Consider the following 72,089-nt stretch of genomic DNA (forward strand, 5'->3'; position numbering starts at 1 on the left):
ATTCTTTGGTCATACAAATATTCATTGATTTGTTTAAGGTTTAAAAAGGAAATCACATGTTATCATTGAAATCTTATATACTTCCTTAAACTTTGAGCACAATGGTCAAACCGTCCTATTTTGTTTGAGAGTAAAACTAGTGCAGAAAATAACATGAGCATTGTGCTGGGAAAACTGGACTTATCGCATAAGCGTAAAATGTTGTCGCATATAAGCCTGTGTAGTCTGCAACGTCTTATCTGGGACGACACATTCATCATACGCAGCATTGTCATTTAGAAGAGACTTTATTAAACAGAACGAGGCAAAATTGATGGGACTACTACACAAAAAATGGCATAATTTACGCTTTTATACCTTAAGGGTATTTATACCAAACAGACTCGCAGCCTTCAAGTTTTCGCTAATGTCATCCAGGAAGACGCACTGTTGTCCTGGCAACCCTAGCTCCTTGAGAACGGTCTTGTAGATTTCAGGATATGGTTTCCTGTACCCAACCTTGCATGACTCCACAACCTGGGAAAGTTACAGCGCCACATTCAAAAGTATCTGACACACATTGTTAACACTTAACCGCCTTGCAAACGGACAGGGGCCACATTCAGAAAGTATCTTACACCATTTTTAAACACTTCACCACCGGTAAAAGGACAGGGACCACATTCCAAAAGTTTCTTGCAGAGTATTAAAAAACTGCAATGGCTACAGTAAGAATGTTTATAACAGTGATTTAAACAAAGCGCCACTTGGGAACGGACAAAGAGACACATCAAGAAAGAATCGTACTTTGATTGTTAACTATCCACAACCTCTAAAAGGGACAAGGGTCACGTTTAGAAAGTATCTTACATAATCTTTTAACACTTCACCAAATTGGAAAGAGGCCACAGCACCACCTGCGAAAGGGCTATGGGACACATCAAAACAGTATCTTAGTGTGATTGTTACCTCTCCAAAAACTGAAAAAAGGTCCGAGACCACATTAAGAAAAATATCTCAAAATGATTTTAAATACTGCACCACCTTTCAAATAATAAAGTGGACAGGAACCACATTCAGAAAGTTTCTCACCCCATTTTTTACATTTCACTGTCTAAACTCACACAAAGTACTGTTTTTAGGCAGATACAAACTAAACAAAATATGCCCGTACGGGTAGATTCTTACCACATCAAACAAAGTCCAATCCATTGGTATAAAGCTCTCGAAAAAATTTATTTGAGACCAGTTATTAGGCAGAAGCGCCGTCTTGAGTCCCTCAGCCCTGAGGCACTCAATTGCATCGATCATTTGTGGGTACGGGTGCACAAACGTACTGTTGAACATGGGCAAAAGACCTGACATGTCCACTTCCTTTCCAAATTTGAAATAGAGACCGAGTAATTAAAATGTTTGGATACAAACATGCAGAAGTTTATTAAAAGCGTATATGTATAATCACTTATATAACTTACAGATTAATACGGATAATTCAAACGTATTACTCAATAATCAGAAATATTCTCTTTGTAGAGCCCAGAATGTTTTCGTTTCTTAGTATACTTAAATATCCACCATTTGAACTGATTATTTTGCAACCACTTCTATGAACACATTTCCAATAAGAATGAAACTATAAAAGTAATTAAGATGAAAAAAATGGAATGGCTCATTTTATGCAAATGTAAAATTTAAGTATTCTTAAATTATTATGAAAATGTTGTCATTCGCTTCTTAACTTTGACTACACACACAGACCAAAAGCTACACATTGATTCATTTTTATCATTTAATCATTATCGCCTTAAATCAAGGGCATATTACTGTGCAACAAATAGTGCGATATACATATAATAATGTAATGCAATTAGACACTGTATAAAAAACACTCATTTAAAGTTTTGTATTGATATATTTAAAGTTGAGAAACAAAATCCCGCAAAATGTACACATTTAAGCATCTAAATCCCAAATGTGCCTAAGCTCAACGGCACTTAACTCTGAAAGAGAATACTATGACACACAAAACAATCATGTCTTGCACATCTATATAATATAAACAAAAAAAAAAATTTTATTTCCTGTAAACACAGACTTTAATACGCAAAGAAGTCTTTTAAATGGTGTACTGAAAGTATCCAAAATTTGCCTAAGTTCAAGTGCAACTTACTTTGCAAAGGATATCGCAAAATACACCAAAACAAAATCTTACAAATCTACATAGTATAAAAACATACCCAAAAAGTTTCATGTCGACAAGCATAAAACTGAAAGTTCATGACACAAAGTACACATGTACAATGATGGGAGTATCCAAAATTCAAGGGCAAATAACTCCGAAAACAATATTGCGACATGCACGAAATTTACATTTTTTACTTCTATATAGTATCAACAACTTTTAAAACAATATAAAGTTGAAATGCAGAAAACTAGTTGGTGACACAAAGCACACACGTGCAGACTTACAGACCAACTTACCGACCAGACGTCTGACAGGGCGATTCCAGAAAACCCATACAAACTTTGTTTACAGTGGTATAATTAACATAATAGAAAGAACGAAGCAATTAAAATAAATCATATTAAGTTTATAATGATATAAATGATATTTATTACATAAGTCTCATAATCAGAGCAATACAAACCAGTGTTGAGAATTCCTTCCCGAACTCTTTGGCAAATTTCTCCATGCCCTCTTCCAGACGAGTCCAAGCTGCAGAGTTCTTGTTATAAATGAGCCCCTCATGGAGTCCGGCCATGAACTCAAACTATTTCAAGCAAAAGATTAATTAAATGAGTTTGTGCAAATAACAGTCTAACAAAATAAATGGCAAACCTGAAATATGTTAAGATACTGAGAACAAGTTAAACAAGAATATTACAATAGTGTGCTGAATTTCCATTAATCGGGTAGTTTAGCTCAAGCAATTTGATCTTTGATTAGTAAGATTTGTATAGCAACAGCAACATTTCATAGTCGATCCATCCTGAGGGTGGAATCTTAAGATCTCTAAAAAAGTACTGGTTTAACCAGGACACAGATTTAAAAGCCTCTAGATAAGCTATTGACTTTTGATGAAATCAAGCTAAAATAAATAGGTCTAAACTAATTTGGGTAACTTTTGCCAGTCTAGATAGTCAATAACGCGGGAGTACTAAAACAAACGCATCACATCTTGCAAACTCGGACAAGAAGGACTTAATAAACTTATAAACGCAATACACACAGCGCTCAAATGTACATACCTTTGAAAATAATCTCTGGGGATGGCAGGACGACCCCCCACATATCAAATATCACAGCCCTTGTCTTGTGTCTTTCCGTTTCTAATGTGCTCATGAACCTTGGTTGCACAGTCGACGTCCAGTGTATGTGTTGTCATAAAAGCATCTTTTGTATGCATCTAGTTCTGTACATGCTGAAAATACAAAAATAAAATACATATAGTACTTAATACGCTGGCATTTGTCCTTTTAAAATATATTATTTTCAATAAAAGGTGTAATGTCATTTTGAGTCTCTGTACTTATAAAATATGCTGCATCAATCTATAAGTGAAAAAATCCTTAGTGTATGCTAATGATATAAACAAGTATCTTAAATCTTGAGAGGCTAGGCCACGAAGCTTTCCCAACAAAAGCAACTAAAAGTCCCAATAGGTGTCTCAAACACAGCCCCAACGGCTTCTACGTCAGTTTCATCGACAGGTCGTGTATCTGCATGATCCAATACTGATTTTATATTCAATATGATGATTTGTTATTCAAATGCTTAAAAAATCGGTGCTCAATTTCGAAATTATTTCATTTATTCGGCGCAAAATTCCGCATACCAATAGTTTAGAGTATATCACTTTTATTTGATCTAAGACGATGCTCTTGTGAGCTATACTTCATCTCACTATGTTCAACCATTTGCTCAGTTAATGTCTGTCTGTCTGTCTGTCTGTCTGTCTGTCTGTCTGTCTGTCTGTCTGTCTGTCTGTCTGTCTGTCTGTCTGTCTTTCTGTCTGTCTGTCTGTCTGCCTGTCTGCTGTCTGTCTGTCTGTCTGTCTGTCTGTCTGTCTGTCTGTCTGTCTGTCTGTCTGTCTGTCTGTCTCACACACTATATCTCTGTCACTAAAATTCAGATCTAAAAGGCTTAACAGTTAGTATTTTTTTCTAAATCAAAGATGTTTACTTAAAAATTCAGTCTGACATAAAACAAGGGTAACTCTTCGAAATTATTAAAATAAAAGATTCGATATTTCATCATTTTCCGAGCTTATCAAATTGGCGTTATTTGGAGGGATCATAGGGTAAAAAAGCTGTCTAGTTATGTGTTATCTGTTAGCTCTATATTTTCTCCACCAGTATAGGTGAACCGTAAACTCATGACGTCGAATGTAGCTTTTCCAACACCGGATGTTAAAAAGCAATAGTTTACACGTTTACACATATATTCTTAACATTTTTTTTCACACACTTATTTTGTTATTGGATGCAGTTTTTAGTTGTGAGCGTAGGCTCACAACTAATTTAGAGAGGCAGTTTTGCAGGTCAGTCTGCTTTAGCTACGCTAAGAACGATAACTGCAAGTCAGTCTGCTGTAAGCTACACTAGGAACGATAACCACTGCCTATCTTCACTGCCTGCAGTAAAATTATGCAGACGACGAATGCTAGGAGCGTCTGCTCTACTACTGCAGTGTCTGTATTTAATCAATAGTGTTTAACAGCTTGTAAGACGACATTGGCCAGTCTAGTGTTTATCATTGAAATCTGTACATATTGGCTGCTTTCAGGGGAAACGGGGCTTAATACATGTCAAATAAGATTAGCCTGTGCGCACATGATTTTATGGTATTTTTCGTTTCAAGACAGTCTCTGGTACTGGGATGACAATTAATGCATATGTATTGAGCCCTGTTTTCCAAAAATGAAGCTTAAATTATCTGTTTTATTAATTCTTTTAAAAAAACGTATCTAAACCTGTGCTTTAAGACACACTCTTTATAAATTTGAATGGGGTGTGTTCATTTCGTTCAACTTGCGATATAAAAAGCTATAGCATAATTTTTAAAAACTGAGTTGCGTCTAAGATTATACAACAGCGAACAACTTCAGTGCCTTCAGCGCTTTGATGTTAATATGAAAAGATTGTTTTAGGTTTTTTTTATCAGATAGCTTTAAATGTTAATAGAGTTCGTTATGTAGTGAGAATATGAGTCTTTAACATTGAAACTAGACACCTTCTATCCTTTCTGCCTGCATTCGATCACTAATCATAATGTAAAGCGATGTACAATCGATGAGTATATTAACCTGTTCTTCTAAGGAGTGTCCATCCCAACGTTGTGTAGCTTTACGTGATAAGAGGTAAACGTCATTTTTAATGTCACTCAGAATTGGTCTACACACAATGGCAGTGCACTCTAGCAGCAAGTGTGACATCGTCTCCTCTACATAGTTGCATATACGACAAGTTGGATCAACTTCACTTTTGTTGAAACGTGCTCTAGTACTCTGAAGAATCTATGTTTCTGTCATCAATTTTACCTTTTCCAGGGCTCTGTTGGCGTCCCAAGATGATCTTGCAGGTATCTGTAGCAAAGGGTGAGGTCTTCCTATGGCTATGTGTTGTAAATTTGAATGTCGTAATGTACCCTCGTTTAATTCTTTTGTAAGTATCAAGTCTTGCCAGTGACTATAGATGGCAGATTTAACTCTTTTTTCCCCTGTTTTTTTTTTATTCTGCTGGGTCCCCCAGGTCATATTATTTAAACTTTTTTAGTCTTTACACTAACTTGGCGTAGGGCTAGACGCCTTTCGACCGCATAGTCTTTCTGTAGACACACGGAGTTGAATGTAACAATGGCACGTTTATGGATCATAGCTTCATTTTGAAGAAATCAACTCAACAAAAAGATCGCTGCATCGTAGGTATTTATGTGTTAAATTAAACGTTTTTTCGCCATCTCCAACTTGCCAATGAGACTATGACATGACAGCACACCTGTCAGCCCGTACAGCAAGATGGGACTGACAAACATTTTAAGGGCGTGTAGAGCTGATCGTGCATCTAGTCCTTCTACAGCATGGAGTCCACTTGACACAAAGCTGTACACAGATCTTCTTGCCTTTTGAATGTTGTTATTGACATTCTGTTCAGCAGTTCCATTCAGTGCAGTTGCAGTCCAAGATGTGTGCTACAGAAAGACTTTATTGATTTTATTGTCATAAATTAAGAACTCATTATCTTTATGATTTTTTTCAAGATGGGAGTACCATGAGTTTCAGTTTTCTTTGGCTGTAGTACATATCTTTCGCAGCTTGAAAAATCCTCAGCCGTGCTTATATGAATTTCGGCATCTGCAGGGATATTTGCATAAATAGTAATGTCATCTACACTTGCACTTGCATTGCACTTAATAGTTCCTATCGAGCACCCGAGATCTGCGGATTCCAGACGGTGTAAAATTGGGTCTCTTTTGACTTTATATACCGGTTGTTTTGTACTGAGCACCCCTCCCTGTCGCACTCCTTGATTTATGTGGAAAGGATCTAACAACTCACCATCCCATTTTACTACAATCCTTGCATCTGTATTGATACTCTGAATGATTGCTCAGTGCCTGTCTGTTATTCCAGCATGGCATACACTTCGAAGTAGGTGGCTAGGATTAACGACGTCGAAGGCCGCTTTTGCATCAGGGAATATCAGGTATAAAGGCTCACCGCTGTCTTTGCCTTCTCTTGTTACCTCCTCCACACTCAGAGCAGCTTGAAACGGTGAGGTGTTCGGTGTGAATCCTTGCTGGTATGGGCTCTGCTTTTTTGCTGAGGGAACGTGTGATTCGGTTTCTGATCACTTATTCTAGTATCTTTTCTTTAACTGGTAGAACTGTAATTCCCCAGAAATTACACACGTCGAACCCAGCTCCCTTGTTTTTGAAAACAGGTGTTAATAATTGAATCTTAAGTCAAGTTGGGATTGTCCTGAGTTTAATAATATAGTTCAGTTATGTTAACAGTGCTTTGTGTAATTTCTCCCCCTGCTTGATACTTTCGATTATCGGCAGATTTACGCTTACTAATGTTTTTCATGTTTTTTTTCAATTTCGTCTACAGTTTTTATACTAACGTCTCGATCCTTTACTAAGTCATTGATAGTTCATTATGAACAGTTTCATGATATATGCTGTGAAACTGTGTTTTGTCCGTGTTTGTTGCTAGAGATAAAGAGTGTTCACAAATCCTTGCAGGATTTCATTTATACCAGTATGCTGCATTCCATCAACATTTAGATTATCGATATGACATGATTGATTTACGTTGTCTAGCCTATAGAATAGTTTTTGTCGCCGCTCTGTGCATTCATAATATTCTCTCAATTTGGTGTGAGTGTTCGCTCATGCTCACGCCTGACTGAGCTGCGAAAATGTCTTTAACATTTCTACATTTCTTCAAATAGATTATTTTAAAGGTCCCTTGGTTTTCATGCTTCTGTCCATAACTTGAATGCGGAAAGTAATTCTTTTAAGGCACAACTATTTCAAAGTCCAGATTTTTAATTTTGGATTTGATTTTTGCACTTTTACCATACTGGAAAAGGATTTAACAGTGTCTTCGACAATTTTCATGACTTAAGGAATATGCTTCAATGTCTTCATTGTTTGTTAGTTTAAGAAGATTCAATTCAGACAATATTTTATCCATTTTATTTTCATACACAGCACTATCAATTTTGTCCCATTTAATCTTTTAAAATTTGAGTTGAACTTTTTCCTCCCGATTTATACTGCTAAAGTTCACAGGAATTATAGTTTGATTGGGTAATGGTCTTATGTGTTTGACTCCAAGTTCCCGAGGATCTCTTTTTAACGGGTGCTGTTTGATCTTGATGACTTGGATGCTTTACGAAGAAATAGTCAATTTCTTAGCATTCACGGCCTTTAGGGTCGACATAGGTTTTCCCAGAAACGTTAAACTTCAAATTAAGGTCTGTTATTAATTCAATAAGATATATTAAATTCTGGGCAGTATAGGTCTAAGAAGAGAAAAATCTGTATTCATGTCCCCTCCAATCACTGTGCTATGAGAGTTTTGGTATTTTATCATAATTTCCCGCAACTGATCGGTACACTCTTGGAAATCTGATTCAGCATTCTTTGCTTTTATTTTTATTTGTATTGTCTCTACAAAGCATGTACGCTTAGATGATGAGCACTTTTGGTTCACTATTGACCTCGACACACTGTATTATCTCATTTTTGTCGCTACTGGAGTATTAAGGTGGTCTTTGCTTTTCTTCCATAACATCGCTACACCTCCATGTCCTCTTGGGAGTTGAATTGGAAACATTGGGTTATCCTGGTCGGTAGCTTTTCCAGCATTGCAGATCCGTTTGCCAATATCTCCTAGTAAAGACAATTTTCACAGAAATAACCAAGTTTCCCGCAATAGTACAAATTCTACATTTTTCATTAATTTGTTCATTAAGTGTTCACTTGTAACTATATTTGTGCAAGTGAAGAAATTATACCGGGTCCGGGGGTTGGGTGCGCTCGACAAAAAAGACTTGATGTGTTTTTCCTGGTGAACCATTTCTGTCTTGCTTTCTATTGGATTCACACTAGTGTGGATTTTGTGCGTTTTATTTTCTGTGGTATAGATAGGCGACTGAGTTATCTCGTTTCTTACTGGCTGTTTGTAAACAACAATAGGGAAGTACATTGGTACCGTTGGAACCATTCATGTACTGCTTTCGATTGGATTCACACTAATGTGGATTTTGTGCTTGTCTCTTTCTTATACGGTATGACTTGACCAGTGAGTGCTGTTTGTAAGTGTCCAGTAAGCACTACCAGATAGCCCTGGGGAATTGATATCGATTGACTACCTTTTGTGTTATCGAGTTTCAAACATTGGATCTTTCATTTTCACAATTATTCGTAGAATTATATTGACTGTTTGGAATTGTTCCATTATTTCTAATGTTCTGGTTCACTATGTTTTTGTTCAGACTAGTATTCCCCTGTGATTCATCTCTAATAAATGTCGGGATCTGTGATTCTTCTGTTGATGGTACTTCCTTGTTTACTTTTATAACTGTCGGGACACTTGTGAATGTATTCAAGTTGGTACCTGAATTTTCTAGTTGTTTGTTCATCTGCTTCAGAATAAAGTTAGTTACTTTGGAACGTATGGCGAGCATAATATTTTCATTCTCCCTGGATAGTGTTTGACCGTTTATACTTTGACAACCAGTGTCCTTATGTGAGATCATTTCCAGATATAAGATTATAAAGTTCAGTGTTTTAACGGTATATTAATACTCCTGGTATCTTGCTTAAATTTGTTTTACGTACATGGCTTGCTTTATCAATGGTTTTGTTGGCCTCTATTATCTCCTTATCTTTAGTTGTTAATTCTGATTCTAAGTTCTTGATTTTCAATTATTTTAGTTTCACATCATCTACACTTATCTTATTTTCTGTAATTGCTTGCAATCTACTATCCGAAGTAGGATGTATCATCTGCGTTTCAAGTAAGGTTGGTTGAGGCGCTACAGCAGTGATATTATCCAGATGGTTCTGCCACGCTTCCCTGTCGTCTTCATCCTGGGTGGTCATCACATTATGATTGGGTCTTGTCATCTGTGCTGTCAGACTAGCACATGTAACACAGTTAGAAGTGATTTGGTCCTCACTAATTAAAACACAGTGTTCATCACACAGAGCAGTGTAAGTTGTTTGAACATAATGAGTAAGATCTTTATCACAGACAGAACAGCAAGACGTTTTAAAATCATTTTCTTCATTTAATATGGACTGAGCCCCATTTACTTTTGATGTGCCAAATGAGGATATAACCAGCTGTATCTTTTTATCGCACTTTTTGTTGATTTTGTTACATTGAATACACGTGCCATTGTCTTTTCTTTTCTGGTCCACAACCATTTCGATATCGCTCTCGGACAGCCCCGAGCTGTAGTATTGCACCCAGTGAAAGCTAGAGTCAAAATAGTCACCTAGATTTGCATGGTATTGAGCATTTAATACAAGTTACATCTTTTACTTCATTGTTTTTAATTTGAACTGTTTGCTTGTTTGTTATACCGCTCTGCTTCTTACCTATTACTGCAGCATTCGTTTCCTCGTTCATGATGTTTTCAATCCCTTCTGCCAGGAGTCTGTTTTTACCCGCTACATCCACTGGTTTTAAATCTAGTCGAGCACTCAACACAATGTCCTGTATCTCACAAATATCATTATCTGAAAACAAGACTGGTGTTTTTCCGTTTTAATTTGCAAAGAGTCACGTAGATATTCATGGTGTGTTGCATACTTGTTTTGATAATGATTTAAACTAAATTCAAGTTTGATTTGTCTTTCACGTATGTCATATTGACCGTTCCTTTGTCACAGGGACAGTTATAGTAGTAAACTAATAATCCGCCGCCAGTGAGTTCAAATATAAGACTGTCCACTTTTTAGCAGCTTCTAGTTTTTGTTTGCCATGTCTTTATTCACAAAAAATGTGTATCAAGTGACCTTAGCTTTGTCCCTAACTGGAGTAATCCTGGGCTGCTCTGTAGAACGGCTCGTCTTGTTGTTCTTGGCCTTGACCAGAGCACCAGGAACATGGCCCCCGATCTCAGCCAAAGTCAGGATAATAGTGTTGTTGTCCATCACGATTTCTGATCGTCTTTATACATTATAAAGCTATGCTAGGCAGATAAGTTTAGAACGGTCTCGTTTTACTTAAGAATGAAAATACAGCATACATATGTGACTTTAACAGATACGTTATGAATATCATGACAGGCCTTTAAAATTTTAAGGTAAACATTACTAGCACTAGGATTTGTTGCATCAATCAAGACAACAAAAAACTGTACCAAAACTTGGATACTTGCATAAGATTCATAAGAAGTACATGTGGTCTCATTTTGGCAACCTCGTGCTTTGTTTTGATAACAAAAAGATAAACAGCAGACACAATCAGACATGTTTTTTTTAATTTTGCTATCTATCACAAAGTCACAGAGAAATACTCTAGATATCATGTGATGCAAAACAATTTAGAGTTCATTTTTCAGAAATAAAAATGACATCCTTTCTTCCAGCCCGACAGTGTCCTCATGATAATCAATTTACTTCTAATTCCGTTAAAAATAGTCTTAAACCACTAAAACACTGATAAAACACGTATGTATTACTCCTATTAAAACACTTAAATAATCTTAAAACACTAAATAACACATTTAATCCTTAAATATTAATGAAATGTATTCTCTTGTTATTTTCTGCCACCCTGCCGCCACCGTCTACCAATAATCAATCTTTTTTTATTTGTTTGTAGCCTGCGATACTCGTTCAACCGGTTGAGTTCCGTTAAAATAGTATTCGAATTTATATTTTAATGATGTAAAAGCCCACACCGAAGTGTGTATATTAACAAAAAATCAACAACATAACAGTTGCGCATTATGTTATATTCCGAGTGTATGTCTGTCACTCGAATAATTCCAAAAGCGCATGCTAAATAATCTTTATGTGAATTAAATATCGGGTAAGTGTTGCTTAATATTCATTTGCATTTCAGATATTTTCAAAAGTATTTTGAGACCACAGGACATTGTGGTCTCAAAATACTTTTGGGAAGCAAAGATACTGATCAGGGCTTATTTCCTTCTTTGGGCTTTGGCAGGGTCCTTATATAGGCACCTTTATTCCCCGAAGAGAATGGCCCCTTTCCCCAACATAATTTATTTAAAATCATGCACATCCCAAAAATTTTAAGTAAACCAGAGCTCCAGATAAGGGCCGTACAGCTGTAAATACACCTTTCTCATGAAGGTTTATGCATTTAATTTTATAAACTGGACGTACAATTACGACTTTAATATCCATTTTATGCATTAACAAAAAAACATCTGGCCATACCAATACGTCAGCGCGGCGTGATTTGTTGGTCTAAATCCTAACAGCGCTTTTTGGTAATTTAAATTACCGAAAAGTTGTAGACTGGATTCCGGTAGTATTGTCTATTCTGTCGCGTGATTTCCTGTAACTTGTAAACCCGTCAAAAACAATGTCTGCGCGCAACGAAAGGTCGGCTTAACCGGAAGCGGTTCAAGACAACACTTTGTTGTCATTTAAGCAGTGCCTTCCCCAGGAATTTGTTCAGGCGCCCCGGGGTGGGTTCGGGAGGGGTGTCCCCTCCCGACGTTGATTTTTTTTTTAATTTAACGTGTCAATTCACATTCTGTGGTGCGTTATAACTCAAAGAAAAACAGCGTCAAAAGACGTCATTTGGTGCGCTATGACTCTTCAAAAAAATCCCCCAGTCATTTAAAAATATATTTTTTATATTGTTTAATTGTTTTAAAACTTTTCCGCACAGATAGTAAAATCCCGAATCGAACGATTCCCCAATACATCCGTTTCAAACCGACTCTATTACTGTATACTTATTATTTTTCAAGTTTCTATTTATTACCCGAGAATCCCGTTTATTCCGTTTTTATCAATCTCTTTCTGGTAAATATTTACGATTAAAGCTTTCAGTTATTTATTTAACACAAACCTTGCCATTTTTTAAGTGACTAGTTATAGATTTGATGAAATATTGCCTCTGAATATGCGTCAATCTCCTGACCTGTTGTGTGCTTGTTAAAACGCTCAATACACGCCATTTGTATGCAATAGACGCGACGTTGTACATGCTGCATAATTTTCGCGCTCTTTTTAATTGAGAAAAAGATTCGACACAAAATAAATTTGCACTGCTAATTTGAAGCAAAAATATTTAACGTTGCGGTAACATTTACATTCGGAAGTGTGTTTCGGATTAAAAACGCGTTAACATCGACTTACGGTAATGGGTTTCGGATTACAAATTTAATTATTCCCATTTGAGATTTCAACAAATATTAACCGTTGCGTTATAAATTCAACGATAATTTTTTTACACACTTTACGAGTCAAATAAATGTTTTGACGGAATTATGCATGAAATTCACGTTGTCCACGAGGATCACGGCCATCAGTCTTCTCAACTATCGATTATCGGACGAAACATTTTCAAGTGTGCGTAATTAATTCAACGAAAATTTGTTAAAGCGCATTACGTGTCGAATAAATGTCAGAAAAACGAGGTGAATCAGTTCTATAAATGGACATGTTGAAATATACATGTACTGGAATTAAATAAATTGTTATCACATAATTGTAACCGCATAATAATTAATTGTTTACCACTTGCAATTAATTTCTCGTATTAATTATGAGTCACAGGTAACACTTGTTTACAGTAAAAAGGTGTGATGATGATGCCCGAAACCGTCTTTAATGTTCTGTACTGTACTAATTACCGGTTTTATATTACTCAAATGGTACAACTACTTGCTAATCAAGCTGGGATAAACTCTTACTTCATGACCGACGTCAATCAAAAATAATGGTCGATAGTTAACCCCGCTCTCATAAGCATTCGCGTAACCGATCGGACGATGAACTTCACAGTTTGACGACTGGAAAGTTACCAGATACATCCTTGTCAGCATTTAAATGACCGTGTAATGTGGCTAGAATAATCGATACGCGCGTCATGCTATTTTCTTATCAGTGGATTATCCATTACCCCATGTGGTGTTTATGGCGATTACTTGTGAAAGTAGGTACCGAGTGCTCTTTTAAAACAGGGAATATTGATACACTGATAGGGAAACCTTGATTTTTTTTGGACAATCTCCACTTTCTTTTACTGAAGAATACACTGATCGGAAAATTTCAAGCGCCCCGGGTACTCTGATTTCGAAATTCAAGCGCCCCGGCAAGGGGCGCTTAAATGGCCTGGGGAAGACCCTGATTTAAGGACTACATACGGTGTCGTCTAACCATCCTGACATTCAATCTGTAAACCCAGAAAAAGAAATTGTCGCCCCGATATTAAACAATTTGATTGCATCTGTGGCTTAAAACGTTAGAAAACACGATGGGAAACGGATGAGACAGCAACATAAGTGTTCATTTACTTAGCTTACTAGCTGGCTTGTGTTTTCTTGTCAAGATTTGAAAAATGAAAAAATAGGGTTAGTCATGAGTTTTAATGTGTAGTTGTATTTGCATCATAATTCAGAATGGAAAACCTAATCAAGTAACTTTAAGAAGCTAAATATATTTATTTGAATTGCTGCAAATGTTTCTGTTAAATCAGATATACACCCTTCAATATCCAAGAACACGGGTAGACTACAGTACTACCTGTATTTTTGGATATGGTAGTACAGGTACTAATTGATTTCCAGCGTCACTCCTTTTCTTTCTGTCAGTGGCAGTACCGTTACTAATTTCACAAATCCTTATCTGGAACTTTGGTAAACCTTGGAAATAGTTAACGCCTTCCTTAGCTAAAGAAACTTCAGCGTACAGTTTATATAGTATTGACATACCTGTACGCTGAAGCCAACCCCGTATCGAAAGTCAACCAGTCATAAAATATTTATGTCACGCTATAAATCAAAGAAAGCTCATTTTCTTGAATACATTTCTATATATATTGGTGAATGAAAATAAATTACTGCATCGGGGAATATTTTAAGGTTCAAATGTTTCAAATGCATAGAGATCTTACAATAGATGAAAATAACTCTCATAAGTCTGAAATTCACAATTTTGACGCCATTGTCGCTTTGTCATGTGACGAGTTTTCATTTGGATACTTTCGGATCGACCTTGACATTTTTTGCTGAAATTGTAAACATTACTTTCGTTTTCTGAAATCTATTATTTGTGATTAACAACTGGTGGATTATAAGACTGATTTCAGTGTGAATCAGGTAGTTTAAAATAATACATGTATTTACCTTGAGTTTGTATTTACACTACAATTTGTTTACAAAACATGCCAGAATAATCTAAAATACCGGGAAATGTCATTCTGAATTTGAAAACACTTGTGCACATGGTATGTTACTAAAAATAGAAATAACGTCATATGACCGTGAAATCGCATTTCAAGAAAGTCTGTCACATCGCTGTTTTTCTCGAAATGTAAGAGCAGAATAGATAAAATTGAAATGTTTAAGATAGTATTTTGTGAAAGAATAAATCAGTTTAATGTGAAAAATGTCAATCTTTCCGATCAAGTGGTTGTTTTGGGCCAATAACTGCATTTAAATGTCAACTTTTCGGGAATTTCTGGTTGACTTTCCTAATGGGGTTGGTCCATAACTATAAAGTCGCGCCTGTCAAAAACCATAAAAAGCGACATTTAAAGTTATGGTAGCCAGAACTACCCCTTCCTCAGTATTGTGGATATTTCCCCCTAAAATTGAAGGCTGGGTATTTTCCCCACATAAAAAATACTGTAAAAGCATTGCTTGTATTTAAGTGACTGTTACAGTGACCGAAGAATGTAAATAAAATATTTTTACAGAAAAAATCAAATTTATACTTGTTAGGAATCAATTAAGTACCTAAAACAACATAACACATGTGGGATATCAATAACATATATTGCTTCAATTGGTTGACTGGCTGTACTAGAGGGATATTCACTTGAATCTAGAAACCATCTTCATATATCAGATAAATGATTTAAAGGACAATCATATTTAACTTAACTTTATTGGACAATTGCCTTATTATGACGAAAATCCTTCAATATTTACTGCCGAAGAAACAAATCCAACACCACTGTCCGCTATTGTTGTTTATTTTTTCGCCTGGTAGATACGCGGTAAATAGGTTAAACAGCACCAATATGTAATTGAACATGAATAATCAAAGCTCTGACATACTATTGAAAGTTACAATGAATCATGTATATAACAATTTAAATACATGGAATTTAAGACATAAAATAAATAAATAGCACAGTAATGTTGAAGCACTTTCGTATTTTTTCGTTACTACAATTAATTGAACTATAAAAATTCAAATTTTGTTAAAGTCCGAGTTTTACAACATTTAATTACCAAAAATTGGTTCCAACCAGGCTGTAGCGAGAGATGTTTTCTGTCAGATTTTACAAGTAGGTCACGCAGGTTTGTTTAAAAACAATGTCCCGAGGGCGCTAATGAAATATAGCGATTCAACCCGACCCGTGAGTTAACCGGGTTTGAGTATATATATAAAAGACTAAGTTTAAAAAGAACAATGCATTTATCAGTTTTAAGAAAAACAAATCAATAATCGGTATTACGAAAATTTTAGTGACACCTTATAATTTCTCAGTCGCGAAATTATACAGAGGTTTCGCTGCCTATCGCCATTGTAGCAACTTGCGCCAAATTTTCAAAAGTGGCGAAGAATTTTTCAGAGTGGCAAATTTCTGACCTTATAATTGTAGTCTGTGCTAATCTTTATGGCACAAAATCATCAGAATGCGTTCAAACAAGCCCGATGGTCACTGATTGTTATCAGGTTGCTGATTGCCCCTATGTTCCAGATGAGAGTGACATCCAGTGAGAGATTATTTTTAATGTAATAGCATCTGTTTCACACTTGGTTGGGCACACTCTGTTGAAATCAAATCAGCATTATTTGTTTTTAATCTGAAGTCTTTTGAATAAATTTATTGCAAAATAGTGATTTTTAATTCAAAATAACTGTGATCATTTACAATTTAAACATATTTTTGAATTGGCAAATGTGGCTTCATTGTTCACATTTTATAGAAATATCAAAGCGTTCATCATAATCAACCAGGACAGGTAGTACACACATGCGCCTGTGATCATTTTAAGTGACATACTTGTGGCCATTATGTTACATTTCGTATGCTTGATTTTACTGCAAGTAATGGCTGCCAGCATTAAGTTTTGTCGCTCCCTCAAAGCTTGTGTTCTCATTTTCCAAAATCAATTTTCCAAAACATTGGTGCTTAGCCTTTAGGCATGCTTTATTTGGGTTAACAAATAATTGACAGCCGACTGTGAATCTTTCAAAATGTTCTCTGATGTCAATATCTCTTTGATATTTAGAATAAGCTGTTTGTATTTGACCACTTCGCGCTAGTAAACACTCATGAGACCCCTGTACATGTAAAATAAAGAATGAAATGCATTTTCATATGTTAAGCTTTGACCAAACAAAAAACAAAATCTCTGATACCGGTTTAACTTTATAGCTGATGATGACGATGTTAAATGTCCCTTATAAATATACCGTAAGTGAAAGGTACAGCTTAACACTATTTTAAAACATTACATATGTATCTAAAAAACCTTCATGTTTATTTGGTTACTTTATTAGTTTAACACTATGTGGTAAGAGAGTTATTATATAGAAAAAAGTGTTATTAAAAACAAAATTAACAAAAGAAATGTTAATTTATTGTATATGAATGTTATCTATTTAATAAAAAAAAGTTATCTTCTTTAAGAACATTAAAGGGATCTTTTCACGCTTTGGTAAATTGACAAAATTGAAAAAAGTTGTTTCAGATTCGTAAGTTTTCGTTTTAGTTATGATATTTGTGAGGAAACAGTAATACTGAACATTAACCATGCTCTAATATAGCCATTATATGCATCTTTTGACGATTTTAAAACCTAAAAATTATAAAGCGTTGCAACGCGAAACGATTGAATAATTTGTTGAGTTCTGTTTTTGTCGTTAAATTTTGTGAAACTACGAATATTGCTTATATAACGTATAAAATACGTCAACGATGTGTACTCGGCGGAATAGCTCAGTAGGCTAAAGCGTTTTTACTTCAGGACTCTGGCAGGACTCCAGGGGTCACTGGTTCGAAACCTGCTCCGGGCAATGTTCTTTTCCTTTTTTATTTTTTTTCTTGATTTTTTACTGGAGCTTTTACGATCCAATGTTTACATTTATCAATATAAAGCATTTAATGAATAAGTTAAAAAAATGCCAAAATCTGTGAAAAGGCCCCTTTAATTATATAGTGGGAGATATTCTCTTAAAATGCAGCCCAATTTAAGTAACATTTAGAATATAACCATGCTAGACAAACAGCATGTCCATTTCAATCCTTTCGTTAAGTTTGTAATATGATAAAAAGCAATTTACAGACATAATCAAAATTATGTACAACTACCTGGATAATCCACTCACATGTATACCAGTGCTTTCTACAGGAAGTTTTTCAGACGCCCCGAGGCTATTAGGGAGGGCTTTCCCCTCCATACGTTTTTGTTTTACTTTTGTAGAATCAAATGATGTTATTTGTTAGGTAATTGATAACAGTACTGCGGTATATGTTACACCCTTTTCTGCATTGATACGTATAATTATGATTCAATCGCTTCCCCAATACATCATATCAACATGATTCTATCTATTACTGCACACTTACTACTTTTCCTGTCACTATTTGTCGCACAATAATCATGTATATTCCATTCTAAAAATCAAATTCTGGTAAATATCGGGCCGTAAATATCAACGATTAAAGTGCTCCAGAATTTCATAAACACAATTTGATTGCAATTTTTTAAAAGTATCAAAGTTGAATGATTTTACTGCAGGTATGAACTGCCTACAAGTGCTGTTGCTCATTCCAAGGGTAGGTTCTTATTGGCCAAAATTGATTTTCCAAAAAGAGTTACATGTCAGTTGATGATGTCATTGACAAAGAATCGTTAATCGGCTCTACACATTTTCGGATAAGCGATATAATTAAGAATGGCAAGTTGCAGTTACTGAACGAATACACTGACCTAAAAAATTTCAAGTGCCAGCAACCTCTAATTTCATCATTCAAGGGCCCCTGCGAGGGCCTGTGGAAAGAACATTTAATTTATGTAATGTAGACAATAGGCTGAGAAAAACAGACTGAATAGTGAAAAATTTACTGCATGTGTATGTATTTCAGCCTGAAGCAATACAACCATGGAAGGAGGTCCATCTATCAGTGACTATTTGTGTTCAATAAGAAAAAGAAGGTCATGCAACAAGATATCAGATTCTTATTCTGCCATTCAAGATGGTGCAAGAAAATCCGCTCGAAGTGGCTCTAGTTACAAACAATGTTTGATTGTGGATAACAGTGATGTCAACTGTGTGGAGGAAAAGGATGTTGGTCATGAAACTATGAAAAAGGATGGCACATCTCACAGTTTGTATGCAGCATTGAATTCTATTATAGACTCCCCCCAAAAAACATGGTCAGGCAACAAGAGATCTCATTCTGATTCTGCCATGGAAGACGGAGCGCTAAAGTTAGCTACAAGTGACTCAAGTAACAAACATAAAACTATGATACATTTTAATAAAAAATTGAAAGATTCTTTGAAATCCACCGATACCTGCCTTGAATCTTCAGCTGAAGTTTGTGAACATTTTACACGTTCAAAATCCAGAAGACAAGGTAGAGTTAATACTAATGATAGATTAAGTGATGTGTTAGACTTAAATATGAACACCACTTATGCAAAAAGTCCAGGTCAGACAAAGAAACATTCCGATATTGAACATGCGATTCATATAGAAGAGATATTGTCAGAAATAAGGAAAATAAGATCTCCCCGAAAAACAGAAAACTGTGACAACACTGAAATAGCCAGCTTTGAGCATACATGTACTAGTCTTCCCAAAAGTGTAGATGGTAATTTGGAATTAGAAACCATTGAAAACACAATCAATAAATCCGAACATAATAGCCTTTTTCATGGAGAAGCTTGCAGGTATTACACAAATCGTCTTGAAAATCTTAACATAGAAATGGTTGAATCAGATTTAAACAGCATTTTGAATGAAAAGGCAAATGTAAATGCTTCTACGTTGGAGGCTGAGAACAGAGATTTGGAATCTGAAGGCGGCTGTGTGCATGATTCAGTTGAACTGCATCAGATTTCGGGGACAGATCCTCCCATGTCTGATCTCTCAGGCTCTGACAGCGATAATGACAGTCTGCCAGATTTGACTTACTTCCTTTCACCAAGAAAGAATTGTAAGTACTGTTTGAAATATAAATTTAATGATTAATTAAAATTATAAAGCACTTATTATACATTATTTTTGAGATGTTATTAGAAACAAACACATATTCTTTTTTTCGGCGGCTTGGCCACAACATACTTATTAGTTTACTTATTATGTATCTTTTCTAAAGCCATACCTGTTCCAACAACAACTCCCTGTGACCTTGAACAATCAGTGACCCCTGTTGACACACCCTTGGAATGTTTGGATTCCAAAGAGAGTAATACCATTACCTGTGACCCAGAAGTCGATGACGTAAAGCCCAGTCTGTGCATGGCAAAGACGGGGCAAAAGAGAAAGAAACGTCCCAAAGATGAACTGTCAAAGAAGGGAAAAGAAAGGTAAGAAATGCATATGTGCATAAACATTTTCCCACAACTTTTTACCTGATCTGAGCATGAATTTGGTGAGCAAAAGGTATTTTCACGGCGCCATCTCTTGTCTGTAACTATCCACGCAAGGTGGACTGCTGTTGAGATAGTGTCTAAAAATGTACTCATTACATTTTTGTTATTGTAGAAACCTCAACTGTCATTGTTTTCTTACAACCTTCACAATTAAGCCTGCACAACACGCAATAAAATTTCACAGGGTTTGCATAAATATTTTCCCAGTTCTTCCATGATTGCAGTTATGCACATACACAAACTCCATAATTGCTCCAGACTTCTTATATCCAACAATTGTAAGAGAAGCTTTAAAACTTAGTTAAAGCCACGATTTTAGTAATAATACAAGGACCTTGCAAAATAAATATAAATGTGTATTAAGGAAAATTTAAATTTAAACATATACATGTTCCTATTGCTATCTCATATATTTAACCAAAAAATATTACACTTTGTGCATTTACACACTGTGTGTAAAATAGTTCAGTTTAGAAAGCTTGTGCATTTGATGACATTGACAAATGTTGGTGTTTTTTTTTTCAGACAACGGCGGATAAGAGAAAAAAATGATGTTGTTGTACGGTTTCTCACCTCGGCAGAAATGAAGGTATGAACACTAAGTATCATGATAATATAGCATTTTGGATCGCTTTACTCCAGAATCTATTTTGTCTGTCTGTCTGTTTGTGTGTTAGGAAATAAACAAATTGCAGCGCTGTGTGGCTGCAGATTGATAAATTAAGCGTTGTAATTGATTAGAGGTTTAATGACAGAGGAACCTTTGGGCTTTATATTTGTGATTTATCTATCATGTTTATTGCAATGTGCACATCATTCATTAGGTGCTAAAAAAAGGTGTCAGTGTTTTATGTTCTTTATGAGCATAGTTTTACATGACTGTTGTTGAAGTGAAGATCAAGGTATTAGATTTTGTAGCTCCTTACCAGACTATGGAAATGCTATATTGTGCTGCATTTGGCATAAGACCAATTTTTTTGCAAGATGGGACTCACTTGACCAAATATGAATACAATTAATTATGTTTATATACGTTTTAAATGTAGAAAATAGTATTATTATTTAAATTGAATAATTAAATTTTATGAATACACTTTAACTACAAGATACATACTAACTAATGACTAACTAACTACTCTTCTGGACTCCATTTAAAGCATGATTATGATTATAAGGGGAGATAGTTATTATGTACACTGACAAAAATACCACTTCAATTTTTTTTCCTAGCACAATCATTTAGAGAAATAACCGCATCAATTGTATTATTGTCCTTCTATTTGCCAAAACCTATCCAGAAGTTAGGGATGCTCATGTCACAATCAACACTAAAATGAACTGCTTCTTTTATAACTTATAAAAACTTCATTCAAATAAGCCTTGATATCTTACTTTAAAAACCATACAATTATGATCTAAAATTGATTTTCTTTATAAAAAATCATGATCTCTTGTTTTGTTTTCTAAAGTGGCTGTTACGATTGTTAAAATATATTTCTTGATTCCTGATAAACTAATGATTTAAAAGATTTCCGAGTATACAGATATTATGTAAGCAGCTCAACAACTGTGAACATTTAAAACATTTTATTGAAAATTTAGACACTTTACATGATACATGTATAAAGCCTCTTTAAATTGTCAGCCACATTCTCAATTTGTTTAATCAACAGAGACAAGGCCTACAGCACTCAATATTAGATAAGCCTATTTGGCGAATTAAAGAGTAAGCCTTCAGGGCCCTCGTTTTTCACTTTTACCGCCGAATATCGGCGGCTTCCCTTATGAAAAAAGTATACTTTTTTCCCCTATTTCAGCTTTTTTTGTATACCTATGTTGCCAGCTGGTATTATGCTACTATCCTTTGATTAAATGTATATTTATTTAAATCACATTAAAATATAGCAATTTTAGGTGTTGAATGGATGGTGAAAAGATCTTCTAAAATTCCCCTTTTCGTCCAAAACGACGCGAAATTCCCCCCTCTAAGGGCCCCGGCCCCAATGCCCCAAAGTGTAGCAAGGGCCCTGGCCTTACTATGTAATGATAAACAAGTTAATGAAAGACAAAACAACCTGAAGAAACCTACTGATCTTGGTTGTAATTGACTCATTTTGTAAAATATCAGGGGAAGCGTTGATGTGTTAACACCAATCAGTCGCTTTTTCTGCTCAGATGACCTCTGCAAACACATATGCCATGTGTTTTATTCAGTATCTTTAGAAACTATTTACAGTACATGTACGGTAATTTGGTTGATAACAGAGACACTTGACGAAAATCCTGTCTAGTAAAGAGCCCAGCACCATGCACGATGAGTATAAGAAGGCAACTCCACGAGAGCGCAGTGTTATGCAGCAGCGGGGATTCGGCCCTCTTGACGACGAAGATCAGGTAGACTACACAAATAATGACCTTAAAAAAATTACGTTCAAAACAATATTAAAAACATGTATATTAAAAACAACAAGAATAGAGTCTCAGTCAATATTGAAAATAATGACTAGTATGGTATAAAAATATTGACAATATAGCTGTGTTATGATATCAGAATTATGACATTTATTTTAATTTGTGTACTTTTGAAGTAAATGTTTGGGTGCAACAACTCCTATCTCTTGCTGACACGTGGCGTCTCATCAGGATCCAAACTGTTTGCTTATTCTGATAGTATTCTATCAAAAAAATCGAAGAAAATGCTAAATTTAGAAATTCAGCAGACAACAAATTTCCCAGCATGCAAAGGGTTAAAATAGATACATTTGACAATTTTCTGCTCAATACTTGAGGTGGAAATATTGGCTGATCTTGCATATGGTAGTATTTGAGTTAAGTGGGGTCAAGGTCACTGTTACAAAAATAGAGAAAGAGAGTCCACTTAATTGAGGTATTATGCTGTAATTGTGAGTGTAGTAAGCCTACATGCAGACCTTGCTTTCAAAGTTAATAAACTTAATGAAAGTTTAACTAAATTAATTTGTAAAGAGTCTAGTTTCTATGCATGGTCACATTTCTTGTTTAAATTTCTACATTTGGAGCTTGCAGTTTACATAATACACTATAACTTCTACAGATGTTTACATATGTGCTGAATAACTTCTAAAGATATTCAACGTCAGATGGGTCTTTGTTGTCATTTGACCAGGTGACTGACAAAAAAAATGTGTATTATTCTATCAAAACAGAAGATAAGTTAAACTCACTGTCTTTGGACAGCTGTCGTTTAATTTTTATGCCGCCTGATCGAATGATCGGGGTATATTGTTTTTGGCCTGTCTGTGTTTCATTGTATGTGTCTGTCATTGAAGCTCATTGGGTCATTGTCGACCTGAAATGGCTTGAAGTCACCCGGAGGTGACTAGAAGCCGATTCTTGACACCCAAAGGGTGACTTAAAGCCGATTCATGTTGTCGTGAATATTATATGAGATTTTAGACGTAACGTTGATTGGCGGTTGTCGCGAATGAGCACGTTACTATTATTATTATTTTGACGTCATATAGATTTGTATTGTTGTTGACGGGCAGTTGAATTAAAGGATCGAACCTGAACAGTCGTGTTTTGCATATCAACTCAAAGTACACCGTTATACCTTCGTGAAATTGGTGCCGTGAACAAACAGTAAAATGCCGACGACAATAGAGAAGTTACTAGGCCAGCGGCTAGGTTTGAAAAATATTATTGACCGTTTCGTCAGTAAAATAGAAGAAGCGAGCGATGAAGACGATGACATTCAGTTTCAAGCGCTTATCGAGAAATTAGAAGAAAAAGTGGCATGTCTGCTAGTCCACAATGATAAAATTCTCTCGCTCACCGACGCCGACGCTGCGCCAGAGGAGATGGTCGAGGCAGAAGAGAATACCTTCGACGTAGAGGTCAAACTACGAAGATACAAGCAGCGTCTACACGGCCTAACATTGGCATCACAGACGCCGCCGATTTATTATCGCATGCATCTGGTTCCGGTAGTCAGCAGGCATCCGGTCCACTACCACCAAACAACCAAAGCAGGGTGAACACCAATTCGTCAAACAACAGCGGCCAGTCAGCGCCCGAGATAAGTACATCTAGTACTCATAAATTGCCGAAATTAACACTTCCACGATTTGACGGTGATATATTACAATGGCAATCGTTCTGGGATTCATTTGAATCGCCAATCCATTGCAATGTCAACTTGACTGATGTGCAGAAATTCAATTATTTGAAAACACAGTTGGAGGGTACAGCCGCCATGACTATTGAAGGATTTGCACTCACGAATGCAAATTACACGCCCGCAGTCGAATTGTTAGGTGAAAGGTATGGTCAACATTGCAAAATTGTTCATGCAACCATGCAAGCGTTATTGAAATTTTCATCACCAACTTCCACAGTCGCGAGTTTGAGAGGGTTTTACGACCGCATGGAAACGTATATCCAGGGTCTTGAGTCGCTAGGACAACATCAAGATATGTACGGTAGCCTTTTGGTGCCAGTTGTATTGGAAAAATTGCCGATGGATATACGTAAAAATCTCGCCCGCGTTAACGAGAATAATGACTGGTTTTTGCACGATCTGCGACAAGCGATTAACAAGGAAATCATCATTCTCGAGATCGGCACCGGAAGTTCCTATGCGTTGCCGGAAGTTAGCGACTACAACTCAACAGCATTGTTTCATGCAAGTGCGAATGGTAAGAAGACTTCATACACTCCTAGCAACAAGTTTGGCAAAAGGAATACGCAAAATTATTCTAGAACATGTGCATTTTGTGATCAAGAACATTTAAGTTGTGAATGTAAAAACTTTCCTGACACTGCTGCCCGAATGAATGTTGTGAAACAGAAACAGCTTTGTTTTAACTGCTTGGGTAAACACCGAATCACAGAATGCAAGTCAAACAGACGCTGTCAAAACTGCCACCGGAAGCATCACACTTCTATCTGTAAGGAGCTACAAAGAAAACCGGAAGTTGAATCGCCGCAGCCGGAAGCCGCCGTATTCTTCTCGTCTACAAAGAGGTCGAACGCAGACGTTATATTAAAGACCGCCATTGCCCCTGTTTTGTCGTCTCGCAATACAACGGATGCCGCCATATTAGTCGACGAAGGCGCACAGCGATCCTTTATCACCAGAAAGCTTGCTGACGATCTTCAACTAGAGAGTGATGGAATAGAAACACTTAGCCTGACGGGATTCGGAGGAAGTAATAACAGAAGCTTACAGCAACTAGAACGCACGACAGTGTACATAGTTTGGAAGAGAAAGAAGATACCTGTTAGTGTACTCATCGTCCCCACTATTGCGGCTCCCATCAGATGCGGATATCTTAGATCGACTGCGGAACTTCCATACCTGCGGGGATTGAAGTTGGCTCATTCCGTTACAGGTGAAACGTTATTTGACATTTCATTACTCGTTGGAGCTGACCACTATTGGGATATTGTCGAAGATCATGTTGTTCGAGGGAATGGGCCGACCGCCGTCAAGTCTAAGATTGGTTATTTACTGTCCGGTTCGATGCCCTCCACGTCTCATGCGTCAGCTGATAAGCACATCTTGAACGTACTTGCATCGCGCGCCCCAGAACACAGCATATTAGAACGTTTCTGGAGTCTTGAGAACATGGGTATCTCACCTTGTGAACCTGACCGGAAGTCTGTCGAGTACCTACAGCAATACCAAGCGACAGCTATTGAGTACGACAACGGAAGGTACCATGCCAAACTACCATGGAAGCAAGACCACCCTGCTCTACCAACAAACCACAACATAGCCTTGAAGAGAACTGTTGGGGCTATTCAGAGGTTGTGCAATGAACCGGAAGTGCCTCGGGCACATGGTGACATCATAGCAGAGCAGGAAAGACATGGCTTCATCGAGCGGGTACCACTTGGTCAAGAGTCAGCTGAACAAGTGCACTACATTCCTCATCACCCAGTGGAAAAAGAATCATCAACGACACCCATACGCATCGTCTACGATTGTAGCTGCCGTCAGTCACGTGATTCACCAAGCTTGAACGACTGCCTGGAATCAACGCCACGGGCATTGAACGAGCTTACGTCAATTCTTACAATCGTCACAGAAATCGAGGCTGTACTTAACGATCGGCCATTGACGTATGCATCAACAGATCTAAACGACCCCGCGCATATCACGCCGTCGCAGCTGTTATACGGTCGCCGAGTTACAACGCTGCCACACGATGACGTCACATTCGATGCCGGGAGTACTGTCGCTACAGCCGATCATGCTACATTTAACCGCATGGCAAGGCGACGTGAGCTGCTCATACAACAGTTATACAGACGCTGGAAGACTGAATACCTTACGTCACACCGCGAGCACCACCGAATGTCTGGTTCCAACACGCAGACGATCAACACCGGGGACGTGGTGCAGATCCATGATGATGGCCCGAGATGTCGATGGAAACTTGCCGTGGTCGTCGATGTTGTTGCCGAAATGGACGGGCATGTTTGCGAGGCGAAAGCGCGAATCAGTAACGGATTGTATACCATAAGGCCAATAGCGAAACTTTATCCACCGGAAGTGAAAAGTGCCAATAAAAACTGATGGACAATCATGATATTGTTGTTTTGTTTTTTTGATATTGTTGTGATGGACTGTTTTTAAATATTTAAGCATTTTGTTATGATTATCGTATTTGTATACTTATGTGAAAACTCTGTTTTTATCATTTTGCGGCCCCCAGTATGTCGTGAATATTATATGAGATTTTAGACGTAACGTTGATTGGCGGTTGCCGCGAATGAGCACGTTACTATTATTATTATTTTGACGTCATATAGATTTGTATTGTTGTTGACTGGCAGTTGAATTAAAGGATCGAACCTGAACAGTCGTGTTTTGCATATCAACTCAAAGTACACCATTATACCTTCGTGAAACATGTCACCCTGGGGTGACTAGAAGCCGATTCATGTCACCCTGGGGTGATTTCGAGCCGATTCTAGTCACCCGGTTGGCTTGAAGTCACCCCAGGGTGACTTCAATCCATTTCAGGTCGACAATGACCCAATGAGTGTCATTGAATGTGTCCCATAACTTTAACCTTGGTCATAACTTTTGCAATATTGATGATAGCAACTTGATATTTGCATGCATGTGTATCTCATTGAGCTGCACATTTTGAGTGGTGAAAGGTCAAGGTCATCCTTCAAGGTCAAACGTGAAAAAAAAAAAAAAAATTAAAGTTGCGCATTAGGGGGCATTGTGTTTCTGTCAAACACATCTCTTGTTTGAATCATGATTTGATATTATAGAAATTATAAATCTCATTTTACAAGGCTTCCCTAAATCATTAAACAAGGCATTGACCTTGTATTTCCTACATTTTCAGATAGAGACGGTTCTGAACACTTATGTGGACTGGGTCCGAAAGATGGGATTAGAACCGGTTAACTATGTAAACTACTTCTTTGCTGTTTGGATACCTGAGGTACGTTGAAACTTGCAGAGTTGATTGGATTTTAGTGGTGAGGGACATATTGTTTTTGCCCTTTCTGTTAGTTTGTGTGTTTGTTTGCATCAAACTTGAACATTTGCCATAACTTTTGCAATATTGAAGATAGCACTTTATATTTGGCATGAATGTGTATCTCATGGAGCTGCATATTTTGAGTGGTGAAAGGTCAGGGTCATCCTTCAAGGTCAAAGGTCCAAAAAATATCAAAGCGGCGCAGAAGGGGACATAGTGTTTCTGACAAACACATTAATTGTTTTCAGTTGTTTTCATAACTGTCAATCCAATGTAAGGCTTCATTCCTAATTTTTTTACAATACAAACCCCAGCAGAATTTAGAAAGAAAGTTGCCCATATTATCATGTATCAATATCAATTTTATGACAATGAAGAAAGTTGGTAATTGCCATATAGTTGTAAATAAGATTGAAGACTTGACACTTTTAATAGTGAACAATATTGAGTTGTTTCTGTTTCAATACAGAGACTTCACAATAGGTTAAATATTGAACAATTAAGCTTTACAGATTGAGACTTGGGGGAAATTTAAATAAGAAATGTTGCACATAGGGACTTGCTGACTAAATGCTGGGTATTGTTTCAGTGTTAACTGGGTCCATTTTAGTTGCCATTTCTTTTTCTGTTTATATTTTGTGCTTATCATGGCTTTCTACCTTTCAGGCTATTGTATATTATTTCCGCAAACAAAAAAGGTACTCCAGACCGAAGGCCTTAGAGATGTTTTATAAAGGTACGCATGTTTGTAAGAAATATAAATATATTTTTATGAAATAGATTTTCTCATTTGACATATTTAATTTTTTCTGTATTATCATATTCATTAGTTTAAACTCTATATAAGCTAGATTACTTTGAAAGCTTATGTTTGATAGTGGCGCTTATAGCCTTTTACTATGGAGAACCAGTACTTAGCATATTTTTTTAAGAGATATTGAACGCTCAGGTGGCGTATTAAATCCTGGACCTCACTATCGCATGGCTGACACAGGGCTATAGATAACAAACATATTTGCGTTATTACTAGAGATGGCAACGGTTATTCGGTTAACCGGTTATCTGTTTGTTAAGGAGGTTAACCGGTTACACAATTAATATTCTGTTAATCTTGAAGAAAACACACACTTTTTGGTTGAACGCAACACATGCTCAAATTGTTAGTTTTGTTTTACCTCATTTCACTGTAATGGCTAATCCACTTATCCTATCGCAAATTATCGGCAATTACCATCCCGTGATGCCCACCTGTGGATCAAAAGCGATTAGAGTTGTAAACCATCGGGGTGCAGCGGATAAATGACCAGACACAAGAGCAATTAGCACCTACTCTGCAGTGAGTTTGTTGAGCACGTTACATTCTATTGTGCCATTGTGTTGACTACCACTGCTTGATATAATCAATAAAGTTGGACACTGTGATTACACCCGATCACTGTTGTTTTAACAACTTGTGCAAATTTAAACGCCCTAATAAACAAAATATATTTACGATAATTGACAATTGTTAGTAATCAGCAAACTGTGACTGCATGTAATTCTTTAAAGATAAAAAGTGTTAATAAAACACAACATAATTCAAATTCTGCACTAGCTTTTATTGATCAAGGTGTAGAACAATAATTATGTGTAAATGGCATGAAGGTAATGTAACAACAAAGAAATATCACAGCTCACCGACAAGCACGTAAAAAATGTTGGAAATGACTTTCGGAAATGACTGAGTATTATATTCAAAATGTAAAATATTAAATTTAGAATTTGATTTACCAATTTAAAGGCCATAATTTTAATGCCATAATTATTGCCCTTAGATTGTCCAAATTTTCATTTTATTATACAAAATCCTTGTAAACACTCTAGAGGTCACAATTTTGTTTCAGATTTTATGAATCTTGGTCAAAATATTGATTTTTGTAAGCAAAGTTTGATGTTTGGTAAGGAGGGTCAACTCAAAATATAGGTCACCAGGTAAAAGCTTCCAAAAACATTAACACTCCATACGCCAGAGTTTTGGTTCAATAATGATGAAACTTGACCAGGATGTTTGTCTGGACAATATCTAGGTCAAGTTTGACATTTGGTAATTATTAAATGAACTGACTCCTCTCAGGTGAGCAAACTAGGGTGATCTTGGCCCTCTTGTTATTATATTATATATGTCATTTCCTAAATTACCCACTTGAGTTAAAACACCGAGGTTGTAAAACCCATTTAAGCTCAAAAGTAGGGGGTGAAATTTTTTGCTAAAACTATTGAATTTACAAAAACACTATTGTTGTCAAAAACAGGGGGTAAATTATCCAATATACCCCAAAAGTTATCTATAGCCCTGCTGACACCATATCCTCTAGTCCACCATGATCTTTTTAAGGACACATCATTTTGTTACAGTAGAATAAATTGAAATAGCAATAATTACATGTATGTCAGCCATGATTTGTTAGATTGTTGGTCAATTGGTCAGTTTGTCAGTATGTTGGTCTGGTTTCTTTGTCAGTCAGTTGGTAGACAACTATGTTTTGTAAGTCTAACAGTTTCGATTGGGTCTTCACCAAAGTGAATGAAAATATTTGTTGACAAGTGAGTTAAAATACCAAATGGCTACAGAAACAGCAAATTTAAGACTTGATTGATCTCAAATTGACATCTTTACATGTTTTAATGTCCTCAGATAAAATGATCAGGGGGTATATTGTTTTTGGCCTGTCTGTCTGTCTGTCTGTCTGTCTGTCTGTCTGTCTGCCTGCCTGCCTGCCTGCCTGCCTGCCTGCCTGCCTGCCTGCCTGCCTGCCTGCCTGCCTGCCTGCCTGCCTGCCTGTCTGTCTGTCTGTCTGTCTGTCTGTCTGTCTGTCTGTCTGTCTGTCTGTCTGTCTGTCTGTCTGTCTGTCTGTCTGTCTGTCTGTCTGTCTGTCTGTTTGTCTGTCTGTCTGTCTGTCATTGTATTTCTGTCATTGTATGTGTGTGTCTGTCCCAAAACGTTAACCTTGCTCATAAAATGAGAACTCTTGGGTCTAAGTTCTTTAAACTTCACATGTGCATGCATCTAATCGACAATCTACAATCAAACTTTGTTTGAGGTCACTAGGTCAAAGGTCAAGGTCACTGGGGGCATTGTGTTTTACAAACACAGCTCTTGTTTCTCTTAAAGTCTACTAGAAAGGAACCAAAAGTTCATTTGTTAATAATTACCACTGGCCCATAATAAAGCATACATTTAAACTTTGTGAGAAATGGCTCTGGTACAATCATACACAATAATCATGCGATAAGACAGCTGAAAATGCATGTAATTATTTTTTGTAGTGCAACTTTATTTGTTTATTGCATTAAACATCTAAAGAAAGCAAAAGCAACAGTTTCCGGTCCACTCCCAGATCAATATTGTCTAAAATGCTATTCACTTGCAGAGGAAATTCAGCTTAACATATCAGCAGGATGGGTATGTTGTATTATGTTTGTACTGAATGCAGTCCCATGTTCTTCAGGGTATCGGAGGACCAAAGAAGAGCGGCAGGTTTTGATGGCAAGCCTGCGCAAAACCAGATAGCTTCACTGTTTGCAATAAACATTCTGTGCCGTCATTAATAACAACTCTGTACTGTCATTTAAAGGTGTTGGTGTTCAGAGCTTGCTGTAAAAGAAGTTTGAGAGTAATTTGTTCCCAATGTTTGACTCATGACTTCAAAATTGCAGCCAGAAGATCATGGGCTAGTTGTGAAAAAACACACTTGTTTCTGTTTTTAACCAGGTTTTTAACCAGGTTTTCCGAAGGAAAAAACTGGTTATTAGATTGGCGAATGCGGGCGGGCGGGCTGGCTGGCTGGCGGAATAAGCTTGTCCGGGCCATAACTATGTCGTTCATTGTCAGATTTTAAAATCATTTGGCACATTTGTTCACCATCATTGGACGGTGTGTCGCGCGAAATAATTACGTCGATATCTCCAAGGTCAAGGTCACACTTTGAGTTCAAAGGTCAAAAATGGCCATAAATGAGCTTGTCCGAGCCATAACTATGTCGTTCATCGTCAGATTTTAAAATCATTTGGCACATTTGTTCACCATCATTGGACGGTGTGTCGCGCGAAATAATTACGTCGATATCTCCAAGGTCAAGGTCACACTTTGAGTTCAAAGGTCAAAAATGGCCATAAATGAGCTTGTCCTGGCCATAACTATGTCATTCATTGTGAGATTTTAAAATCATTTGGCACATTTGTTCACCATCATGGGACGGTGTGTCCCACGAAAGAATCACGTCAATATCTCCAATGTCAAGGTCGCCACGACTAAAAATAGATTTAAAAAATAAAAAAAACTTACAAAGGGGGTTAATTTTTTTTGGTCATTTCAAAAGTTCAGTTTGAGTTTTCTCCCTTTATCAGATTTTTTTTTCACAATGAAAACCTGGTTTTGTGACAATTTTGTCCCTTGTCTTCTGAGTAAATTGGCATATAAACACCTACCATATTGAAAAACTACTGACCTTTTTCAAACTTCTGTATTGTTATCTAAATTTCCAAAGTAATAGGCCAGGAAGTTCAGACTTGAAAGCCAATGTAAGATGTGGTTATTAAATAAGGGTGTAAAAGAAGTGCCTTGTGGGCTTAATACAATTCTATATAGAAGGATTTAGGAAATGTTAATAGTTAATAATAAACAGGATTTTTTTTAAGTGAATAGAGATTGGCATGATGTGTGTTCTTTGATGCTCTTGTAGCCCACGCAATAATGTATTTTTAAAATATTTTTTCTAATATTAAAGTATCTATTCGCTGCTAGAGCTAACACACAGTCTTGATTCAAACTGTACACGCTGTTTGCTCATTAGACTGCTGTGATACAATCCCAGTTTCTTAAACAATTTGTATAAAATAATGTATTTATGTTCCTGTCAGAGTATAGACATAGTTTCCAATAAAAATGCCATGATGTACAAAATATGGCACTTTCTTTTATTATGCTGCCCACATATTTATATATGGTGAGCATAATAGTTGCCAGTTTGGGGCTCCTTCTTACTTCCGTCACACTTTTGTTACCGTTTCTCATAGGGCTTCAATATTTTTACTGCTCTCTTACATATTTGGCATGTATGGACCTTTACCTTTTGATGATGTTTGAGGTCACTGGGGTCAAGGTCACTGAGGTTTATAATAGATTTTTCCATCACAATTTTGTTACAGTTACTAATAGCACCTTCAATATTTTTCTGATCTCTTACATATTTGGCATGTAGGTACCTTTCATGGACCTCTACTTTTTGATGAGGTTTGAGGTCACAGGGGTCAAGGTCAACGAGGCTAATAATAGATTTTTCTGTCACAATTGTGTTACAGTTTCTCATAGGCTAGCGCCTTCAATATTTTACCGATCTCTTACATATTTGGCATGTACCGGTAGGTACCTTGCATGGACTTCTACCTTTTGATGAGGTTTGAGGTCATGGGGCTCAAGGTCAAGGTCACCGAGGCTAATAATAGATTGTCTCAAGGTCACACTTTGGTTACAGTTTCTCATAGTGCCTTCAATATTTGATCTATCTCTTATATATTTGGAATGTAGGTACCTTGCGTGTACTTCTACCTTTTTGATGATGTTTGAGGTCACTTGGGTCAAGGTCACTGAGGCTAATATTAGATTTTCTCAAGGTCACACTTTTTTCCACACAATTAAACCATATATCGACAAAGCATCATTGGGGAGCATCCATCAGTTTTACTGATATCCTTCTTGTATGAGCTGTCTGTGTTTAATTTAGACTTGTGTATTGCTTAATGGGTTTACAAGACAATTCAGGGAATGAACCTATTTTCATTATTTATTAGATTGTTTGTTTGCATTGTTATGCCCTGACTCCCCTTTGGTCTGTTGCATTCTTTTACATATGTTAAAGCCCTGTTTTACAAAAAAACAACAACAGAACAACTGTTATTAAACCTGTGGCAGGGTAACTCCACAAAATTTGCATCTAGAGTGGCAGGAAAGATAATACAAACATTTTAATCAGCATGTTAATTTGCGTCCCTGGGTATTTGCAACAAGAGCAGGTGTATTGCCTCTTCTTTCAAAACATAACCTTTAAAAAACTAGAATAGCTGCTAGTGTGATCTCACTTGTAATTGACCAATATTGCAATGTGATTTTGTGCTATTGGCTATTTTTTTAACATTAGTTTATTCTAAGACAAATGTGTAATGTGGGCGACAAAATTTTTCTACAAACACAAGGCTAGTTTTATTTAGTTTGTTTGAAAATTGTACAAATGTTGTTCGTTTTTGTCCACAAAGTGGAATTGTTTAATGTTTTTTCTATTGTTTGTTGGCACCAGTAAGATGAATGCATCAGTATGCAGTGCCAATGATTGCAGGTTAACTGACTTTGCCTTTTCAAAAGTTTTAATTCGATTTTTACCATACATATAAGAATGTTTGTGTGCATAATATCTAAGGCAAGTTTTTTGGTGCACTACTTATTATGCTCCCCAAAAATTTATTTTGGGGGCAGCATATAGTCACCGCTTCGTCTGTCCGTGTGTGTGTCTGTCTGTCAGTCCGTGCACAATTTTTGTCCGGGCTATTTCTCAGCAACTAATTACCGAATTCAATGAAACTTTATGGGAAGCTTCACTACCAAGAGGAGATGTGCATATTATCAGCGGATTCTGGTCGGATGATTTTTCACAGAGTTATGGCCCTTCGAAATTTTCTATTAAAAAATTCTTGTCCCCCCAACTACTGTGCCCTTTTATATCTGAATATATAGTGCAATATTGTGACAAAAAAAACTTTGGGGAGCATCACCCGTCTCCAACGGTTTCTTGTTTGTAACAGGAAGGGACAAATAATACAAAACTTGAAACACGGTTCAGGGGACTATTTGTTAACTCTGTAAATGCCACATTTATTGTCAATTCTTAATGAAAATTGCTCAGAACATTTTCCCCAATGTTAAATCATTAGAGTTCGAATCTGGGTCACAATGGGTCAGATTGTGATCTAGGCCAAGTTCGAAAATGGTTCCTGTCTGTTGAAAAACATGGCAACCAGGGTGGGGGCAGTTGGCCTTATTTGGGTGTAGTGAAACCTAGTTAACACTCGTAAAGTCGTATATTTGGTCCAATCATGATTAAACTTGCTCAGAACATTTTTTGTACTGATAATTTGGGCAGTTTTCCTAAGATGTCTATAGTGAAACCTTGTTATAGCACTCTAAAAGTCACATGTTTTATTCAGTCATGAAACATGCTAAGAACATTTATAATGATGACTAAAATATATTAGTTTTATGGATGCAGAGAATTGAGTTGGATTCAGGAAGACCTCAAATGTTTTTATTCCAAAAAAATTGTCTAGTTATTGTTAGTTTTAATTAGTATCTCAACATTAAAAGAAATGATTGAAACTCATAAACCAGCTTTTGTAAAACCAGTGTTGTTAAATTAGTTTACCATTAATCCTGGTTCACTTAATTATTAAGTTTCAATATTTGAAACTAATTGATTTAAGATACTGGAAAACACCATTACCTTCATTGTAGCAAAATACAAACATGTTTTTGAATCTTCGCTATTTAGTTGCCAATTGATGTATGTCTTCCTTTTTGTGCACATAATATGTATATGCAACAAGCTTTAGTGATCTATACTAGTTTCAGTACATATCATAGTTATATTTTCTAAACTAAACAAATGTTAACATTGTGTTTTCAATCTTGACATATTCCTAATTAAGAGTAATTATTTATCATTTGTAAATAATGGTACATTGTAAATAATGGAAGCATATTGTACACACTAATATCTTATTTATATAAAAATAAAATATATTTGTATGTTTATTATAGAATGTTTTGTTGGTCTATAAATTTATGTTTTTCAGGGTGTGTTTATTTCTTTATTTTTGCGTTATTTATTTATTTTTATTTAAATCCTTTAAATATATGCCTGTGCAGAAAACTGTTTGTGAAAGAAAAACTAATAATAAGGATTAATTATAATAAGAATTATTTTGTGTATTTTGAATTTGCTTCATTAACATTTTAATGGTAGAAAGATATAAACAACAAAGTAATCTTCAAATGTCTTCTATCTATCCATATGGATTGATTTACACTATTATAGAAAATTTCATTTTTTTACTTTTCACTGTTGAAAAAAAAGCAACATTCTAATGACATGCATTTGCTATCTTTTGTCGAAACCTGTCTGATTTACTTTTTGTATTTTATGTAATGGTGTGCCATTCATTTGTATATTGTCAAAAATATCTGTATTTGTTTTTATAAATTTTAAAAGCCCATATCCAGGGTGCAGGATCGGGGTTTACACACGGGCTAGACAGAATGTAAACATTGTAAAGAGCTTTATGTTTGCAAATGTCTTATGTTATTGAATTACATTTGCAAAAATCTGTAATGCATAAGACAGTTTTCTTGCAGTGTGTGCCAATATCTTAAGGTATACGAATAAATCCTTGAATATGTCTGAAATCGTTGACAAAATTTCACATTGTATGAAGCATAACCGTGTAGTACAAATTGAATTTTTGAACAAGAACATTGGCGTATTAAATAAAGTAATTCTGATGTATTTCACATTGCCATAAGCAGCATAAAAACGTTTCTTTAATGCACTCGTTGAAAATCTTATGAAAAATTGTTTAAAAAAGTTATTTGAAAACAAAAAGCACCACTTATCGGTGTGTTTACATCCATTAATGTTTAACCCACAGTCACATGACCATGCACCCTGATATGATTGTTCCATTTTTAAACTCAGAGACAAAACAGTACAAATATTCCTTTTTTAGCCCACATCAGCATATAGTTCTCACAGTGAATTATGGTGGTCAGTTTTGGTCTATTGTCTTGCTTTTTTTTGCGTGTCTTAAACCGTCAGTTCTTTATCAATGATATGTCCTTTTTATTCCATGTTGATGAAACTTTATCTTTATCTAAATAGAAAACCTTGTTACCACTCTATAGAGTTCACATGTATGACCCATTTGAAATCAAACTTAAGCAGAACAAGCAAATTCGTTGAATTGATATCTCCCGCCAATATGCTTCTGGACACAAAAGTATTACATTTGACACTCAAATAAGCATTTTTTTAAGATACAAAGGGCCATAACTCTGTTATTAACTGATGGTGTACAATGCCATTTGGCGTGCATCATCCTCTTATCCATATACATACTCATACCAAGTTTCATTAAAATCCGCCTAAGCTCTTTCAAGATATGGCTCCGGATGGAAGGACGGAAAACGCCAAAACAATATCCATCGGCCTATGGTGAGGGATAATAATAAACTTGACATCTTGGCTGAGTAAGGTTCTGGCGCAAGGTCATCCAAAATTTATGTAAACAGGTCAAATGTTACAAAAACAGTGTTACCAGTCTAGATGCCACAATTATCACTCAATTTCAATGAAGCTTTGTCAAAATGTTAATAATGACAATACATGTATCTAGGTGGATTTTGAAATAGGGTCACAGTCATACATTTAGGTCACCATGTCAAATATTTGAAAAATCTTGTGAACACTTTAAAAGCCACATGCATGACTCAAGCTTGATAACACTTTGTAAGAGTATGTATCTTGACAATGTTGAGGCAAAGCTCCAATCTGGGTCATGTACATCCAAAAATAAGGTCTCAAAGATATCCTAAAAAAGAAAATAACCAACAGCTATCAGCTGGGTTAGAGTAACCCAGATTTATACAAATGGCTAAACACTTATAACCTCTCAATGAAACCCATGTTAACATCAATCATTATGAAACATGGTCAGAATGTTATCTTCTTACAATATCAAGGTCACATGAATTTGGTTAAAGTAGGTTTCAAAGTCAAGTTTTCCAGACTCGTACCTTGCTCTCTGGTCTGAGAACTTCAGAGCCAACGTTGCCTTTTTAGCTCGACTATTATATATGAAATATATATAGCGGAGCTATCCTACTCACCCCGGCGTCGGTGTTAGAGTGAGCATGCAAATGTTAAAGTTTGCATACCACCCCAAATATTTCCTATGTCCCTTGACATATTGCTTTCATATTTGGCATACTTCTTTACCAACATGACCCCAACCTATAAACAAGAGCAGACAAATGTATCAAGCATTTTGTAATAATTATGGCCCTATTTTCAATTAGAATACATGTATGCATATTATTAATAACTCTATGTTAAAGTTTGCGTACCACCCAAAATATTTCCTATGTCCCTTGACATATTGCTTTAATATTGTGCCTACTTCTTTACCAACATGACCCCAACCTATAAACAAGAGGAGACAACTGTATCAAGCATTTTGTAAGAATTATGGCCCTTTTTCCACTTAAAATATGCATATTATTGATAACTCTATGTTAAAAGTTTGCTTACCACCTCAAATATTTTCAATGTCCCTTGACATATTGCTTTCATATCTTGCAAACTTCTTTACCAACATGACCCCAATCTTTAAACAAGAGCAGACAACTGTATCAAGCATATTGTAAGAATTATTGCCCTTTTTCCACTTAGAATATGCATATTATTGATAACTCTATGTTAAAGTTTGTGTACCACCTCAAATATTTTCAATGTCCCTTTACATATTGCTTTCATATCTTGCAAACTTCTATACCAACATGACCCCAATCTATAATGAAGAGCAGACAACTGTATCAAGCATATTGTAAGAATTATGGCCCTTTTTTGTCTTTGTAACTTTGAATATTTTGTTACATTATGTGTTTAGATCCACTTTACTTCTAAAGTATCAATGCTATTGCTGTCAAACTTCAACTGCTTTCTTACTATCATGATGTTACTGTACCTGGCAAGTTGAATTTGACATTGACCTTTGAATGACCTTTACTCTCAAGGTCAAATTAATAAATTTTGCTTAAATTGCCATAACTTCTTTATTATGCCCCCCTTCGAAGAAGAGGGGGTATATTGCTTTGCACATGTCGGTCTGTCTGTCGGTCTGTCCGTCCACCAGGTGGTTTCCGGATGATAACTCAAGAACGCTTAGGCCTAGAATCATGAAACTTCATAGGTACATTGATCATGACTCGCATATGACCCCTATAGATTTTGAGGTCACTTGGTCAAAGGTCAAGGTCACTGTGACCCGAAATAGTAAAATGGTTTCCGGATGATAATTCAAGAACGCTTATGCCTAGGATCATGAAACTTGATAGGTAGATTGATCATGACTCGCAGATGACCCCTAAAGATTTTCAGGTCACTAGGTCAAAGGTCAAGGTCACCGTGACCCGAAATAGTAAATAGGTTTCCGGATGATAACTCAATAACGCTTATGCCTAGGATCATGAAACTTGATAGGTAGATTGATCATGACTCGCAGATGACCCCTAAAGATTTTCAGGTCACTAGGTCAAAGGTCAAGGTCACGGTGACCCGAAATAGTAAATAGGTTTCCGGATGATAACTCAATAACGCTTATGCCTAGGATCATGAAACTTGATAGGTAGATTGACCATGACTCGCACATGACCCCTATTGATTTTCAGGTCACTAGGTCAAAGTCACGGTGACCCGAAATAGTTAAATGGTTTCCGGATGATAACTCAAGAACGCTTATGCCTAGGATCATGAAACTTGATAGGTAGATTGATCATGACTCGCAGATGACCCCTATTGATTTTGAGGCACTTGGTCAAAGGTCAAGGTCACGGTGACCCAAAATAGTAAAATGGTTTCAGGATGATAACTCAAGAACGCTTATGCCTAGGATCATGAAACTTGATAGGTACATTGATCATGACTGGCAGATGACCCCTATTGATTTTCAGGTGACTAGGTCAAAGGTCAAGGTCACAGTGACCCGAAATAGTAAAATGGTTTCCCGATGATAACTCAAGAAAGCTTATGGCAAGGATCATGAAACTTCATAGGTACATTGATCATGACTCACAGATGACCCCTATTGATTTTCAGGTCACTAGGTCAAAGGTCAAGGTCACAGTGACAAAAAACATATTTACAAAATGGCTGTCACTACAACTGAGAGCCCATATGGGGGGCATGCATGTTTTACAAACAGCCCTTGTTTAAGATCAGATTTGATTTATACTTTGACATAACAACACTTACCTGACATACCACAATGGACTCTACCCATACCATCCCCCACGCCCCTCCCCAGAATCACCCCCCCCCCCCTCAAAAAAAAAAAATCTTTTTTTGCAAGATCATCTATTAAATGACCACACACGCACATTATAACCCCCTTTCCATGATGGCTTACGTTATACTGTCAAGCACTTGAATAGTCGAGCGGGTTGTCCTCTGACAGCTCTTGTTTGTTATACAAACACGGCCGTTAATCACGCGCGCCACCTCTTTTTAGAGACGCATTGATAAATGAGCCAATGCAACTTCCGAGATGGCGCTCAGGCCCGTATGTTTTGAAATTTAATGGATGGTTTTACAGGGTGATTAGATTTTACATTTTTTTCAACACATTTCGCAATGTTAAAAAAATCGGCCAATGTAGTACGATTCGGCGATTATAAATTCATCTAAAAATGTAAAGAAACATACAATCACAACCCTTTTGGAAACATGAGAACCTTTATAAGTTGTGGCATGGTAGAATTCCCTCATTACATAAAACGATTGCTTTGAACCTGTGCAAGTAAATGCGAGCACAAAATCATCGGCTTCTAGCCGATCTTATAGATAAATTTGCATTTTTCAAAAAAAGATGGAGCCAATGCCAAGGAGGTGGCGCTCAGATTAGGAGATGCCAATGCACATTTATACTTTTCTAATAATATATTGATCGTCTTTGTAAGCTAACAACATTTAACATGTAACATACAAAAATGTTAACGAAAAAAGACCGAGCTATCTTCATTTTTTTTTAAAAACAATATAAATGAGCCTAATTAAGATTCGTTGACCTTGGCCTTTTAGTAAATTAAGCATTTGGATTAACGGCCACAAATCATAGTTTCAAGAAGAAGTGTTATCTTATACTTATTTTGTGAATTATCATACTGAATACAATTATTGATGTCGTTGAATTATTTTGATAATGTTGAACATTAAGTTAATGGCGTGATTGAGTATTACAAATTTTTGGTATACATCGTATATTTTTTATTTATGTTGGTGACTTCTCTATTGAGTTGATCACTTATATATTAAAAAAACTACATCTTATTTATTATAGATTGTGTTTATGTTTTGTAAAGATACATGTATGGGCCTTAGTATGTACGTTGAAAAATAAATTTGATTACACAAATAACATTATCTATCAAATCTACGTCATGTGATAATGTCATTGCGATACGACTGTTAATTGATACATCCTGCATTGGCGCCACCTCCTAAGCATTGGCTCCATCTCTTTTGGAAAAATGCAAAATTTTCTACTACGTCGGCAAGAAGCCAATATTTGTGTGCATGCAGCATCTAATGTATGTTGTACGCAATCGTTTGATGCCGTTAGCGATTAAATTGGGTGGACATTTTCTCGTCACACAGGAAAAACTCATCCAAATGCTTTTTAAACTCCACCATGCCAAAACTTATAAAGGTTCTCACGTTTTTAAATGGGTTGAGAATTTACGTGTCTGTACATTTTTGGAAGAATTAATCTTCGCTGAATCGCACTACATTGCCTGATTTTAAAAATAATGCAAATTATGTTGAAAAAACATGTAAAATCTAATCACCCTGTAAAATTGTTCATGAATTTCAAAACATCCGGGCCTGAGCGCCACCTCGGAAATTGCATTGGCTCATTTATTAATGCATCGCAAAAAAAAGGTGGCAGCGTGATTAACGGTCGTGACAAATCGTTCTTAATAAAGAAGATGCAACATTCAAAGATTAATTAAATAGCTACAAGCAATATTTAAAAGGCTTGCAAAAGAGTTTGTATCACTTTGTAATTGTTATGAAATCATTTCATGCTTTTTGGGAATTACAAATATAAAACTTTGTATTATCTCTGTATTACCTCTTACCCTATATACCTCTGCGGTCTTTCTTATTAGCATGATAGATGTGTAGATTTCTGTATTGCCTCTGTTTGAGAAATTTTCTGTGAATCATGTTGAACCTGCTTCATCATGTATTGTGATTAATTTTTATACCCCCATTACCATTGGTAATGGGGGCTATATAGGAAAAAGTTTGTCGGTCTGTCTGTCATGAAAATTTCATCAGATCTTCACTAAACTTGGTGAGAAGTTGTATCTAGATTATGTCTAGATCAAGTTTTAATATGGGTAATGCCGGGTCAAAAACTAGGTCACGGGGTCACTTAGTGCGTTTTAAACCGAAAGTTTGTCTGGACCATAACTATGTAATTTATCGTTAGATTTGAAATGAATTGTTACATTTGTTCACCATCATGGGACGGTGTGTTATGTGAAAGAAGAATGTTGATATCTCCAAGGTCAAGGTCACACTTGGAGTTGCCCATTAATGAGCTTGTCCGGGCCATAACTTTTTCATTTATTGTGAGACTTAAAATTCATTTGGCACATTTGTTCACCATCATTGGACGGTGTGTCATGCAAACGAATTACGTCGATATCTCCAATGTCAAGGTCACAATTTGAGTTCAAAGGTCAAAAATGGCCATAAATGAGCTTGTCCGGGCCATAACTATGGCGTTCATGGTGAGATTTTAAAATCATGTGGCATATTTGTTCACCATCATTGGACGGTGTGTCATTGGAAAGAATTAGGTTGATATCTCCAAGGTCAAGGTCACACTTTGAGTTCATAGGTCAAAAATGGCCCTAAATGAGCTTGTCCTGGCCAGAACTATGTCTTTCATTGCGAGATTTTAAATATTATTTGGCACATTTGTTCACAATCATTGGACGGTGTGTCATGCGAAAGTATTACGTCGATATCTGCAACGTCAAGGTCACACTTTGAGTTCAAAGGTCAAAAATGGTCATAAATGATCTTGTCAGGGCCATAACTATGTCATTCATTGTGAGGTTTTAAAATTACTAGGTACATTAGTTGGCAATCATTGGAGGGTGTGTCATGCAAAAGAATTACGTCAATATCTCCAAGGTCAAGGTCACACTGAGTTCAAAGGTCAAAAATGGTCATAAATGATCTTGTCTGGGCCATAACTATGTCATTCATTGTGAGATTTTAAAATTATTTGGTACATTTGTTCACAATCATTGGACATTGTGTCATTCGAAACAATTACGTCGATATCTCCAAGGCCAAGGTCACACTTGCAGTTCAAAAGTCAAAAATGGCCATAAATGAGCTTGTCTGGGCCATAACTTTGTCATTCATTGTGAGATTTTAAAATTACTCTGTACATTAATTTTGTTCACAGTCATTGGACAGCGTGTCATGCAAAATATTCTGTGTCAATGCAGCATGTGGGGGTATACGTCACGTCTGTGACAAAGCTCTAGTTTATACTGTCTTCACAAGATGTGAGTCACAACCTTCTGGAGATAACATGGTCACAAAGAATAATTATAGTATGGTTACTCTATTTTCTTTGTTTCTATAGATCCACAATTGAAATTTGTATTTGGGACCAGTTTGCTCAAGATCAAGGTCTATTTTATTGAAAATAAAACTTTCCACTGAACATCTTGAGTTTGGCTGGTTGTATTGATCTCAAACTGTGTTTGCAGGTAGATAACATGCAGACCTTGCTTGAGATTGTAGATAACATGCAGACCTTGCTAGGGATTGTAGATAACATGCAGACCTTGCTTGAGATTGTAGATAACATGCAGACCTTGCTTGGGATTGTAGATAACATGCAGACCTTGCTTGAGATTGTAGATAACATGCACACCTAGCTAGGGATTGCACAATAATTTAACCCTTTGCATGCTGGGAAATTTACTATCAGAATAGCAAACAGTTTGGATCCTGATGAGACGCCACGTTCTGTGGTGTCTCATCTGGATCCAAACTGTTTGCAAAGGCCTTCAACATTCGGTTTCAGCACTGAAAGAGTTAAATAAAAAATTAACACATTAAAACCATGTTTTGTGACATTTCCACGTTTCTTGTTTTATTGTTATATCAAAATCGAAATAATTTGTATCATTTATGTTGGGTCATCTAATATTGCAATTATAAAATATTGTTACATCAACTCGTGTTGATTTCTTTCAATGTACCAATCTTCATGACAGAAGAGGTAATTACAGTCGAAATTAAAAAGTGACATATATTTCAGCTATTAAGATTGATCGTTTTCCAGAAGCGTCAACTGGATGTGTGGCAGTTCCTGGAAATCAACAACCATATTTGGTATTTTACAAGAACAAAAAAACTTGAGCTGAATAGTTATTTCCAACAAGTGTTGCATCAGGTGTATACTTAAGCTTTGTAAATTGACTCTTAAAGTAAGGGGCAAACATGATGATTAAGGGGAAGCACCCTAATGTTGGTCACCCATTTCATTGCAACAAATTTAAAGCTTATTAACAATATTAAATCGCTATCATTACCACAACAACAGACTATTTCAATTCAGAAAAGCAGTTTTTAAAATATAATGTATAGAATTGTGTCATGGGTAAATTCATATTTTCTGCTATCAATAATCAGTATCAATATTCGTTTCAGTTATGAAATATTTTTTATATTCCATAAATGTTATGCTCATAACAATATGATAACAACAATTAAAAGGAAATAAATTTATCACTCATTTGCAAGAAAAAAACAGCTTTTAAAAGACATTAAAAATATCACAGTCCAAATTCTAGACATAATCCTCATACATAACAAGATTCAACAAAGTGATCTGAAGAACACAGACTGGAAAAGATAAACAGTGACTCACAGAAAACAAGATTTCAACAATCACGTAGTGAGTTGTAAAAAGGCACCTAATTTAAGAATCAAGAACTGTGTGTAATACTCAACAATCACACAATGCCTAAAAAAGAACAACTTCATATATGTACTATATACAACCATTCTATGCTTTGTTTTATGCACTTATATTCAATAATTCATACACTACATGTAAACTAACTGCATATCACAAACTTATTACAATCTTATCAAAATAGTTCTTTCTACCAGTAGAGTCATATACATAAACTCATACATTTTTCATATACATAAAATCTCCATTGATTGGTGATATATCTTGTAGAAAATATTGTCAATTTAACAAATAGATGTATCACCAAGTCAGACAAAATGCACCTGTAAGACGATAAAAAAACAGTAAAAATAAATACGCTTAACAAAAGATAATAACAATGGACATTATTTGATTTTCCAAGCATGGATGTATTGAATTGCAACTTCAGATGTCAGATGTGGTTATCTAATGTTAACCCTGTGTATTTGCATGCATTGCATTTGAAAGCATAAGGCATTCATAGAAAACAATATTAATATTAATAGTATTCATAGCACATAAATGTACCATAGACATTCCTATTCACCATACAGAAGCTGAACTTTTATTTATGAGGCAATGCTAAAATTTCAATTTAACATGTTATAACATTTTGAAACCAGGTGTGTTTGTGTTGTGAAACACTATGTTCCCCTATATATTTGACCTTGAAGGATGACCTTGACCTTTCACCACTCGAAATGTGCAGCTCCATGAGATACACATTCCAAATATCAAGTTGCTGTCTTCAAAATTGCAAAAGTTATGGCCAATGTTAAAGTTTGACGCAAACCAACAAACAGACAGGGCAAAAACAATATGTCCCCCAGTATAGACTGGGGGACATACAAAGAAATGGGCAAAAAGTAGTGGCAAAAAGAGTTTACAATACTTAATTATTATTTGAGGTTCTACAGGTGACTTATTATTCCTGATATTTTATTAGAAACCTCATGCTTTTATCTGCATATTTTACAATAAAAATAAAAAATGCCTTGAATGTTAATTGTTTACTATTTTAAACAAGAAATATCTTTAAAAGGATATACGGCGACGATGTTGTAATGTTTGCGACCATTGAAAGGAGATGGAATGAAGTGACCATGTATTTTAATGAAGGTAGGGAGTGAAAAGATAATGTGGAGTTAATTTAAATAACTGCAGTATTTATACATAATTATATAATTATGTTCTAGCACAAACACACAAAATTAGACACAATTCCACTAAAATGCTGGACTCTGTTTTGGTCATTGGCTACACCAAAAACATCATGACCACAACAGCATGTGTGAAGATGCAGCATAATGTATCTATAGAAGTTACAGAAAAACATACTTTTTGCATGAAAACCAAAGGAAAATACTAAGAAACCATATATCTTGCACAATTCAGCAAATAATCTAGCAAACAAATAGACAATGTATCACGTCCCTTATAACAAACATTTATAAAATTTCAACATAAAAAAGTGGACGGTTTAAAACATAATGTTACATTATTAGCACATTCTATAAGGCTGTTTTAAGACAAAAATGTGAAAAATTGACACTTTTACAATAATATGCACATTGAAAATCACATAGATGAAAACATTCCATGGTATTGTAATTGTAAAACATTTATCATGAGATTGATTACGTCATACCAGTATCAAACATTTAATTCGAGATTGAACAATAGTCAGGTTTACCGGTAATACAATATTTAATACATAACATATGATTGGACATGAGTAGGATTGTTGCTTAGAAAAGAAAAACTTAACAACAAAGCATTAATAAATATAAACAAGAACATAAAAGGCAAACAACAATCTATAGCATGAACTGAGTGATATTTTTGTCCCAGAGTTCCATGTATTTCACGCATAAAATACAAAACAATATGGGTATGCAGGGACGCAAAGTTACTTTGCAATATATTGAGATCATGAAAATTGAAGAAGACAAAAAGATAGTAGAATCATGCCGCAAAAGAGAACAAGAGCTGTCCAAATACAATACACTTGACAGTTTTTCCCCTTTCACAGTGTAATTATGTCTGTCACTGGATATAATGAATACAATTACTGATTTGATTGTGAATACCTGTTGTAGCGAACTAGTAAGTTAGTTTTATGTGAAATTATACCCACAAATTTGGAAATATAGCAGTACCTCCAAAAAGTTTTCTTTTTTTTAAACTTAAATAATGTTAATTTAAACAAGAGCTTGCCAAGCAATATGGTCCCCTACCGGTGAAACTCCACCATTGTAAGTAAAAAAAAAAAATATATATATATATATATATTTGTTGCCATAGCAACCAGAAATTTTTGACGTAGGAACAAAATGAAATGACGTACATAATCTCCATATTGCCATCTATCCATGTTTCAAGTTTCATGAAAAAATATTAAAAACTTTTAAAGTTATCGCAGGATCCAGAAAAGTGTGACGGACTGGCTGACGGAAAGACAGACAGACGGACTGCAAACCTTAAGCCCCCTCCGGTTTCACCGGTAGGGGACAATAACTAGGCAAATCCAGGCAATGTTTACATTATAAGCTACCTACCAGTACATACAAATTCAAAGACAAAACCTCTCTCAAAACTAGTAAATGGGAAGCGACTGTGTTTCTGTTTAAGACCTTCATTTGGACCTTACAGGCCCAAAAAGCCATTACAAGCATAGCAGTTTAACTTATTTAGTGGAAATACTTTGTAATATTGACCTTGACTGGAGAGTGATAAAATGCAATAACGGCTAGCTCTGCATGTACCATAAAACTAAGCATATGTGTTAATGTTTCAATATGATGATGTTGTATGTTGACCTAAACCAGAGCAGGGTACTTGTAGTTTTGATACCTCTACAACTACCTACACACAAATGAACTTATATACAAGAATAAGTCAGGTTTTTTACCAGGCAATTCTACTGTTTACCAACTTATTGACATGTATAACCAAATATGTAAATCATTTGATAAAAAAAACAATCTACCTGTATCGTAAATTGCGACATAAGCAAAGCCTTCGACAGGGTTTGGCACAATTGAAAGAACTTGGGTTCTGGCGGATTTAAGTTATTTAAACCTTGTTCTATGGACAGGCAACTCACAATGAGTCATTATTTGCTGTGATACTGTTTGTGATTATAAAAAAAATAAACTTAAACTTGAAACTCTTTGGTCCCATCAATTTCTTATTTAGACCAATACAAAAACAACATAAGAAGGACAATTTTTTAAAACTAACAATAAAATAAACAATATTTATACATCACTTAATTTTTTTAAAGATTGTGGGTTTTCACTAAATTTGCAATGATTGTTATTAATTTTTTATTTAAAAACTTTTTTTAAAATACTGCCGGACTTCAATATGACACATAAACAATATAAACATCAGACAATATACGAATGTACGAAACTGCCCCAGAGGGGACCTGTACATTACTGAAAGAAGAAGAAGAAGAATATATGGGTAAGAGAAAGAATGTGCAATAAAACTAATAGTTATAGCTAACGATTATCCAGATTGTGAAATAAAACAAAAATAGATAAGCAAGTTATTTAATGCTACTCCTCTGACTCCTTAACAAAAACATGTGATAAAAAAATTCAACACCAATTGTAAAACACATTTGAGCGTCTGTTTATATATACATACAAATCTCAACTGAATGATTTTGTATTTACATACTGTAAACAACAATATAATATACTAACTATACTGCAGCTTGCATATGCATAGTAATTTCATAGCACTTATAATGCTGTACCACTCATATTCTTGTGATTTTGTGGCATAATATGGCATATAAAATATTGAAATATGTATTTTAAAAATACTTACTAGTAAACAAGAGCTGTCACCATAGGATGACATATGCCCCCTATAAACCCTTTGATAGAAGTTGAGCATTTTTCGAAACCTAAAAGCAGATTTTGAAACGTTAACGCGGGCCCCAAGTTCCAGGTCAAGGTCACAGGGGTAAAAAAAATTGTGCGTATGGAAAGGCCTTGTCCATATACACATGCATACGGAATATAAAGGTTATTTCCAAGGGACATAGAAGTTATTAGCATTTTTCAAAACCTAAACGCAATTTTGAAACCTAAACGCGTACCCCTGGTTAAAGGTCAATGTCACAGGGGTAAAAATTTGTGTGTGTATGGAAAGGGCTTGTCTATATAAACATGCATACCAAATATGAAGGTTCTATCTCAAGGAACATAGAAGTTTTTAGCATTTTTCGGAACCTAAATTGCAGATATTAAAACCTAAACATGGACCCTAAGTTCAAGGTCAATGTCACTGGGGTCACAATTTTTGTGCGTATGGAAAGGCCTTGTCCATATACACATGCATACCAAATATGAAGGTTATATCTCAATGAACATAGAAGTTATGAGCAATTTTCAAAACCTAAACGCAGATTTCGAAACCGAAACGCGGACCCTAAGTTCAAGGTCAAGGTCACAGGGGTCAAAATTTGTGTGCGTATGGAAAGGTCTTGTCCATATACACATGCATACCAAATATAAAGGTTATATCTCAAGGGACAAAGAAGTTATGAGCATTTTTTGGAACCTAAACACAGTTTTCAAAACCTAAACACAGACCCTAAGTTCAAGGTCAAGGTCACAGGGGTCAAAATTTGTGTGCGTATGGAAAGGCCTTGTCCATATACACATGCATACCAAATATGAAGGTTATATCTCAAGGGACATAGAAGTTATGAGCATTATACGAAACCTAAACGCAAAGTGTGACGGAAGACGGACGGACAGACGGATGGACAGTCCGATCACTATATGCCCCCCTTCCGGGGCATAAAAATAGGGTAGGACAAAATTATTTCATTATTTATTTTATTTAGGAAAAGGTACACTTATATTATGATTCTAAAACTGAACAAAATATTCAAACCATATTGACCAGTTTTTTTTTACCATTGATTTGAAGTTAAACACAAAAAACAACAGAAAACTAGTGTCAGGGGTTTGGTTCATTTGGTTTCATTTTGGTTCATCCAGGAAATGTGTACCTTTTGAATTGGACTAATTCAGAAAGTAGGTCATTGCCAAGGTCAAAATAATGGCAGGTGATGTGAGTGTGTTGAAAGTGTTCATAGATCACATCCATGCCATTATCAAAGCTGTGTGAAAGCACTATTGATGTGAGACGAAACGCGTCATTTTTTGTTAATCTCGCATGAAGGGAAGATCTAGTGACCAAACAAACAGACTGTTTGTTTCCTGCATCTGTAGATGCTGGGGGCATAAAAACATGTTCTTTGATTATCACCACTAATCACGCCAGCTGTTTTGATGGGTGTTTCATCCTTCCAGACTTGGTAGATTTGCTGCTGTTTGGTCGAGTTCTTGACGTGCTGGGTTCGTGAGCCTCATGTGTGGCTTGGAATACGAACTCATAGATGGCCTTGTTCACTTCCTGCGGGGACTCCATCATCACCATGTGACTGGCATTGTCAATGATGACAAGCTCAGACTTATGCAGGACCTGGAACAAAGGAAGAATATTATATTAAATACATAAGTTAAACATTACTGGCACACAACACTGTGATGTAAACCAAGCACTTAACTTGATTTAACTCTTTAATTTTCATTCTTGTAAAAACAGCAAAGGCATGAAGTAAAGTGAAATTTCAGCAAAAATTTGACATAAGGTTACAGCAAAACATCCTGTATACGCTAGTGACATTATTTTGAATATGTTCACCATGTCAGTAATTTTTATGTTTTTTTTTATTTTCAGACATTTTCCATTTGGGTTTTTTTTTCCAGTGAAGACGGAAAATGCAATATTGATCATATTGATAGATAAAAAGAATGCCAAGTAAATGTTGAATACACATAAGTGGTTTTGTTTGTCACAAAAACATGACCACTTTGATTGCTTGTAGTTAAAGTCTCACTAAATTAATTGATCTGTATCCAACACTAACCTACCTTTAAACACTGTGCATTGGCACATTTCTGACAAATGGCAAATTTGGAATTATTTTGTTTAATTTAGTGTGTGTACCAAGCAGTTTATGATGTCCCTATTTGTCAAAGCTGGATTATGTGAAGAGCCCTAGTTTGTCCTGGCAGCGGTTTTTCATTTGCTTTGAAACTCATTGAAATTAGAAATGAAATCTAGCCACAATTTCCAATTAATTAATTTTTCTAACAGAAACATTTTAAATTGTTTTGCTTTGTGGTGAAACAAGCATACCAAGAAGAAACTAGACAAATTAGCAAACATATTGTTGTATTTTAAAATACAAAAGGCTAGTTTAACCTTTTCCCGATAAGGAGCAAAGCGAAAATGACTTAATGCAGCCAGCATAAAACCAGAACAGCCTGCAAGTAACACGCAATCTGTTCAGGTTTTATTCTGTTTGCTGCTTATCAGTATCGTAGTATGGAAATGAAGCCTTTAAATATTGAATGTAGTAAAAAATGTCTTCATTTAATGTGATTTTCTAAGGGACTACAAACACGTCAAAATTTGATTCTAAGGGGTCAAAGTTTAATTTCTAACACATTTCTCACCTCATGCATTTCCTGTTCCTCCTCCAGGGTAACAAAGCTGTCATACTTGCCGTGTAGCAGCAGTATTGGCATGGTGAGCCACTCATGAAAGAGGGCGTCGCCGTCTAGCCAATCCTGTCCCTGCATCATGCTTCGTAACACGTGAACAGGCACGTCAAACGCATGCTGACGAGATTCACCTGTCTGCGCTGTGTTGTGGAATGCATTCCTGCAAAGAATGCTATATTAAATTGCTGTGTTGTGGAACGTATTCCTTAAAAGAAAGTTATATTTATGCAATGTGTTGTTGAATTAATGCAAGCAAAGCAAAGAATGTTTACACTGATTTGTATGTTTATTTGTTCGTCTGAGGGCAATGTCCTCATGGTGGTAATTTTTATTGCCTTCTAACGTTTGTTCTGCATAAACTATTCATTCAAATGTCATCTCCTAATTTGCTTGCAGGATTTTGATTAAACATGACAGGAATTATTCTCAGGTAACTTTTTTTTAAATTGTTAAATTAATACTTAAATCATTCCTGTTAACTACATATGAAGGTCAACAAAGCAAAAACTAAATTGATACAAAACATATTCTACAAAACCAAGAAGCCCAAAGCTAATCAGATAAAAAACAGGGACTCTGGAGCACTGTTACTTATCTAGTGACCACTTAACTGTTGCCAATCATAGTAAGCTCCCCTTGCTTGTCTAGGATTGTTTACTCGAGGATTTACAGTGCGTTGATAGGATCATGTAACCATTGAAATAACTGGATAGTAACTATCATTTTATCCACTTCATCCTTGACTGACAATTCACAATATACATCTCCCTTGAGGCAAACATGTAGTTATTTAACCTTTTTTTTTTAAATAATATTTTTTTGAGTGTGAACTGCAGGTTCTTGCATGCAATGCATACCAAAACGTGTCATTGTAATTAATTGACATTTATTTGATAACGCATCATAATATTGCAAAATGACCCATTCTCAATGCAATATAAAAATTTTTCAAATGGAATAAAAAATATAATTGATAGGTTAGTAATTTAAATGACTTTTTGTTTTATTACATTTTTTTGTGCGGTTAAGTACCATTTCCTCTTTGACCACTCTTAATGTTTTAAATTGCAAGGTTAAAATGTTTGAAAATAATTTAGTTCGTCCAAATAATACATAAAAAGTACACAAGCAAGATGTTCAGATTTATTGTACAAATGAAGTTATCATCAAATGGACCTTTTCACACATTTTAGCATGTATTGAATATTCCCATTAAATGCTTTAACTTGATAAATGTAAAAAAATAACTAAATAGCTCAATTAAAAACAAGAAGAAAATGAAAGAAAGTATTCCTTCTTTTGGCTCAAAAAACTAACCCTTGGAGTAAAAGTCCAGAACCGATACCTCTCGGCAATCCTTGTTCTCACATATGTGTTGTATTTTATACTTTATTTGAGAAATTCTCCTAAAGTCACAAAATATAATGCTAACAAAATAACTCGCCAAATTCTTCAATCTTTTCGTCATTTACCAAAACGTGAAAAGGTTCCTAGGTAAGTCAAATTGACATTTACAGGTTTGGGCACATTGGCAGTCCCAACATGATTATCAGGGACAACACTTTCCATTGTATGGTATTTTTGTTTAAAGGAAGTCTTGAATTTAGAAAAAAGGCTGAAAGTTATGTCCCTGATATGGCTGAGCAAACTGCACAGGCTAATAGTGGATGAAATTGTATGCACAAGAAATTAACCTCAGTTTTCCCAGATCAACCTCAAATAAAATTTGAACAATTGTTCTAACAGTTACACTTTATTTAAAGTCTGAGGCTGTTACAAAGACTAACCCTTGTGAGCGATCAGGTCACGCATACCTTTCAAACCTGTTAAAGATGCAAGGTTTGAGACAAGACAGGAAGCACACCGGTAGTGAGAAAAGGCCCGTTTGAGGGGCCAGCGGTACAGGGGCCCCCCCACTCGCCAGAACCAGCTTGGTGACCCGCCGCACACGACGCCGACCCAGTGCAGCTGCAAATGCACACCTGTAATTGAACATTAGATATATTCAGTAAATAGGTGGCTTTATGCTTTAATACGTCACAATATTTTGTAGGGGATTAACCCATATGCCCCTTTCATTAATATTAATGTGTGCATTGCAGATTTAAACTAAGAAAAAAACTAATGATAATAGATATAGCATTGAGTGGATGAGAATGTGTTCCTCAACAATCAGTGCATATTTTTGTTCATTCAAAACAGTGAAAAGTATTTATTTCAAACACAATTTTAACAAAATTTACAAATAAAAAACTTAAAAATATGTATCTGATTTCTCAAATTGCAAGCTAGATATTTCTTATTTTAATAAAATCACAAATTCCATTGGCAAAATATTCTGCGTAAGAATTCCCTCTCCACATCCCCTGGAATGGCTGTGGCCCCAATCTCCCAGGATTGTGAATGTACCCTAAAAATTTACAATGTGCATGCCTCTCTTCCTTTACATACCACAAATAAGAAAATGTATGATATTTGTTTAACGTATTTACCCATAAGAATGGCCAATTATGATATTCTCTCTTTTACAATATTTATCGAACATTGCTTCCATATCAGACAGGATTTCTTTAAAATGGTATGCAGCCGCATTGGAAGACGCTGGGCTCAAACCATGGCCAATCAGGTCTGGGGCAACTATTTCCAAACCCAGACTTCCGAAAAACTCAATCTGAGGATTCCAGATGTCAGCCGATCCACCGACCCCATGTATGAAAAACAGAGTTACATCTTTGAATGGAGAATCTTTGTGAGAGGATCTCCATTCATCAAGATCTGGAAAACAATCAGAGAGTGCGCTTGAAACACTTGTGGCAAATGACCGCACATTTAAATTTTTAGCACTGACAGGTCTATGTCCTTTAGTTCTTCTTGGAGATCGAGCACTTTTGGGTGCAGGAATTGAATCACTTAGCTCCTCCTCTGATTTCTCGACAATACCATCAAGATGAACGTTAAATGAGTTGGGTCTGACATCTAAATGAACATTTGAAACTGACTCCGCGCTCGTAGAGTGGTTAGAATGCGATGGTGACTGGACCTGCAGCCTACCGTATGGTTCCGTCTCAGACTTTGGTCTTGCTATTTGTAGGGTGTCCGAATAGCTTCTGCTTAATTTAGGGTCAGGGGTTCTTATCTGATTGGGAGCACTGATTTCAATGTTTTCATTTGTGGTTGATTGTTTTTTTGCATCTTGAGTTGAGGTATCAATTGGCTTAGTTAGCCTTGCATGCACTGATGGACCTGGAATATTTAACAAGGCATTTTCTCTGTACTGCATATATGCCTGCATTTCGTTGTTAAATTTTTCATCACGTTCTCTTGGGTTCACATGGCGAATATGCAGCTTTCTTTGGTTTCGGATCTCAATGACACTTTTTAAAGATTCATTGGATGGTGCCACCCGGCGGGAATGCCTGGAGTGCAGTGAAGTTGTTTCTATCTCATCCATGGTGAAAGAAATACCAGTCAATCAGTGTTAACTGGAAAAGACATCAACACGCATTTTAAGGTGTTGCAAATATTTTACAAAAGCTTCGCAGACAGAGACAGATGCCCCCTCCCCCCCCCCCCACCAAACAGGGCCTTGACACACAATTTTTTGCAACAAAACTGACATTACAAGTTGTTCTAAGTCATCATATTAGTGTAACAAAGCCACTTAAATAAGTTTCTGTTGACACAGAATTATGCACTTCTGTTAAATCATAGTTATAGTTAATGGGTTGAGAATATTATAGTATTATAGCTACTGATGTCATGACGATAGAATTAAATTTATTTATCATTTTTGGATGAGAAGGTCAGCGATAGTCCATTCTCATTCCGGAAAATCGATGTTGCTGATTTAGTGGATAATAATTGAAAAGACTGAAATTGAGATACACTTAGTCATCAGTCAGTGGTATAACACAGTTTAAAGTAGGAGGCCCATCAATCAATCCTTTAATGACATATCGAATTTAAACCAATTTAAAACTAAATGTTACAGCAGCGATTATTTTCCTTCTTTAAAAAGTACCGGAAAACGGTTCTTTCCCAATTAGGAAAAAAATACAAATTTTCCAACTAGAGGTTTCAAAAAAAAAATATTATAAATAAAATGCAACATTTAGTTAGTTTCCCTATGCAGCTAATGAGCTATGCAGCTCTATATAATATTGACAATTTGACAACATTTAGTTATCAATTTTAAAGTAATTGGGTTCAAAAAATCAAATATACCAAATATCAAATATACCAATATGAAGACTTCACAACGCAAATTTTCCCAATTTCAGGGTTTTTCGGGCACAATTTTCCCAATTGGGCTGGTACCGGTACTTGTCCCAATTGTGCACAAAATTGTGTCAATTGTGTCATTAACTCCTGAAGTGTCATTGGAGTGGAAGGGCATGATAATATGCACATGTCGATCCTGTAGGAAAGCTGCATATAAAATTTCATCAAATTCTGATCATACAATAAGACACAGAAAAATAAAATTTGATAGAAAAAACAAAAGGCAATTACAACTACCTAGTTACATATAATAACATTGTGATCATTACTGTCTAAGATTAAACCCAAAAAGTAATTATATCTATTAAAATGCATGAAATTCCTGAACAATTAACTGAGCAAAACAACCTGAAGATATTTCATGCCAAGCGTAAAAGGAAAGGCAATGTGAAGTTTCAGAAAATCCATTTCATTAGTTCCTGAAGTCTTGTGCAGAAAAAGTAAGGAAGTCATTACAAACTTACATCAAAATAATCAAAAGGCATTTACTACATGAAACATGTTTTAAACAGAACGACCTAAAAATTATGTAGGGACCTAAATTATGAGCATGTCTTTCCTATAGAGAGGTTCATCAAAATCTGATCTTTCCTGTCTAAGATCTTGCATGGAGATAAAAAGTTTAACAGAAAGACAGATGAAAGATTAGATGGATATAAAGTAAGACAGAAAAGATTTTTCCAGAAAATCGTTAAAGACCATAACGAAATCTATTGAAAATACAAATTTGACTGACAAACCAAGTGGTGACTATATGCACTCTATCTATCTATGTATCTATCTATACTGTTGAACTCCCCTTGCGGGTATTATTGACAGGTCAATATAGAATAAAAATGTTATCATTCAGAAAAGAATTACGAGCTAGAATCAGAATAATTCATAATGAAAATAATTGAATAACATACCTTACAATACAAATACTTCACAAGTGTCGATGTCATGCAAGCATAATTAAATGCCATAGTCTATGGCATTGACAAAATTGATTACGGACATAATTATACGGTAATATTTCATACTTGTTATTTTTATTTATTGATCGAATATATGCCTAGAATCAGGTCATTGAATTAAACTAGAAATAAAACACCTATTATTGTTGTGGTGTTAAACCAAATTCATGAAAAGTACTTTTTCAGTGACATTTCGAAAATGAAATGATATTGTTTACCATGTTGTCATCAAGCTGTCAAATTCTCCTTGGTGAAGAGTACTCGCGCGCAAGGGATGTAACTCAAATCACGAGCGCACAACAACAACATTAGGCAGTGTGCCCTTCAACACATTAGTTCTTTTAAAATGCTGAAACAACTTATTTCTAAATTGTTTTGTAGAAATCATTCGTAAGCTACTTTTTCGTTTATTGCGTTACATGTTAAAAGTCATCTGTTCATACGTAATGTGTAAAATAAGAATTGACAGTGTGTCAGTGTTACAGGGTATATATCCGGATTCATTCGTATTCGGACACATGGCTATTAAATATCATCTGTGTGTGCATATGATAGTCAATCGAAGACCAACTCTCATAATATGTGTATCCATTATCATCAAAATCATAAAATGTTGATTCTGTTGCATCATAAAACATTTAAAAAATCTAGACTTCTGTTGTTCTTCTGATTTGAAACAAAAAACACAGCAACATGTGTAATAGGGATACATAAAATATACAAATGAACCTGTGACAATTCCCTTGAATAAGAATTATTGTGTTAAAAATTACGATACACCTTAAATCATGGGTGTTTTAAATAAAATAAAAATCCAAACAATTATGGAGTCAATGCTAAATAAGACTTTATTAGAAAGACTTGGATACATTTCATAGATTCTTGAAATCTTTACATGTAGGAAAACTTTTAAATGATTTAATTTATATCTTTTATTTTTGTCATTTTCAGCTTCTCCACATTACAGAAAAGTTGCTTGTCCTCACTGACCAGAACAACAGCTGTTGGTGTACAACCACCTTGTCACCAAGGAAACTGTAACTATGGCAACTTTAAAAGCCAGTTTAACACATTTACAGAATCACTCCAAAACTGGCAGTTCAGTGGAGCCCCAACACTAAATTTGACATTTATTAGAACTAGTGCCTACTACGCCTACAGACCTAATGCTTTGAAGAGAATTAAGAAACATGGACTGGAGAAACGCTTGAGCTGTCGATCACAGAGGGAGATTCTTTTTAGGAAAATAATCAAAGGGAAGAAAGTACTCACAGTGTTTGATAGATTTACCAATATCTACCCAGAGAAAGTGGACAAGACAAAGCGAGTGAATCTGTTCGATCCAAAACGTGGTTTCAGAAAGTTTATTCAGAAACCGGAATATTTTAGATTTGCCTAAAGTGTTGAGCGATAATGTAACTTGGAATTTTATATGACACACAATTAAATGATGCTGTTTCTTTTGGCATGTTGATTATTGTAAATAAATTATTTGTTTGAGAAAGTTACAAAGAAAACATAAAAATAAAGTTGTGTTTAAATTTGGACATGAAAAGTTTTGAACTGAATAATTTGAAGAAAGCAAAAAAAAATGTACAAGAAAATGTTACAAATAATCACAAAACTGTATCACATAGATCTACCATTATTGTTCATATTGTATATTTTTTAGTTCCAAAAAGGTGGGTAAAACACATTTTTTAGGCAAATAATTAGTTTTCAGAGATGAAATGGCCTTGGGGAAAATTAAATAATCGTGATTTTAGTTATATTTTACTGTATATGTGCGTGAATACTATGTACTATAAGAGAAAATGACATTTGTACTTTCAATCCTCAAATGTCACGCAAGTAGACAATGGATTTGATGACTGTTTTCTTTCAATAACTGTTTTTATCACACTTCTACAATCTTGAAACAAAAAAACGAGGGAAGCTCAAAACACCATAGAGCCAAAAGGGCATATCCATTTAAAATAAATATAAACACAAGTGGCTCGCTGGGTGAAGATATCCGCAATACCTTTACGAAAAACACAAAAGCGACGCCATCTAGAAAGTAAGTTCCAACTTACCTTGCTTAAACCTGGTAAGCTCCTATATACGCATGCCCCCCCCCCCCCCTGATTTTGGAGTGGTGCTATGTTTTCTGTATAAACACCACCTAGTCAGTATGGTTACTCAAACACATGCGGAGATTGAATTCCTAAGAAGGAAGCTCTGGTACCTTTCACTGGGCTTATCGGACAGCCGCAGAAAAGGTGCTACTAGAAGCACATTAAACCCAGACTTTATCGCTTTGTATCTTGCGTTCTCCATGTCACTAAAGCCCTGTGTAAGAGGGAATCTTGGTACACTACAAATGTACTGCATACTCTCCTCTTTCGCTGCAGCGTCTCCAGAAGACTTGTGTGCTGATGCGTTCACATATTGGCAAAATGACTGCTAAATGATTATGATATAATCCGGTATTCATAAAAAGATAGCGAACACTATATTAGAACAAGAAAAATAACATTTGAATAAGAAACATTAAACTATGGTTTCGCATATTTATAATCACTTATAAAAAAATCAAATTATAAAGCTTTGTAAATATATGTAAATAAATATTTTGTTACATTTTTCTCAGATGTGTGTGTTATTCCGCGTGATTGGTTATGTTCTTTACATTCATTGTCAAATCAATGAAATAATTTGTCTATATCATTTTGCCAATCTATGCGAAAGTCCCTTTCAACCTTTTCGACTTGAGGGATTGACTGTTCCAAACACCCTTAAAATAGGTCAGCACCAGTTTTTACATTCAAGGGCAATTGCGAACATGAAGGGCGAGAAATTGTTCACTATACCCTAAGATACTTCAAGAGAAAAAAAAATGGGTAATTAGGAAAAACACGGGAATGATCGACTGGCGAATGTATTAAATAATTCACTTTTTAGCTTATATATAGTGCAGTTATCCTACTCACCCCGGCGTCGGCGTGATCGTGAGCGTTGGAATGTTTAAGTTTGCATACCACCTCAAATATTTCCTATGTCCCTTGACTTATTGCTTTTATATTTTGCATACTTTTTTACCAACATGACCCAATATATAAACAAAAGCAGACAACTGTATCAAGCATTTTGTAAGAATTATGGCCCTTTTTCACTTAGAATATGCATATTATTGATAAATCTATGTTGAAGTTTGCCTACCACCTCAAATATTTTCTATGTCTTTTAACATCTTGCTTTCATATTTTGCATACTTCTTTACCAACATGACCCCAATCTATAAACATGAGCAGACAACTGTATCAAGCATTTTGTAAGAATTATGTGCCCTTTTAATACATTGAAAATTTGGTTTAGTTTTGTGTTTAGGTTCAGTTTATTCCTAAAGTATCAAAGCTATTGCTTTCATTCTTGCAACACTTATTAACTATCATAAGGGGACTGTGCAGGCAAAGTTATGTAACTCTGACTGGCATTTTGACAGAATTATGAACCTTTTATACTTAGACAATTGAACATTTGGTTAATTTTTGTGTTTTGGTCCATTTTACTCCTAAAGTATCATCGCTTTTGCTTTCAGACTTGGGGAACTCACTAACTATCATAAGGGGACTGTACAGGGAAAGTTGCATAACTTTGGTTGGCTTTTTAACAGAATTATAGCCCTTTTTTGCCTTAGTAACTTAATATTTTGTTAAATTTTGTGTTTAGCTCTACTTAACTTCTAAAGCATCAAGGGCCTAAAGCAAAATAAGTGTGACATTTTGTAAAAAAATATAGTTCTTACAAGTGGAAATAATATCGATAATTCTATTTGCTGAAACTTCAAATTTTATGAAAAAGTTCATGTTTCAAGGAAATCTTTTCATTCAGTATGAAAAAAATAACCATGACTGACAAAACATTTGTTAAAAATGTACAAAAAATTATAACAAAATATAGGAATAAAAGAGACATGTATATTATTATCTATCCATTGTATGAGTTGGGATATTGAGAATGAAAAATATAACTACATTGTGCATGATAAACATCCTTATATGAAAATAATTGATAAAATAAGGGTCAAATGGTAGTGTAAAAAGAGTCTTGAATATGGTCAGTTTTATTTAAAGAAGAATCAAGGACTATTCTGTACACAAACATGTTTGTCATTTAATACCATTGCATTAAAATCAATGTTCAAAATTTGACCAACTTATCTTGTTTAGTTTTTTAGATATGATGTCACGAATTAAATCACTAAAACCGTGACTGTTGGGACAAAAAATCATTTGGCATATTTTTAAAATGAGAAGTTACATTATGAAGTATCAGTTATTAGAGTAATAGAGGAGAATTCTTGCTCTTGTATACATTTACACAGTTTACTGTTATATTTGGCAGGAAAGGACAGTAATCTTGTATTTTAGTTTTTGAAAAATAAGTATAAAAACGCAATATTATGTTGCACTTCCTACTTAATTTATTTTATAATTCAGTTTTTAATCAAATATACCTAGTAGAACTATATTTTTTATTATTTTATGCAAGATGAAAACCAAAGCAGTAAGACAAATATTTTCTGTTGTAATATTAAACGGTTTAGTTTAAATATTTTTAAGAATTATTTAAATATATAAAATGTGACTGTTGGGACATGTTCCATTGCATTAAGACCATTATTTTGTGTGTATTTATGCATATTTTACACTACAATGTAACAAAATTATAATAACAGAGGTTAAGGAATCATGTGGGCCACAGAGTATTACATTTGGGGTCCATTAAAATTTTGTGATCTGTGTATAGTAAACCAGCCGTGACTGTTGGGACAAAAAGTTTCTATAGTTAATATGATGAATTGATAAACCTGAAAGGTCAAAAACCAGTCTCATTCTCTCAATGGCTGTTCAATGAAGACAATGACATGCATGCTTATATTTAGTGTGATGTTAAAGCAGAAATAGAGGCCCTTTAAACAGCCGTGACTGTTGGGACAAAAACCGTAACTGTTGGGACACATATTCCAGGCAATGTACAGTTGATACTTAACAGCATATAAGTTTGACTGAAATATGTATACCTCTGTTAGGGTCTCAAGAATAAGTTAAGATAGCTTTTTCATAGAAATCTGCTATTGTTGTCAAACAGTGAGCATTAAAAGAGACACACCGTTGAACCATGACTGTTGGGACAAATTTGGTGCATTTTAGGACACAAATCTCCAGAATACAGGAAATATTATGACAAAGTTTAGGATACCATCTTTAGATGGTGCCTAATGTCTAGTGAAATAGATAGGTTACATACATTTAAAGCTGCCTGTATTGTTTATATCATGCAATATATAATAGAGGTATAAAAATGCTCTTTTGGCCTCAATTGAGCATTTTTTTTTAAACACGTAAAATTAAAAAATGCTTGTCTCTTCTCTCGAAAATGATTTTCTGAGAAAGACAGATTGTCTTGCTACAGTATAAATTCAAAAATAATTTAATATGATACTAAAATATCTTTAAACATGCATTCCTTATTAACCAAAAAATAAATGTCACGCTAAAATGGCAGTTTTTTGCAAGTTTAGGCAACTTTAAAGTTTCATAATTTCAAAACAAATTGGCGGATTTATCTGAAATTTTCAACACAGAAAGAGTAAAACCTGTTGAAATGAAGATATAATCAGAGATATGATTGTAAGAAGAAACTTTTCTTAAACATGCCTTCAAAGCCTGGCTTCACTAAAAAAAATCTTATTTTGCTTTAGGCCCAAGGTTATTGCTTTCAAACTTAAATTGCCATAACTTCTTTATTTATGATCAGATTTGATTCATACTTTGAGAAAACAACACTTATCTGACATACCACAATGGACTCTACCCAAACCACCCACACACCCCACCCCAGAATTCCCCCCCCCCCAAAAAAAAAAATTAAATATTTTTATCTCTTGTTATTTTTTAAAGATCATCTCATAAATTACCACAACTCGCATGACCCAGTTGACAATGATCATGCAGTCTTTATGAATGAAATCTCCAGTTGTAAAGACACACCTCCGCATTGGACCAATGAAATCACTCGTGTGTTAAAAATGTCAGCTAGTTGAAATGTATGTAAACAAAGGTTTCAAACGGCGCTGGTCAGTTGGTCTTAATGCATAATGTAACGACAAGAACGGTAATAATGTTTTTTCATACGTTTTATTGAATTATAGTATCGAGGTACATGAACTTTGTAGGGAAGATGCCCTTTACTCCGTGAAGATTTCAGTCTTAAAGACTGCATGATCGTCAACGAGGTCATGCGAGTTGTGTATCGTGTTATTTCTTAAAAGTTGACCCAGCGTTTGTAAAAATATTGCAGGTCATATACATTTCCAGAAAGGAAATTCATTTCTGCGTTGAATAAGACCGCGATCGTGAAAATCGCTGCACAATTGATGAAGATATGGCTGTTCAAAGCGATGCACCCCGTTTTGGGGTGATTTTGAGTTGCATACCTTGTTATATATATATTTGATAGTGAATTTTTTTCCATAAAATTTATTTTTTCGTTATAATATGATTATTTATCATTCAAAATGATGTTTTCACTAAATAATATCATAGCCACACGCTAACCACCTGTGATAATGAATTAGGTACTGAACATAGTGTACGTACTCGGAATTTCTTTAGTTGACAACCTTTTGTCGTTTGTTGTTGTTTTTTTCAACAAAAACATACTCAGGAATCTTATTTGATTCATTATATTTTTAAGTTATTGTTATAAAACAAATAAGGAGGAAAACAAACGGCACATAAATATATTCCTTGCACACAACATTAAATAACTAAGTGGAATCTGTACATGTCTGAAAAACAACTAACCTTGTTAAACATTAGATAAATTGTACATGTCTGAAAAACAACTAACCTTGTTAAACATTAGATAAATTGTACATGTCTGAAAAACAACTAACCTTGTTAAACATTAGATAAATGTTATTGACTAACGTTGTTGTCTGAATATCTGAAAGTTTGCACCATTCTTCGGTGTTTAATGGCCCCTTGTTCAGCACAAACAGATTCTCTCGTTATGATCAGACACTGTCCAGAAAATTTACTCGTTAAAACATGGTGTCATAAATCACAGGTGTCCGAGGATGTCTGCTCATTAAACATTATTTATGATACATCCATGTCGTTTCTTGGTAGTATAAACGCCAAAATACTTAACTGTAGCTAAGTTTAAACATATTTATTTCTTATGGCAATTACAATTAATACAAATCTTACTCAATATAAGCAGAAAAGGATTGAAACGAAAGAATCAAGTTTTTATATAGTTGCTCTCATTATGATTAATATGTACACATGGAGGTGGCAGTGTTTAAAAACTTCGAATTTCATGATACATTTGTATATACCAGTAGTAAAAAAATGGGATATAAACATTCAAAAATGTGAGGTAATAAAGCATGGATGAAGGATTTTGATTATGAGTCAAAGGCAAATAAATGCAACGTCGAGTCTGGATCGGATTGTTATGAGAAACGCTTAGATTCAATGACGTACTGTTGGACATAAAGAAAGACTGTAGAGTTATCATCATCGTTTAGGGATGCATTGCCAAAAAGAAGCGTATCAACCCTACAGGACTTATATTTCCCAGAATAGCGTTCATTAATTTTGTCCGTATTACGCTATAATATGAACATATGAAAAAGAAGTGAAAGTTAGACTCGATATCTCCACAGCGACAAAGTGGAGAATCAATAATATTTTTTTGCGTAGAGGTGCTCATTAAAGGGGCCTTTTCACAGATTTTGGCATGTTTTGAAGTTTGTCATTAAATGCTTTATATTGATAAATGTAAACATTAAATTTTAAAAGCTCAGGTAAAAAATCAAAAATAATATTTAAAAAAGGAAAAAAAGTAGCCCGCAGCAGGGCTCGAACCAGTGACCCCCGGAATCCTGAAGTAAAAACGCATTAGTCAACTGAGCTATCCTGCCAAGCATACGTAACATGCGTATTTTAAACGTAATATAAGCAATCATCGTAGTTTCACAAATTTAAACGACAACAACAGAACTCTCCAAATTATTCAATCGTTTCGCGTTGCAACGCTTTATAATTTTTAGGTTTTTAAATCGTCAAAAGATGCATATAATGGCTATATTAGACCATGGCAAATGTTCAGTAATACTGTTTCCTCACAAATATCATAAATAAACCGAAAATTTGCGAATCTGAAACAACTTTTTTCAATTTTGTCAATTTACCAAACCGTGAAAAGATCCCTTTTTAAGGGTACTGGATTTGGTCCTTAATCGCGTGTGAATGACTTGAGAATGACGTTTAACTATGTCATAAGTACGATGGTGTTATAACTTTATTTCTGTAGAGCTTATATTTATATGCATTCAACGATTCACTATTTTTAAAATCATCTGGTTATGTTATTCCATTTTCGAGTGACTGAGGGTACAACTGAATTGTAGTAAAGGGTTGTTCTAGAATCGGAAGTGCGTAAGTCATAAGCATTGCGAATATTATACCTAGCAATAGATCCAACATTGTTGGGGTAGAAGGTCGGTCAAATACTGTGGGGTAAGTGAATTTTGCATTTTGTAGAATAATGTTAATTTATGTTTGTCGCGTCGGTCCTTTAGTGGTTCCCAGATGATTTCCTTATGCAGGTCAGTTGATGGCACTAGTTTAGACGATCCACAAGCGGTTCGCGCTGCTTCATTTTGAATTTTATCAATTTCGTTTTTTTCTGCTTGGGTGCAATTGTCCCATATCACATGTGAATATTTAATAAGAGGTCGAATAAATGATAAGTAAATTATCTAAAGGGATTTCCGATCAAGATTAAACCTTAGTTTTCGCATAATATTAATTCGAGTCCATGCTTTTTCTGTTATATATTTAATATGGATGTTCCATTTACAATCAATCGAGAGGAAAATCGCTAGATGTTTGTGGGAACCGACCTCTGGTATTTGTATAGACATCCCTGTAAAAGTACATGGATGTGGATGTTGCTTTCTAGAGAATGTTAGGGATGCAGATTTTGAGGGATTAAATAATACATGCTAATCTAAAGCCCATTTAGATATTTTGTTGATATCACTTTGTAATATTGTATTTGAAATAATAGGATCGTCGATAATAATATATAGGGAAGTGCCATCGGCAAAAAGGGGAATATTACTTTTGATGTCGTAAACAATATCATATATAGAAATTAAAAATAACAGAGGCCGTAATATGGGACTTTGGGGAACACCGGCATCTAATGTTGCCCATTTTCAGATTACGCCTGGAAGTACTAAGAGCTGACGTCTATTATGAAGATAATAAGTAAACCCGGATAGTAACTTTGCTCGAATGGCAATTGCATAAAGTTTATGGAGAAGCCCTTTGTGCCAGACCTTACCAAAGGCTTTACTGATATAAAAAAAGACAGCTTTTACATCTATACCATTTTCGAGGGCTTTACAAAACGTATCGTATATATATATATATATATATATATATATATACTCCTAAAATCAAACTTCGGGTAACCTTACCGGATAATACAACTGTTGGGTGACATTGTTGTTAAACGATAACTTTAACTGATTTTAACTTTTTTATTTGTTATTTATTATAATTTAAACATATTTTACATGTCATATTGATTTTACGGCACAAAAATGAACGATGACAGATATTCTTTTTGTGTGTGTCGCCGAAAGGTAAAATGCATTACGGTGATGGCAAAATGCTACTGTTGAGTGACACAATATTGTTTCCTAAAGGTTGCATGCGTCTTGTATCGTATTCAAATATACAATTATTTTTCGTGATTGTTTCAATGGCTGACATAGCATTTTTTTTAAAGAATTATTTAAAAGCATAATCTGCTAAAACTTAAGTATTAAGTAATAATGTTTAGTCCTTAAGACTAAACAAATGATCACCTTTTGTATTGTCATATCTACTTATTTACACGTTTTAGTAAATGTCTTAATTATCAGCAATAGATGATGTGTCAAACTGCAATTTATATTGAAATGTGATTATTTATCGCAAAAATGTGTTTGTTGATGTTGAGTAATTATTATAAACATTATATCCCCAGCAATTTAAAACGTCAAAGTAATCAGATAAGATAAAACAAAGGTAAAAGCAGCTGGTTTAATTATTTAATACGGGATAATTACAATACCAAGTTCACAAGTTCATTGCGAAACCGTAACACAGTGTTGCAGAACATAGCATATGTACATGAAGAAGTTAATTACATATTATTAAATTCATTTATCTGAAGCGAAAGCGTATTTCAACATAAACATCTTATTATTAATACATAAACATATAAATAAAAACATTTTAAGATTTTCAAGTTGACAAATGCATTCGATTAAAGTGATAATCGTTTATATGAGAGATCTTAGCCACCACTGTTACATCAATGGAATACAGTAAAGATGAAGCCAAATTAATACAAGTGCTTCAATTTTGATGCCACCGTCTTTACAGCGAGTACTAGTATATACGATCTTAGTTAGTTTTAAATTTATCAAATTATCTATTCATGACATCGATCTCTGCAAAAATGATATCAAGTAGAATATTAATGATACTCGAGAAAAATTTGTAGAAGCCTTTGTATGAGCCTTTTTATGTATATTAGACGTTTATTGTAGGCAAGTTTATATTTGGTTATACGGTAAAATATACTAACAAACCTGGGTATACAGCATTGGGACGGTCAAGGCAATGGATTTGGATTTTAAACAAGTTGAAAGTGAAACTTAGCGAAGAATCTTTAAGGAAAAACCATTAGTAATTAAACATAAAGCTCGAAGCATCGCAAGTCAAAGATATTTTTTTAAATAGTAGATTATTTCGTGTTAATTGCAATTCAGTTACTCCTTGTTTTAATTTACACCAACACAACAGAAATAAAACTTTCCGTGGCATAATGAAATGAGGTAAATGCACGCTTCCGTCTCATTCCTACTTGTGATCAAGAGTTCAGAGTCTAGCTTTATACAGTACAATTTCAAGATCATCTTTATTCCTGTTAGACAAAGGTCGTCATTCATTTTGTATAATGCCTGACAACATAACCTGGAATATATATGCATAATCTATATATTATATACAATCAAAAGAAGTGAATTTTATAAACATCTGTCCGCGATAACAATTATATGCATACCGACAATAATAGGAATTATTTAATTTACAGCAAAAAAACTTCTTTGCCTCTTTGTCAATAATCGTTAATTACATCGCGCAGTTAAACATTACTACTAAAAAGACTTTTGATGCGATGAGAACAAACAGTTTTATTGTGTTCAAATTAGTATTGTATAATTTTTAGGAGTTCAACACAAACTTTAATACCTGGCATTACCAATGTGTATGACTTTTTTTTCGACGAAAAACTTATTTACAAAATGTATATAACAATAAATATGTTTACAAAGCTCGGTACGAATGAAATGCACATAGTTTGTTTGCTTTAAATTACAATTATCATTGTTTGTGTAATACAATCTCATTTAAGACATAAACATGGTTGATTGTTACACTATATGAATTGTTATAAACCACACACACTTAATAAATAGCTGACTACATTTCGAAAACAATGTTAGTAGTATAAGTAGCAGTAGAAGTAGTAAAATCAGTAGTACATGTGTATCTGTGTTTGTAAATCTAAAGTGCCATTCCGAATAAATGTAAATATGCTGATTTTTAGCATGATAAAACACTAAAGTGATTATATAAACACGCATCTAAATTCTAACAGTATTCAGAATAGTCCTGCTGTTATTTGAGAAAACATACGTGATACACTTACAGAACATTTACAAAGCACACACATAACGGTTACGCACATAATGATGAACAGACGGAAAAACACGCACGGGGGAATGACACATATAGCCCATACCCTTTAATTTCGCGGCTTTGTATAAACAAAACATAACATATTCTTTAAGCAGCGGACATGATTCGACGGATATGAATTGACTGATGAATAAAAGTAGGGGAAGGAACATATTGATACATATTATTGAAAACGAAATTATTCACGTGGACTATTTAAAATAAACTATTACAAATAAATTATTTCTTATTTATCAACTTAATTTTAGCTTGTATATACAAGTTTGTATTAATGAATTACTGTACTTGTAGTTTAATAATTCAAGTAAATCAAGTTATACACAGTTTCATCATATTTTTATACAATTGTTTTATTAATGACCTGAAACATTATCAAAATGAGTACGCACTCATTTGTTTTTCAGGACAGTTAAATAAAATCGAAACCCATTTATTTAATATAGTTCGTTATGTTAGCTAAGTCGCATAGTATACCATTTTAAGATAATACGGTTGCGTATGTTATGAGATAAATACAACAACAACAACATTTATTCAGCAATAAAGCTTATACAAGTTCATAGCCTACACATATGAAAATGATCATTAATTTAATATATGCATAAAATGCATACCGTAGAGCAGTATATGTTTGCGTGTTAAATGTTTGTATCAGTTTGTATTTTAGCAGAATCTTTCTTTGTATTGTTATTCTGGTACACGGATGTCAATGAACATATTTACTACGACGATAATAATGAGTTTTGAGTCCGAGCCTAGTCTTTATTTTAAGTAGTTCATTGAACTTCTGTGGAGGAGTTCATGGGCTGGCGGTGTTACTAGATTAGGGCGTTGACCTGACTGTGTTATGTAACGGCAGTGAAAAATTGGGAAGGAAATTAGGTATATCTTTATTGTATTAGACAGATTACATTAGCCATCCTTTGAGTGGTTGATAAGAAAACATATTTTCCATACCATTCTATGATGTGTGAGCAGTCTCCAAACATGGTGATTGCAATTTGGCAGTCTTCAAATTTGGGAAAATGAATATTAAGACATGTTGTTGAGGCTTTAAACCATAATTGTATTGGTCGAGTATGATCAATGTTCGTGCTTCTATATAGATTTATTTTACCTTCCTCTAGAAAGTCGCCCAAACCGCAATAAGACTCTGAAACTAGCGGATCGTGGTGATAATGACTATCAACATAAACATTACTCCAAACTTTCTTTCGGTGCAAAACTTTCCACTTACCTCTTCAATACACTAAGTCGGGCAGTGCGAGTAATTATGGAAAAAGGGGTTTATATTAAAATGTGTTTATATTTTTTTTAGTATGCGATACATACGATACATGTCAAATAGCGCTACACGGAATTATGAAATTGGTCCGCGAATTAGGTTTCCAAATCATTTAAAATAAAATTGAGCGACCGATTAAGAAATTGAAATTTCGTGGGTTATTGTTTAATTCAATTAACATGACTATAACAGTGCCCGAAATGAAAATCTTGAAAATACGAACGTTCGATCAAACACTCCCAACGCCAAGACAATCACTTAACGACGGAGTCTGCAACTGGTGGTCTAATTAAACTAGATTACGCAATACATTTACGGCGGTCGGTTTCATATGTGTCCTTCATTGACCGCGCAAGTGTACATCGGACTTACCTAAATACATATTTGAAACTTGACATTCTATAGTGTTTGGATTTCATTGAAGTGTTTAATGGCACAATTATGAACGCTGTTTGTGTCAGTCAGCATTGACGCATGCATTGACGAATACAGCTCTTTTTCCAGGGGGAATTCACATATGCACCGTGGATACCACAAACAGCATCCCTTACAATAAATTACCTAGAAGTGCTATCGTTGGAAATAGCTGTAAGACGCTTGTCACACGCATTATCAAAAATTAGGTTAACGTGAATCGTTATTACATTACAGCATGCACTATCATCAACAAAGGATCTTCAAAATCCGACTATATTGGAATCGCTTAAACGCATATTTTGGCTGAGTACTATTTATACTTAATAATTCGCGCATTCTACTATCATGTCTGGTTAAACATTCTAGTTCATGAACCAAAGGGTTTTTGTAGACTAATCGACATAATGTAGATTACGGGTTTAATGCTCAGGTAGGGACAATTCATTTGTTTATTGGCCGGATTCTCTCTATTTTCAGTTTGGTGGTGTGCTCCAATGAGATTGCGTAATATTCAGGCACTGTGTAGCTAGTGTCTGATATTCAATTGTTCTTCCTGTCGATGAAATAAAATTATTGGAGCATTGACAATAAAATTGTTAACATAACTAAATATTGAATGACTGTATTGCTAGATAGAGCTATAAAGGCATGAAATCAACGAAGAGCACGTAAATAACTACTGTTGTGCCCCTACAATTTACCCGTTCTTTGGGGAATTACATGTACTGATGGTATTTTATTCTAAATGTCGCTTACACATATATAATATTTGGGCAGCACTTATGTATACGAATGCAAATACAATATACGTGCAAGTACTAACGTATCGTTACTGTACGTATTCCATGATACGCTACTACTTATATTTTTATAAGCATAGTGACATTTCTATACGATCTTTTTGATGTGAACAAAGCTACGATTATATTATGTTAATTTATGAGATGCCTCAATTGTATACTATAACATGTACTTGTATTAACTATCGAAGTTGTTGTTTATATTGCTCTTCATTCTTTGGAGGAAATAAAGAATCTATATATACATAAATTTGGATGCATAACAAAGTTTGAATATGTATAAATACCTATTTCAGTCTGCATGCATATTTTTATATTTCATTACTTCATTACTTTCGGTGCGTATCTACTTTGATTACGACAGGCTTATGACATTATGCACACCTATTTTAGTTTACATGAATATTTTAATATTTAATGTAATGTTTTATTAATATAAATATTTTTATGTTAATAAAGCTCTCCTTTCCCCTCTATATTGGTGTTGTTACTTCGTGTTTAAATTAATTGTTTTGCGCAGTTGCTTATTGGCTTGATGAATGTGAATAATTGTCGCAACGTGAAAAGTTTAATTATCATGACTTGTTTTGAGTGGATGCTTAACTTGATAATAAAAGTATTACCTATTTGACACATAATGAAAACAGTACAGTTTGTCAATTGTGATAGGAACACAGTTTTATACATATTTACAAACCATTTACGTAGCGAGTAAAGTGGCGCGAACACAAATTAAATATTAATGACCAAAAACAAACAAAAAAGAGGATGAACAATAAAAGCATTCATGCATTTAGAATATATATACTTTAAGTGATTATTTTACAAAAGGCATACTTTTATTAGTTCTGTTTTATTATTCGATTTCAGTAAACTTAAATATTTATACAAATATGCCTTTTATCATAACATGTTTTTTTAAATGTTTTCATAAGCCGGGCATATACAAATAAAGGGAAATTCATCTTCAATATCGGTCGAATCGCAACAATGCAGTATCGTTGGTTTCTAGTAATGATTTCTCTTGCATAACGACCGGTTTGAATATGTAATGGGTGGGCTGACAATCTTAATCTAGTGAATTATTATTATTGATATTATTTTTACTTTTATTATGAATATTATTATGACTATGACTATGACTATGACAAT

General features: G+C 34.9%; 2 protein-coding genes across 4 annotated transcripts; one reads left to right on the forward strand and one right to left on the reverse strand.

The window, feature by feature from the left end:
* Positions 1-11,399: 11,399 nt before the first annotated feature.
* On the forward strand, positions 11,400-36,302 carry LOC127852870 (uncharacterized). 3 transcript variants are annotated; one of them, XR_008036322.1, is made up of 9 exons: positions 11,400-11,537; positions 18,816-19,892; positions 20,055-20,265; positions 20,857-20,920; positions 22,597-22,725; positions 27,681-27,779; positions 28,485-28,554; positions 31,307-33,112; positions 33,440-36,302. XR_008036322.1 is itself a non-coding variant. In XM_052386881.1 (8 exons), the coding sequence occupies exons 2-8, from the start codon at positions 18,833-18,835 to the stop codon at positions 31,366-31,368; spliced, it is 1,695 nt and encodes a 564-aa protein (XP_052242841.1). In that variant the 5' UTR covers positions 11,400-11,537; positions 18,816-18,832; the 3' UTR covers positions 31,369-36,302. The 3 variants fall into 3 exon arrangements, 1 of the variants encoding a protein (XP_052242841.1); XR_008036323.1 differs by having other exon boundaries at positions 31,307-31,768; positions 31,931-36,302; XM_052386881.1 differs by having other exon boundaries at positions 31,307-36,302.
* A 10,720-nt stretch (positions 36,303-47,022) lies between these two features.
* Positions 47,023-54,792, reverse strand: LOC127852871 (protein ABHD8-like). The gene is made up of 4 exons (XM_052386883.1): positions 53,809-54,792; positions 53,131-53,298; positions 51,269-51,476; positions 47,023-50,228 (listed from the first exon to the last, which is right to left on the reverse strand). The coding sequence occupies exons 1-4, from the start codon at positions 54,765-54,767 to the stop codon at positions 50,019-50,021; spliced, it is 1,545 nt and encodes a 514-aa protein (XP_052242843.1). The 5' UTR covers positions 54,768-54,792; the 3' UTR covers positions 47,023-50,018.
* Between the last annotated feature and the right edge of the window lie 17,297 nt (positions 54,793-72,089).

This window comes from Dreissena polymorpha, chromosome 12 (assembly GCF_020536995.1).
Source record: "Dreissena polymorpha isolate Duluth1 chromosome 12, UMN_Dpol_1.0, whole genome shotgun sequence".
Taxonomy (NCBI): domain Eukaryota; kingdom Metazoa; phylum Mollusca; class Bivalvia; order Myida; family Dreissenidae; genus Dreissena; species Dreissena polymorpha.

What these genes read in the sequence shown, in the direction of transcription:
- LOC127852871 (XM_052386883.1), bottom strand. Translation starts at nt 54,767, where the DNA reads ATGGATGAGATAGAAACAACTTCACTGCACTCCAGGCATTCCCGCCGG. An exon ending in ATAATTGGCCATTCTTATGG is followed by an intron (nt 53,299 to 53,808) that starts GTAAATACGTTA and finishes GTTCAATTACAG; the next exon opens with GTGTGCATTTGCAGCTGCAC. An exon ending in AGGAACAGGAAATGCATGAG is followed by an intron (nt 50,229 to 51,268) that starts GTGAGAAATGTG and finishes CCTTTGTTCCAG; the next exon opens with GTCCTGCATAAGTCTGAGCT.
- LOC127852870 (XM_052386881.1), top strand. Translation starts at nt 18,833, where the DNA reads ATGGAAGGAGGTCCATCTATCAGTGACTATTTGTGTTCAATAAGAAAA. An exon ending in TTGCTGTTTGGATACCTGAG is followed by an intron (nt 27,780 to 28,484) that starts GTACGTTGAAAC and finishes TCTACCTTTCAG; the next exon opens with GCTATTGTATATTATTTCCG. An exon ending in CTTAGAGATGTTTTATAAAG is followed by an intron (nt 28,555 to 31,306) that starts GTACGCATGTTT and finishes CATGTTCTTCAG; the next exon opens with GGTATCGGAGGACCAAAGAA.